The sequence below is a fragment of the Ascidiella aspersa genome, chromosome 6 (genome assembly GCF_963924565.1).
Source record: "Ascidiella aspersa chromosome 6, kaAscAspe10.2, whole genome shotgun sequence".
In the NCBI taxonomy this organism is placed as follows: domain Eukaryota; kingdom Metazoa; phylum Chordata; class Ascidiacea; order Phlebobranchia; family Ascidiidae; genus Ascidiella; species Ascidiella aspersa.
In genome coordinates this window covers 22,164,026-22,227,196 of record NC_139452.1, presented here as the reverse complement: position 1 = coordinate 22,227,196, position 63,171 = coordinate 22,164,026, and the positions used below count along the sequence as shown (strand labels likewise).

General features: G+C 36.4%; 3 protein-coding genes across 3 annotated transcripts; 2 read left to right on the top strand and 1 right to left on the bottom strand.

Annotated features, from left to right (window-relative positions):
- The first annotated feature begins 10,169 nt into the window (after window positions 1-10,169).
- Window positions 10,170-31,307, top strand: LOC146140795 (CCAAT/enhancer-binding protein zeta-like). The gene is made up of 20 exons (XM_083392708.1): window positions 10,170-10,329; window positions 11,194-11,352; window positions 12,799-13,132; window positions 13,454-13,579; window positions 14,291-14,397; window positions 14,602-14,755; window positions 15,437-15,527; window positions 16,521-16,697; window positions 17,101-17,204; window positions 19,388-19,518; window positions 19,678-19,799; window positions 20,176-20,360; window positions 20,689-20,803; window positions 21,243-21,500; window positions 22,620-22,811; window positions 23,733-23,915; window positions 25,958-26,040; window positions 27,254-27,352; window positions 29,044-29,143; window positions 31,094-31,307. The coding sequence occupies exons 1-20, from the start codon at window positions 10,210-10,212 to the stop codon at window positions 31,305-31,307; spliced, it is 3,054 nt and encodes a 1,017-aa protein (XP_083248834.1). The 5' UTR covers window positions 10,170-10,209.
- A 4,729-nt stretch (window positions 31,308-36,036) lies between these two features.
- LOC146140794 (uncharacterized) lies at window positions 36,037-55,368 on the top strand. Its single transcript, XM_083391326.1, has 20 exons — window positions 36,037-36,307; window positions 36,735-36,881; window positions 37,676-37,771; window positions 39,516-39,555; window positions 41,063-41,194; window positions 41,468-41,486; window positions 42,264-43,480; window positions 44,479-44,626; window positions 45,249-45,404; window positions 45,714-47,464; window positions 47,608-47,759; window positions 48,073-48,166; window positions 48,296-48,342; window positions 48,469-48,567; window positions 49,260-49,363; window positions 50,089-50,250; window positions 50,599-50,811; window positions 51,433-51,598; window positions 52,008-52,135; window positions 52,655-55,368. The coding sequence occupies exons 1-20, from the start codon at window positions 36,211-36,213 to the stop codon at window positions 52,898-52,900; spliced, it is 5,214 nt and encodes a 1,737-aa protein (XP_083247452.1). The 5' UTR covers window positions 36,037-36,210; the 3' UTR covers window positions 52,901-55,368.
- A 1,532-nt stretch (window positions 55,369-56,900) lies between these two features.
- Window positions 56,901-59,877, bottom strand: LOC146140793 (uncharacterized). The gene has a single exon (XM_083391335.1). It carries the CDS (start codon window positions 59,797-59,799, stop codon window positions 57,427-57,429), a length of 2,373 nt encoding a protein of 790 aa, XP_083247461.1. The 5' UTR covers window positions 59,800-59,877; the 3' UTR covers window positions 56,901-57,426.
- Between the last annotated feature and the right edge of the window lie 3,294 nt (window positions 59,878-63,171).

The window sequence follows — 63,171 nt, the reverse complement described above, 5'->3', positions numbered from 1 at the left end:
CCAAAAAACTTAAATACTATATCAATTGCTAAACAGTAAACCGAAGTGTGCGCAAAGTTAGAACATTGGGTGCAGCGACTTGCGTATGTGCGGTCATGCCTTAGAAAAAATTCTTGGAAATAGCGATCGCGGTTACAGCCACGGTTGGCCGACTCTTAAGCTAAATTTAGTCGGTAGTTGAAACTTTACAGTTACGCTCTTACGGAAATCTTTGTCTGAGATTTTCTAACATTGCACTTCAACCTTGCTTTACCCCAACTGCTATTATACCGATTATGCAAACGGCACAATGTCTATACGGTTATGATTTGAACAAATGCTTGCGGCTTCTCATTGTATGCAATGAATACGACAACATTTTCGTAAATTCCTTTTCCCGTTCGGGAACTAACTAACGCATCGCAGACAAACCAATTATTGATATTAAAAAAAGCTGCGTTGCAAGCTGATTTTCATCGGATACAATCTAAATCTAGTTCTCCATTTCGTTCATTTTTTAACGTCGAAACGAAAGCAATGCACGACTACAGTTTTTCTCCAGAAACCAAAACTGTGGCACCGCGAAAAAAGAAGGGTCGAACTCGAAACTCCCATATGACGTCACGGAAATACCCAGACCCGCGATATTTGTGTTCGCCCATCGTGAAAACCAAGTAACGCACTGGCGAACATCGCAAAGACTTAATTAGACAGTTTTTACAGGCGATGGATTTTAACAGTTACAATGCTTTACTCAACAACAATTCATTTTACATTTGTTTATAACAAAAATCCAAAAATGACGTCTATACAAGCTAATAATCTGTTATTTAACATAAGTGCGAGGGTATGACCAATTATTACAGATTATATTCTAATTCACTCGTTTTTGATACCTACCATTTGGCTGTATTTAGCTGACTTCAACACACTTTTAGATTATTTAAAGTATGCCTGATAGTGAATTGTGAAGTCAAAAAGGTCGAGTAGACCGACATCATCTTGATTAAGACGTTTCGATACGAGCTTATAATCTTCAGTTAGTGTAAATGAGAAGTAATTTAAGTATCACTTACAAAAAATGGGACGCAAGTCATCAGTCTATGTTTCTATAGTTGAAGCACTATTTCAAACCAGGGCTGAGTCGGTTAAAAACAACCCGAGTCCGACTCCCGAGTTCGACTCCGGCCAAAAATATTTACCCGAATCCGACTCCGGCCAAATGTAAGATTTTGTTGAGTCCCTTTACCCATTTACGCAACTAAATTAAGGTAGATTTTCTGCAATCCACTCATATTCGTGTCATAATTGATACACCTGCATTACATGTTTTAAAAATATTTCACATTTGCTATTACACTTTTACAACTTACATTTTCCAGCCTTAACAGTTTTAAAATTTGACACTGCGAATGCGCACGTCGGACTCGGGACTCGGGTAGTTTTATGCGATCTTACTCGAGTCCCGAGTCCCGAGTCCGACTCCCGACAAAACAAACCGACTCCGTCGAGCCCCGAGTCCGACTCCGCAGCCCTGTTTCAAACTACATTAAATAGCTGCGCATAGCGTAGGCTACCCAATTAAAATATGCCGTTTATTAAACATATATCTAACTTTTATACAAAACACCTTTAGGCTTATCTGCTGATCCCATCTGGTGTACGATTGAAATTTACAACCTTGAACAATTCCTTCCTAACAAAAGCATAGACCCACAAAAATTATTCGATATGTTAACATTTTCTCCCCAAGTGCTGTTACTCGATTCACTTTTAGCAGAATTTAACTGTTTCCGTGAGGCCTTTTCTATCAGTATTTCTCAACCTGTATTCTACGCGGCCCAAATACTATAATCGTTAAATACAACAGCGAAGCTTTGGCCACCCAATTATTTTCACTGAACTTTTTGTAAGCTTAAAGTATGGGCAAAACACAAGTAATAAAATATCTTTAAACAATTCAAATTTATTAACATACATCATATCTCCGTACTGCTTCCGTAATTTGATTAAATTGTGAACTAATCGTGATTCCAACCAATCTTAATAAATCTAACTAAGTGAGCAACGACAGTCGGCGACGCATCCAAATTAAACGGTGACCCAATTTTGAGTCGCAACCGATGGTTTAAGAAACACTGCTTTATATAATACTTCACAGACATCAACTGGCACTACAAAAATGTTGAGTTAGATATCAGTGTTTGGTGGGAGCTGAGTGAGAACTCCGACAAGGCATTCGCGAGTGGAATCAGAAGCATATCGAACAAAACCTGAAACAGAAGGATATTTAATGGACATTTAATCCTCCTTGCGCCAGCCACATGCGAGGAGCATGGGAAAGAATGATTCGTTCTGCCAGGTTCATTCTCTCCTCCCTGACGATTGAAAAGATCCTGAGCGATGGTTAACTTTAGACGTTGCTTTTGGAAGTGGAGTGGTTTTGAATTCCCGTTCATTGACGCTATAGTTATGATGTTGATAATAAGACCCCGCTAACTGCGAATCATTTGTTATCCTGATGCTGACCACCCACTGGCGAAGGGAACGAAATTACGAAGGCAATTTCATAAATTGCGCCAGGTCGTTCGCTGACACGGGGCGCCTGATGACCCAGTGGCACCTGCACAGTAGGCAAACGAGCAAGAAATGAAGAAAGACGTGCGACCGGATCGCTTTAAAATTTGTGTATTGAAATATGAAATTGAACCTGTGCGACTTGCCAATTTTTTGGGGAATGTACTCAGTTCTACTGTTTAATTAATAGCCTACATTTGATACATGGTTACGCATCGTCATAACGTATATCATTTTGTTCCGTCTATGAAAACTAAAAAAATAATTAGATTCAAAGCTTTTTTGAACTATAGCCTACTTACTTGACGTGATAATATGGCCTACAAACAAAATATGAAGTCAATGACCTAATATATTCAACTCAATAACATGAATCTTGTTTTAACGTGTTCCTAATATTCAGTTCTAGTAATCTGGAATGCATTGACACTAGGATGGGGGTTCTCAAACTAAGTTTTTGGCTGCGAGCCTTGGGATTTATCTGTGTGTATAGCGTAATAGTTTGAAATCAAGAATTAAAATCACAAAACACTCGTTTCATGCTTGAAAGCCATAACTTTGGTTTATTCTATCATATATATATATTTAGTTTTTGTCAATATTTTTAAACATGCCTTGTCAAAGATCTTATCGAAGACACTGAAGGAGCCGAACTGGAACTGAACCGAATAATTTGAAAGTACCTGAACCTTAACCGAACCCGTAAATAAAAGCGGTTCGCTCCTGCATGACGTCACAACTTCTATGTTACAGAGTCAAGTTACGCCATGTTCGAAATTTTATGAAAAAAATATGAATATTGAATGAAAAAATTGTTGATTTTTTATTTTTTAGATATTTGAATAATGAGTTGCTGTTTTTTTAATAAGTCACGTAACTTAGATTAAATGACTTACAATTCAAACATTATTCTCTACATTTATCGACCCATATTTTGAGATTTAACGCAAATTATATTGTATCTGAACCGGAACTTTATGAACCGGTTTTAAAATAGCGATGGTCGAACTGGAGCTGAACCGGATCTTTTAAATTCCTCCGAACCGAAACTGAACCGGATTCCGAAAAAATCCTTGAACCCGAACCGAACCTGAACCGGAAAAGTCAAACGGTTCGACTCCCTGCTCTAGACTTGTATCATGACTAATTAGATACTTGATACTCACCTGTAGTTTGTGATTCTACATGGTCTAAACCAGTGGTTCTTAACCTTTTTAGCGCTCGTACCCCTTGTGCGTTTATGAAATTTTCTCGTACCCCCTGTCTACAATGGACGTCGAAAGTAAATAAAATAATAAAAATTAAACCAAGTGTACAGTCTTGTAAGTTCAACAATATTTGCAACAAACAAACAATCAGTCAATTTACTAATGGCTTTTTTGCTGTTGCTTTCCGTAAATGATCCTATTTAATCGAGGTTCTTTCTTTGAGACAGACACACGCATATCATCTCTTGGATCCAATCGGTTTCTCGGCTTAGTTTTGATGTTTACAAGAGTTGATAACCCCGTTTCACATAGGTAGGTTGTCGCAAAAGGCACAAGGATTTCTAAAGCTTTTTTTGCTAACTGGGGAAATGAGTCAAGTTGTGCACACCAGAAGGCATCTAACTGCATTAAATCAAACTCCATTTTGATTTAACTGCTTGCTTTCATTTCAATGAGGTCATCTTTCATTTGGTCATTATCACCCATAAAACATAGGTTGAAAATAAATGGGTCTTGTATCCATCCCTGAGAAACAGAAACCTCTCCATGATGAAAGTATCCCTGGAAAGATTCTCTGAGCCCCTGCAAGTCTTTGAGCACCTGCTTTTATTTCAGTCACAAAATGTTCAGGAAATGAATTTGTTGAATTGGAAAGTTTATCAAGATTCGGAAAATTTGCATAGTTCCCACAGGTAATTCGATGTTTCCAGATTGGAAGTTTGTTAGTAAAGGCAGATACCCTTTCTCTGGCAATGATCATGTTTACCCCTGTACCCTGGATGGAGGTGTTTAAGTCGTTTAGGTGGCTGAATATATCTGCCAAGTAGGTCAGGGACAAAATGAAATCCTCATTTTTAAAATGTTCTACAATGCTACAGCCCTTCTGTCCAAGAAATAGCTCAATTTCTTTGTGGATTTCAAACACACGAGTAAGCACTCTGCCCCGGGAAAGCCACCTCACCTCGGTGTGGTATAGAAGTACGGTCGTTGTGCTTAGCCCCAAGCTCGTTACAAAAAACTTTAAACAGACGATGATTGGAGGCATTTCCTCTGATGTATTTGACTGTACTTACAGAAATTGATAATACATTTTTAAGTTGTTCTGGTAATGACTTGGCTGCAAGTGCATGGCGATGTAGCATACAGTGTGTGACTGTGATGTAGATACCTCATTTTTCACGAGGGCAGCGAAGCCTGATTTATTTTCAAGCATGACAGGTGCGCCATCGGTGCAAAGTGAACCGCACATGTCAAAAGTCATTTTATTTTTCAAAAAGAACTCCTTGATGATATTGAATACGTCAATTGCCTTTGTAGTTGTTGTCAATGGTTCACAAAATAAAAATTCTTCCAGAACTTCTTTCTCTTTCACATACCGCACAAAAACTAATAACTGACTACAACAGCTGACGTCTGTTGACTCATCGAACTGCAGACTCACTTTGATAGAACTGGATTTGATGTCAGCAATAACCTGTTGCAAAATATCTTCGCTCATATCACGAATCCTGGAACTAATGATGTCATTTGACAATGGCACTAAACTTAGTTTTTTTTCTGCCTCAGTCCCAAGCACTGTTTTTGCCATTTTCATTGCGCATGGTTTCACTAACTCTTCTGCTTCTGTGTGTGGCTTATTATTTGTGGCTCACAAAAACGCAACTTGATAAGATGCTAGCAACAATGGCTTTTCAATCGGTAAAAATCCATGCTTTACTAAGGTACCACTCTGATGAAAACGTGCCCTTATGATCTTCAAAGTACTTAAATTATTTCCTGACTTTTCACCCCTGTAGTGACTCTACCATATGCCCTACACCCCCATGTCGATTATCGAAATGCTCATTAAGCCTTGAAGGTTTGAGATTTGCATTTGCGAATACTTTGCTGCATAAAATGCACTGCGGCTTCTCAGTTCCATCTTTTTCCGTCAAGCAAGTGAACCCATATTTCACATAGTCTACATTCCACTTACGCTTTTTAGACATAACTGTTTTTTTTAAGTTTTAGGACAATTATTATGCCTCAACAACAACTCTTAAATATGAACTAAACTGGAATTTAAAACAGTGCAAAATTGGAATTCTTCCACTACTTCTTTCTCTTTCATATACCGCACAAACACTAATAACTGTTTACAGCAACTGACGTTTGTTAGTTCAAACCATCTGTAGGTAGCGCTATGACATCTAGTACAAAACCAACTCGTCGTAGACATAAATAAAAAGTAACTTGTTTTATGCATTCTTTACAAACAATAGCGTATAGTTTCACACTGCATCTCGTACGCCCTGCTTTGGTGCTTTCGTACCCCCAAGGGGTACACGTACCCCTGGTTAAGAACCCCCCTAAACTATAGAAAACTAAAAAAGTGGTATACAATTCAACTACACTGTTGATTATTTGAAAAGCATTGCAGCATATACACTTGATTTTTCCTAATATTTACTTCATTAACAACAATACTTTTTTGGCAGGAAAACACAACAAATGAAGACATCAAGAATGCCATTCCAGACCGTCATCAACCATTTATTGTTGTATTTGGAACCATTAATCATTTTAAAAATATAGTTATGTTTTGTGAAAAAGTATGTCTTATTGAGGTAAAGTCGTTAACACAAGCATTTATTGCACTTTTTTGCTATTATTACAATTTTAACTACGAATACTGTCCACATGTTCATCTTGCTCTGCAGTTTTTTCAAACATTTTGGATGAAAATTTTAACCCCTCATGCTAGTGACTCTGTTCGTGAATTAGCGCTAAAGTTACAATTGTAAGTTATTTGGGCAATTGTGCAAATGTATTTTCATCGATTAAACTTTGGTTTTGTAATTTTTTTGCTTGTTTTTTTTTATGTATCTTCGATTACACCCTAGAAAGTAATTTTGGTAAAACTAATTCGGTCCCCAAGATCTGTAATTTGGGTACAATCTCGTTTTGGGGATCGTCACGAATGTACTCAAAACACGAATAGGGTAAAAATATATTTTAGCCAATATAGTATTTGCGTAGAAATCTTTAGTACCCAAGTTCACAATTTTGGGCTATGATAAATTCTACCCAACTCATTTTGGGTAATAGAAACCCAAGGTTGTATATTGGGGGTTCCCACGAATGTACCCAATATGAGGAACGATTTTTGGGTAATAATAACCCATTTTTTTACAGTGTAGATAAAACCATAAACTTTATCCGCACAGCAACGATTTCATTAAATCACTGTTACGCAAAAACGTCACGATGCCAATGAAACGAGTTTGCTCGCGTATCCCAGAAAGTTAGCTCACGTATCTCTTGCGGTAGCCTACACGTACCCCAGTTTGAGAATCTCTGCACTGGACTACAGGAATATACAATATTTGACGCTATCTATAGGGCAAGGCTAAATACAGAGTTTATCGCAGTTTAGCATAAATGTGGCATAATAAATTTGTGCAACGTTGCTGTTTTTCGGCGTCTTCTCGGATATTCATCATTTTTTTATTCGCTGATTCGTTAATAGTAAAGTAACATTATATTAAAGTAAATTTTCAGCTAAGTACTCTGTTTTAAATTTGTGATATTACTCCTGTTTTTTTTTTCATTCTAACGTTGATCATAATTTGTCTGTGTACTGTATAAGAATGCTCGGTCAGAAATTATAATTTAAGTTTGTTTCGGTTGATCAATTTTGATACGCCTGACCTGCAAACTCTTTTTTTGTTTGTTGTTCTCTCGGTACTCTCTTTTCACACGTGTGTTAAAAGTTTTAATGAACGGTACTTACTATCTGTAGTAAATTTTTATAATTTTGAGAAAATGTGCGACTTAAGTTCTGCACATTTGCCGACTTTATTTCACTACAGATTTTCACTGCTGCTGAGTGCTGACAGGCGAAACCATCTGACGCCGACTGCCTGCTAATTTGAAAAATCATTTGTTAACATTGCATTACTTTCAGTGAAATTTTATTCTTAGGAAAGTTTGGTTAGTAGGCTGGTGGCAATGTTGTCATTCATAAGCTACAGTGTTTTCAACCATACATGGATCGCATATTTCATCTTCAAATCACTGTTTGCCCAATGAATTAAGCCGAAAAAAGTAACAAAACTGATAAAAAAATCATGGTTATATTTTTTTTACATTTGCCTGCGATGCACCTGGCAACCTTCTATTTTAAGAAGCACCTTAGCTAGAGAGTAATGCAAAAAGTTGTACTGTAACATTTGTATACCTTGCATGTGATTGACTATATGCAATACATTTTTTAATGTTTGCTTGTTTATTAGGCACATATTAGATCTGCATGATTATCTAAATATATATATTTTTGGGTGGAGCAAGGTGGGTTTAACAAAATTTAAGCAGTGTAACAACCAGGGCTGGGGAGCTGGAGCACAGAGCTAAGCATTTTCTCTGGAGCCGGAGCCATTGTTATTATTTTTGTGGAGCTGGAGCCGGAGCCATTTTTATGATTTTTGTGGAGCTGAAGCCGGAGCCCTTTTTATTATTTTTGTGGAGCTGGAGCCATTTTTCAATTTGTGGTGCTAAAGCTAAGACATTATATTTTGTTCCATCTACAACGTTAGTTAGCCAAAAGCAATTTTTAAAACTTGCCATGGAATAAGTGACTGGTGGCACCGGAGCTGTAGCCGGAGTCGTTGGGTGTGTGTTTGATGGCTCCAGAGCCGGAGCCAAAGGATATGAGTTTTACTACTCTGGAGCCGGAGCCAAAGGATTGAGTTTTACGACGCTGGGGCCGGAGCCATTTAATAATTGCCTGATGGCTCCGGAGCTGGAGCCGGAGCTAATGCTATTTTACGATGGCTCCCCAGCCTTGGTAACAACAAGCCTATTTTTCCATAGTACAGCTACACCTTCCAATTGCTGAAAAGTACTGTATCAGTTCGTCTTAGGGTTCCTCTCCGGGAATGTTTCGATGGGAAATTCCCGGGATTTCTTGCGAATTAACAAACCCGAATCCCGGGAAATTTTTTTTTAATCCCGGGTATTCAGCAACATAGCAAAACTTAAAAATTGTCGTTTTTGACTGATATAACTTAAAAAAATATTACCAACCCTTGTAAAGTCATTGCCTGAGTTGCTTTATTTGCGCTTACCAGCGTAAAAAGCTTGATTAAATATATTCTATCAAAAAAAATGCACTCTTTTTAAAAATAAAAACAAATAAGGGTGCTGACTTTAATATGAGAAGGTCTCGTAAGATTACAGAAGCAAGACTACAGAACATAAATGAGCTAAATTAAATCTTTGGAGCTAATATTAAATAATTTTAAACGTCATAATGACATAATTTTAGGTATAATTTTTTCGTCGGGAATCCCGTTTTCCGGTAGTGAAAAAATCCGGGAAAAAGAGATACCCTAGTGCGTCTTTGCGTTATTACAGGCTTGTCAAGAGATTTTTGGTGTTTTGATTACAGGCAGCATGCAAATCTTTTTTTATTTTAATTATGCATTGCTAAAGAAAACATGAATTTGAAATTTTAGGTATTTTAAAAAAAGCAGCTATTTCAAAATGACTTTGTTAGGAAACACGAAAAATTGTTTTCAAAGAAAATTGTTCAGTTAACATTTAATGTAAAATCTAAGGCAGTGCTTTTCAACCTTTACAATTTCCATCCGAACTTTTTTATTTCGGAAAATTTCCATCCGCACGAAACAAGCTCAGTAAGTTTGCAACCTTTAGGTCTATTTGTGAAATAACAATGAAAAGGTTTGTGTATTAAAACCGCGTGCCTAAGACTTGACCGATTTAAAATATATAGCTTAAGCGGCAATGAACCACTATACAAGACTATATTACTGTACAAGTATATAACGCATAAGTGGGCGCACCAGCATATTTGATTGCTGTATTACACATAATAAAAATAATAACATGCCCCATTTTCATCCGCACATTTATTCGCACAACGTTTGTCATCCGCATCACAATTTTTTTTCATCCGCACAAGTGCATACCATCCCACGGGTTGAAAAGCACTGATCTAAGCTATAAGTTTTAAAAAAAAATGTAAACTGATTGTCAATTTGAAAAAGCACACTACAGCTTTTTAAAAAAAAATTTTTTTTTAAATATATATCCTTTTGGGTTATCCAAGATAAGTCGTGGCACTACAAATAAGTGCAAACAATTTTGACTCAACATTAGTTTGTCTAATTTCAACTTAACTTGACTTTTTTTGCTAAGTAAAAAATATCACCCATTTATTCAGATATTTGGCAGAAGAACAGTCTTCAAAAATATAAATTTATTTGTTACGTTTTTTGTACAGTACATAATATTATCAGATACACTATTTCTGTAAATATTTTCCTTTTTGCCTAAATATCTACATACCAAGATAAATAAATAAATTGATATTTTCTTTTAAAACTATTTTTTCAGCTTAGAGAAGTAAACTTAACTGCTGATTTGAAAAACTCATTTTTCTGGCATGGAGTCAGCTGATTTATCTCTGGATGAAATAGTTGCTCTTGGTGGCTCCAAAGATGATTTTGAAATGTTAAACAACATTGAATCAAAGAAAAGCAAGAAAGGCAAAGACTTATTTAATGTAACTCGATTGTTGCATATACATATTTAATTATGTTTAATCTTTCTTAATTTACCACATACTGCAATTTAGTGAAAACATTAAACTTTGCAAATATTGTTGTTGTATATATTGCCGCCGGCCTGGGGTATATTTATCAGGCTTATATCTATGGTATTTTGTGAATAGCGTGATTTACCAGGGTTACTTTTAAATATAATTAATTTCACTTGGTTTTTAGTTTGTTATATACTTGCACTTGTTTCTGCAAGCAATAACAGATATGAGCAGATAATTTCATGCCTTAAATTATGGCTTAGATGCGAATAGGGTTGTTGCCAAGGGATTCATTTTCTTATACGTTAGTTTGGTACAGACTGCACTATTCAAAATTTATTTTAGAATCATTTGGCAATCAAAATGTTTATATTTATTTTTTATTTTTCCGCTTCAAAACAAAGATGTCATTCCCAGAAAAGTGACAAACTGGCCATTACCTGATATAAATGGCAATATTGGATATAAAGCTAGTTTGGACTCGAATCTAAGGATTCAATATTATACTTTGAACATCCCTAACAATTTTTTTGGTTTCTGGTTGTTTTTTTGGAAAAAAAAGTCGCTAGCATTCTTACATACTACCTGTACCACCATACCATCTCCATGTAAATTAGCTAGCCATATCTTGCAGCTATTAATTTAAAATGATGGGAAACTTAATATGTGACCGAAAAGTAATGTTGCATATTATTGTGTCTGAAGTGCGTTGACTGAAATACTTTTAAACCGTTAAAATCTGGCTTACTAGGCAACATTTATTATAGATATATGTTAAGCATTTTTTGTTTAAGGTTATTTTTTTTTGTAATATAACCTTTATTTTAGGTGTCTGAATTCAAAGACCTTGTCAAAACATTGGGGTTTAAACCTGTCACTAACACTAAAAAATCAACAAAAGTGACTTCACCGCAACCATCAAAGAAAACATTGTTAAGCAAACCGAAAGAGAAAAACAAAAATAACAAGAAGAAAAAAACAAAACAGGTATGTTTGCTCTGATGTATTCTCTTTATAACAGTCCAATCCAAGAAAAGTGTTACCATGAATCAGGGGCGTATCCAGAAATCCCAAAAGGGGGGGTCCCAAATTTTCAACTTCGGGAATTCCCTGTTTTTCTGTCTGACGTTAATGACGTCATAAAATAGTGACAGATATGACGTCATTAAACAGCGATTGTAATGACGTCATAAATAATAAAAAAGTCATCAGAAACCGCTAATTAACGTCCAGCAAAAGCAAACTTTTAGACGCGAAACACACCGTGACACGTGCGTCGCCGACACTCCTGCCAGGTACCAGCTGTGAAACCGCTTAGTGTGCAATCGTTAACTTCAGGAGGTAGAGAAGCGCTAATCTAGTTCTTCAAGCTCGTGTAAAGTTTGTCAAAGAGGCGACGGGCCCGATGCAGTAGGTTGCCGACCCCAGTCTTACACCAAGATGTGATATTAACGCAGACAACAAACAGCGAGGAACATCAGCACCGTCTAACTGGACGTTTTCAGAGAGAGAAAAGCGGAAATCGCTTGATTTATATTATTAATTGTGGAACACACACTTGCTGATTAGCCAACCCGAACGAATAACGAAAGGCGAAAGAGAAAAACTATCTAGCGTGTACGGTCGATAAACAAAAGACGAAAAACAGTGTTGTCCCTTACGAAAGGGGGTGGGTCCGACCCCCCCCCCCCCCCTGGATACGCCACTGCATAAGGGTAACATTGGACACAGGCTATAATAAATCGTTACAACTTAGGAATGGTGTTTATTGTGTTTTATGCATTTTTCTAAAACTGTTCTTTGGGTAACTGAAAAACTTGATTCAAACAGTAATTAATAGAGATAGACTGATAATATCGGCCGATATTTGGCTTCTACCGATATATCGGTATCGGTAAATGTAGGCCTATACTTTGGCCGATATTTTAGTACCAAAATATGATACAATATCGGTATCGGTCTAAAAAAGTGATATCGGTCGATCTCTAGTAGTTAAAGTTACTCTGTCCTAGATCAGCCCGCCCTAGTCCAACTATATTTTGTTGTGGGCCATCAGAAGCAATTCGTGAAGAAATATTCCGCCAAGAACGAACACTATTACATTTACATGGTTGAATTGGCAACAAATAAAGTTTAGGGGCACGCACAACAACATAATAAAAAGAAATAAATGCAGAAATGTGCGGTTGAACGTTTTGACTGCAGGCTACATTGCCGTTGGCCTGTAGATGAACCAAACACAGGCTTGTTGCTAACATGTCTAAAACTTTGAAGCCATATTGGTTCAAAATGACAAATATCTCATTTTTACCTTGTAGATAAATGTGAGCGTGAAATAGAAGGCTCTAATAATGTTTTTTCCAATATGTAAAACATAGTAATATATTTATTTGGTTTCAATGGATATTTTTGTACATTGCTCTATTTTTTCAGCCGGTCCAAGACAATGCTATTAGTAGTTCATCGGATGCTCCTGCTACAAAAGAACCAGATGTCAAGGCAGCGCAAAACACAGAAAAATTAATAAAGCTGCTCCCTGATTTGCCAGCAAAAACAATCTTAACAAATGCTGTAATATGGCATGAAGTTCTCCATGACGATAATGATAATAAATCTGAGCAACTTGACAAACAAACAACCGCTATAGTTCGACAATATGCAGAAGGGTTGCTCACAAATGAAATACAACTTCACCAATCAAAACACTCAAAAAATAACAATTCAAGTAAAGGAAATTCGTCCTGGGTAAAAACTGTTTCAACTGCAGGTAAATTGCTTTGGATATGTTTCTTTAGTTATAAATGTTGTACTAAGTTATACAGCTATTCTGTTTACAAAATGTTTTGTGCAACTAGTATAATTTTTTAACTTGGATCAAGTTTACATGTTTTTTACGTATTTATTCAGCAATTTTTCTACATTATATATATAATATTTGCTTAAACTTTAGTATCAATGATAAAAAGCATGTTTAAAAGCAGCAGAGTTATTTGTACCTTATTTTTGGTTGTATATTTAAATTTTCCTTGCTGCTACCAACCCATATTATATTGTTTACTGTGGTATTTATGTTAAACATATTTTTCAGGAACTTTGTCAGATAAAGTTTCTGCATTAAGCCTAATGGTCCAGGAGGACTTTATCCACAATATTAGCTCATTGGAATCCCTACTTTCAATGATGAAGAAAAAGGGAAGAAGAGAAGCAATCATGGGTTTCTAAAACTAATTTAATGTTTTTTTTTTAATGTTTAGATTAGTTAATTCTAATTTGCGATCTGGAAACCTCTGGAGATAAATGATCCAAGGGGCTTGCCATCCTTTATATTCATTAATGCTTTGCAGTGTGCATAAATGCTAATTACTCTTTTAATCAGGTGTTTCTTGTTGTGAACAAAATTTAATAAAATTGTTTCATTTCTACTTTGACCTGATCAAACACGGGCTTGTCAAAATTGTAAAACAATTTGTCTGTTAGAGTGCCACCTGATTTCCAGATTTAGAATTAAAAAAATATGGCCAGACTCCTAACAATTTGTGTATGGTTAGAAAGTGTTAATAGCAATGATTTAAGCACCTATCTAAGTACCGTTCTTATTTTGAAGGGTAGTATTTACATTTCTCATTTTGCATATTAACTTTGTATAACGCAAGACACAAGAAATCTAATTCTATAATAAACCAGTGAGCCATAAAATAAAAGCAAATGAGAAATTTCAATATTCAAAAATCATAAAATGTGTTTATTTAAAGAAAGAACTATGTGAAATTTCATAGTAAAATTTTAGCAAAAATTTACTCAAATTAACTAAAATGCCAATCTATCAGTGGGTTTGAAACAGCTGCAGTTATTATTTGAACAATTTTATATGTATGAATTGGCATAGAATCCAAGGTTAAAGTAACATAAAAAGTTTTTTTCACAGCACTGGAGGCAATTCGTGACCTAATGCTGACTGATTTGGTACCTGGCAATCGAAGATTGAATTTCTTTAATCAACAACAACTTTCTAATGTTTTAAATACTTTTGAGGTAGGCACCGCATGTTTTTAATTTAAACATTTTTCACAATGATCCCACTATCCTAATTAAATAATTACTTACTTAATTTATTAAATAAAAATTACATCATAATTAATCGATGTCTTGTGAGATATCTGTATATTTGTTATACATACTGTCTAAAATTTACAACTTACAAGAAAGTATACATATTACATTTAAACTGGATTTCAGACTGGTAAAAGCGCAAATAAGCTCTCTATTGAGGTTTGTCAAAAGAAACTCCTAATTTGGATCTTTGAAGATAAACTAAAAAATATTTTCAAATCATTTGTGGAACATCTCAAAGTAATGGCAGTTGATCCGTTGGAGGCTTCAAAAACAAAGGGTGATTTGGTTTGACTTTTCTATAATTGCCTTTTTTTAATTGTATTTCATTTTTAATTTCTGTGATTAGCATAGAACAGGAGTCTGCAAACTTTTCTAGTCACATTGCTGAGACCAACTCCGAAAAAAGGTTTCTACTTAATGAATATAGTGAATTTTATTTGAATTTTTTTATAAAACATCCGATAAGCATGTACTGGTCTAGGATTTTTTTTAAATTTAACAAGAGTCTTATTAGCAAGACAGGCAAGCTTTTGCGCGAAGTGTGAGTGAATGCTCCTTTTCAGTTAAAACTTCAGTCCATATGGAGCCATTTATGATCACAGTGAAATGATAAAAAAATCTCAGTTTAAGGTGTAATTTGAATAGAGCCATTAAACTCTTCGTGTTACATATTCTTATTAAAAAGAAGCAAAGTCCAATAAATTATGTGTAGACTAAACTGGGAAACTTACATTGTTGTTAGTTGCAGGGTATGCACGGCTCTATAAAAATGCAAATATCGTTTTTAGCGCAAAAAAATGTTCTATTTTACTATTGCCCAGTTAAGAAAAAAAAGTAGCGGATCATATTTAATTACCTTGACGAGCCAGATGTGGCTCACTGCCCGTATTTTGCCGACTCCTGGTTGAAAATATTTATTGTTTTCAAAGAAGTGAATATGTTTTTTTTTTATTTTCAGCGATGTCTGTTGCTTTAAGCATGCTTCTCAACAAGCCTGAGCAAGAAAAGGAACTTCTGACTTTGCTAGTCAACAAATTGGGGGATCCAAAGTAATTCTAATTTATAATATATATCAAATTATTTATTATTATTTTGGTACACAATAATTTTGGTACTTTAATACATATACTTTTTAAACTTTAAAACTCTAAAAAATCCCAAGCATAGACACCAACCTTTGTTTTTCACAGGTGTGCCTAAATTTTTGTTTTGTTAAATTTGGCTTTGCGAAATGACTAAGCTGCTATGTTTCTTTATTTGCGTAGTAAAATAGATAAAAGCAAATGTAGGATTTTTGTCTTTGTTAGTGACCATAAAATTCTGACATGATGTAACCAGTTAATTAATAAACTGACACCGTAGTTAAGTAATTTAAAAAGCTCACTGTTCTTGAATGAACTGGTGTAGAATTATGCAACTGAGTGAAATTAATTGCACTAATCACTAAAAACCTTGCATTTATTTGTTTCAAAACAGCAAAATAGTTACAAATTTAATTGGCGCATTGGACAAAAAACATTAGCCATTTTGACTTCACATGTAAAAGTTGGATAGGTCTTACTGACGATACAATGGCGATATTGCAATGATATCATATATTTTAGCAAACAGTAACCAATTGTGTACTAAAAGAGTTTTCACATTTTGTGGTTATATAGTTGAGTCCACACAGCACTAGCTTATAGACTGCTCTCCAGGGTACCATATGTGATTTACATCCAATTTTTTAGACTTTAACCTAGCTGGTTAACGGGATAATAAAAACATATTTTTAAACGATTGATCTGTCGAATCTAAGTAAATAGGCGAAATATCACCGAACAGTAACACAGTTGTTTTTTTAAACGTTAGTACATGCCATAAAAATGAGCAAATCACACATTTTGAATACTTGCATTTTTAAAAAATACTAGTATATATAGTAATTAATTGTTCAGTTGTGGTAGATTAGGTTGTTTTCTGTATTTGTAATGCGTTTCTTATTTTTAGTGTACATTCTCTTGCTTACAGGCCAGATTAGTTAATGTGTTTGTTGTCTAAAGGTACAAAATTGCTTCAAAAGCACTTCATATGCTAAACTCCGTTGTATCTGAGCACCCTTTAATGCAAGCAATCATCGTTCGTGAGGTCCGAGACCTTCTGCTGCGTCCAAACCTTGCAGCAAGAGCACAATATTATTGTGTTTGTTTTCTTAGCTCACAAATTCTCACACATGACAGGTATTTATTGGACAAAGGTTTTTCCTGAAACGATTATGTAGCTGCAAAAACATCTTAATGCATTGCAAAGATAGCCTTTACTCATCGTAAAATAGCTGCTTTATCTTATGATTTCTCAACGTGGTAACACCTAAAAAAAAAAAATATTTTTGTTAAGTTGAAGTCTTTTTGAACAAAGGTCAAGCAAACAAACAAACACAGTAAACAAAGCATTTATAGCTACCGTAAATCTTTGTTAAGTTCTGTAGTTATTAGATGAACTATTTGCTTATTAGTTGAGCTGTTTTTTAAATTTATGTGTTATTTTGAATTAGGTTAAATTGTTTAATTTTCTTTATCTGTTATTATATCTAAAAAAATAATTTGGCAAATTATTTTATTGTGTTTTTTCTTCTTTTTGTAGAAAAGATGTTGCAAAAAAGTTGATTCAAATATATATGAGCTTCTTTAAATCTTGTGTAAAAACACATAAAGATGACAATAAAATGCTCAGTGCTTTGTTAACAGGTACTGCATTATGTTTATCTAAACTTAAAATATAATTGTATTTAACAGCTAGGGATGTTCAAAGTAGAATATCGAATCCAATTCTGCCGTTTATTTCGGGTAATTGGAACCAATATAATTTAATGTTTTACCGCCGATTGTCGCGCCTAATTGCACAAACGCGTGTGGTAAGTTCGCCTCTCGCTGCGGCGACCAATTTACAGTGCTTGCTTTAAATGTAACCTGGTAGTGCAATGTCAGCGTTTTTTCGGGCGACCAATTACCGCATCTCGCGATAAAGTTCGTGTAATAATTAAGTGTCAATCAAGCGTTATTGGGCGAGCGATCAACGAGTAATGTCTGGTGTGGAGTTCGCAATTTCCCTAAATGCGTTAAGTTGCAAAAGTAACATTACGTTGTAAAACGTGCTGGCCGTCCACAAAATGCGCTATAGGGTTACTTAAGGTCAACTTTAGGCCAATATTCAGCGAGGTTATGCAGTTATGCGCAGTTTAATTGTCAAAAATTCGTTAAGTCAATAGTAACTTTGTATTCTTTGCAGTGCATTATTTGACTGCATAACAGATCACGTTAGTAAAAAATAAGCCCCAAGACCCAACAATGCTTGAAAAAACAGGACCGAATTGCTTAAGACAGGGATGTCCAACCTGCGGCCCGCGGGCCGCATTGCGGCCCGCCTGATATTTACGTGCGGCCCACCACTAATTCTCACTTTCAGTAACCTTTATTAAAAACAGTTGTTTCGAATATCATTAAAACGTGAAGATCGCGCAGTATTTGATGTAGGCATAATCTTGTGTTTTTTATAATTGAATCTAATGTCGCATTTCAACATCCATCGAGCACTTTGTGCACCCATCATTGCTAAGTAAGATGTTTGTTTTTCTGAATGTGTGTTTTTTCGGACCGTTTTAAGGAAATATGTCAGCCCAAACACGTGAAAACTTAAATTTTTGCATATTTGCGCATAAGTTCACTCTCGAAGAACCGGTGTTTATAAGTTAGGTTGTTTTATGACGTCACGATATGACGCAACTTATAACGTCACCCCTTTAATTTGAGAGATTTTGCGGCCCATCGAAAATTTTAAGTGGCAATGCGGCCCATTCTGCTAAAAGGTTGGACATCCCTGGCTTAAGACTTCTGTGTGCAGTGTTGCATTGTACTCACTATTGGCAAAAATATAAGTTTAGGCAACAACCTGGGCAGTTGACATATTACAGTTTACACAACTGCTTCAAATGACAGAACTTTGTTAAGAATGTTGAACATATGGGAGATTTTTTTTATTATAATGTACACATGTTAGAAAATTGTTTGGGCGATTTATTGCTGTGATTGTGGGTCCTGTAGGGTAGATTAAGATTAATCCCTACCCCAAACAAAATCGAGGTTAAATAATTTAATAACACTATATGCTAGGATTCGCTATTCTGGATATTCTAGATTCGAAACCTATTATTCTAGAATACCTTGGGATTCTACTTTGAGCATCCCTATTAACAGCAAGAGATTGTGGGCCGGATACCAAGTTTTGTATTCATCTTTTAGACTTTAATTAAATGATGGAAACATAAAGATTATTTTACTAAAATTGTCATAACTGAGCCTTATGAATTTGTTGTTTAGTTTTAAATTTCATCAAAATTTATCTTAGTTTTGCACCAGGCCAACCTTTAACTCAGTAAAAAAGGATTATAACTGTATATTAGTGTCAATTAGAAAATGTGTCCCTGGCTGGTAAAATTCTATTGTTGTTGGTATAACAATGCCATCAACTCTATTAAATCACCAAAACAACACTATGAAAACTTCAAAGTTATCTTAAAATATTTGATGAAATAATAATAATATTATTACTATTTTTGTTAATTTTGGGATCTAATCCTGCTCCAACATTGCTAGTTGTTGATCTCTTCTCCATATCGTAAGATTCAAGCAAAACCACAAAGGTTGAAAAGAGATCCAAAAACAACTTTATTCAACAATAGCAGAATTCTGCTCTTGTTGAATAAAGTTGTTTTTGGATCTCTTTTACAACCTTTTTTTGGTTTTGCTTGAATATTATCTTAAAATAGACCGACTTTGTCACTTAGAAGATTTGGATGTTGTTTGGTAATGTTAAAAACATAACTGATCACGACCTTAACTAAAAAACGTATTTTTATTTGACTATTGTTAAGGTGTAAATCGAGCGTTTCCATACGCTGATTTGGCTGACCAAGAAATAATTGACGAACTAGATGTTTTGTTTAAAACTGTTCATGTGGCGCGAATAAGCACAACTGTGCAAGCATTGGTGCTATTATTTCAGGTAAATGGTTTTACTTATTCCAATTGTTCTAAATGCTGATTAGATTTATTTGCCTTTTCTCTAACTTTTTATGGATACTTATTTCATGTTTAAAGAAGTAAAATAAGAAAAAAATGAAGCAACATATTTTTTATAATTTTGTTACTCGAATTTTCACAGGTGTTTAATTCACGCAATGAAGTTTCAGATCGTTTTTACAATGCACTCTATGCAAGTTTAATGCATCCTGAACTGCCTGTCAGCACAATGCGACACCCGATGTTCCTTAATCTTATCTACAGGTAATTTTTGCTAAATGGATAAATTTCGACACATTGTGTTCAGACTGGTTTATAGGCCATCATGGTTTTCTGAAACTGTCCTGCATGCATCAGATAATTATAACCATTTAACACTGAAAGGCAAGGTTATAAGTATTTTATGTTAAGCATTTATTTGTTTTTTTAAATATCAAAACTTTATTAGATATATTTTCAACTTATGCAAATGTGACATGCTATTAAAAATTAATGAAGTGTTTGTATGGAAAAAGACAAGACATACATAAATAAATTAGAATATTTATTAATATTATTATTTTTTCATATTGCTTAACGCTCCCGAATCACTAGCTCAACTTGTATCAGGATGTTCACTACAATTGTTTTTGGTTTCTAGGGCCGTAAAAGCTGACCCATGCGAACCACGAATAGAGGCGTTTGTCAAGCGTTTGCTACAGATTTGCACTCTACAGCAATCACCGTTCACCGCAGCCGTGTTTGTGCTGATCAGCGAACTAATCTCGGTGAAACCTTCACTTGCTTATTGCTTCTTTGGCTCAAGAAGCAGTAAAAAAGATGAAGGTGTGTGTTAGGTGTTTTAAACCGTGTGAAATTGTAACATTATTTAAAATTTTGAAAGGCATGCTGTATGCGCAAACTATAAGATTTTAGCTGTCATTGTGTAGCCTCTTTGTGTAAAAATAATGCAATGTTGTTTGGTTCGGAACGTTAGTTGCAGAAAAAAAGAAAACCGTGCTTTTATTAGCATTTTTTGTAAATATATTTACGAAAAAACAATTACTAAAAGCCTATATATTTATGGTATTTTCACAATCACTACAAAACATTGCCTATAGTTTAATAAAGAACAACGGTATGCAAAAATAATTAATTGAACATTTTACATTAGGGCTGGGTGAGAGCACAAAAGTTTCTGCACCTGATGTGACAAATGGCGACGATGATGAGGAAGAACATTTTGTTGACGTTAAAGTAGATTCTGATGCAGAAGAAGGAGAAAAGAGGTTTGACAAACTGTGTTTGTTGCATTTTAGAAGATAAGCACTTGTTTTATAGTAATGCTTATTTGTCCCCATCTTTTGTTTAATACTTTTTTTTACAGGCCTCTATCATTACAGACCTATGAAGTTCTAACAAAATATAAATATTGGCTGTGGTCAAGTTGATTCATTATTTTTTACTTTCACGGACCCGCTTGTACTGATGATATGTAGGGATCCCTATTTTACAGCATGACCCGTGATGTTTTTGTTGTAAAGATAAAATTCATTATTCGCATTAACCTTGTTTAAAAATCGAAACGCTGACATTTGAAAGCTATTTACTCGGTCGAGTTTTAAAGAGAAACGTCATTCGTTTCTAAGAATGCCCAATTTTGGTAAATTAGGAAGTGACCTGCCTATCTACAGATAGCAGAACATTTAATGTTAACTTAATGTGCAGCAAGAAACCTAACGCCGCCTCGAAAGCGATCTCGTCATGGACGCACAAGCATCGCGAGCGCATGCGATTCGGCGAGGGTGGTTACGATCCCCTGCATCGCAACCCTCAGTTTGCCGGTGCGGAGAAGTCCTGTTTGTGGGAGCTCCACACCTACTACAAGCACTTCCATCCGTCCGTCACTCTCTTCTCGAAAAACCTCCTCAACCAGTGCCCCGAGCCACAGTCTGGCGACCCGCTGGACGACTACACACTCATGAAGTAAGAGGACGCGCAAACCGTGGCTTTTTTCGTAGTATTTTTGGCTATTGTTTTTGACAAACACTTATTTACGTGCCTCCACGTGCAACAAGATAAAGTAAACACCAACATGCTAACTTCAGGTAGTCTCTGATTGCTAGCAACTAAGGTAGGGGTCGGGAACCTATGTCTCGCGAGCCGTATCTTGCTCTTTTGATAAATAAATCTTGCTCACAGATATAAATCTAAGCCATTAAGTTGTTAGCATCATTTGAATAAAACTCATGTTTTTTGTCTTTTCATGACTGTTATTCCGTGGGGAATTGATCAAAAAGAAAAAAATCAAAAAAAAATGTTAGATCCATGTAACTCGATAATCAAAATTTTGATGACTTAGCCAATGCATTTCTTAGGCCGAATATGTCGTGTTTTTTAAATAAGATAGAAAATATATTGTCAAATTACTATTTTTGCAACCTATAAACTAGTTGTTAAAAAGTACTAATTATACCGACCAAAATTATTCGCTTTTATAGCTCCCATAACTAAAAATGTACTTAATCCCTAAAATAGGGCAACTCATTTATCTGCGATTTCCGCAGGCGTTGACACAGCAGTTTATAAGCTCATTACTAATATTTGTTTATTGCTCCTTTAGTTCAGTAATTTCCATTTTTTTTTCTCGCGTACCATTTTGAGCTTTTGTACAGTGATCATGTACCACCTAAGTTAAGCCTACATCAGACTAGAATATCTCAAACTATAACTATTTTGGCACAGACAAATAGATTTAATGTGACACAGCAAATATATTTAATGCGATGGATGTAGTTGTTTTTTCTCCACCAGCTGCTAACAATTAACGTTTTATTATCTTGAACAAGATAAGTGGTACGTCATAAACATGCGAAACCTCAAATTAAAGGCAACTAAAACGCAACATTGCAAATTACCTGATCTGAAAGTTTTAAAAGTTGAAAGTTTTCGGAAATTTATACGTAGTCGCGTACCACCTGAAAGACTCTCGCGTACCACCGGTGGTACGCGTACCACAGTTTGGGAACCACTGCTTTAGTTTGTGAGTTTGTTACTTGTGTTTCTTGTTGCGCGAACACACTTTACAAACTGTGCCTCGCGCAGATTTCTCGATCGCTTCGTTTACCGCAACCCGAAGACTAAAGAGCCAAAGAAGAGTAGAAGTGGCCAGCCAATTCAGATGATGTCGGCACACAGAAGGAAAAGACACGCCACTTTTAATACCACGGTTCCCGTTAACTCTGTGGCCTTCCTCCAGCAACAAAAACTAAGTCCGGAGGAAGTGTTCTTTCACAGGTACACATTTGGGCTAATTTACCCTGAAGGTTTGACATTTTTTTGTTGGCATAAGATTCCAAACCCGTAAATTTTAGTTACGAATATTGCTCTTGGAGCTATCCTATAATATTGGGGAAGTGTTAAATATAGAACAACTTTCAACAATAGGTAAAATAATCAACTTTCACAGGTACGCATTTGGGCTATTTTACCCTGATGGCTTTTCTTTTTTTTGTTGGCATAAGATTCCAAGCCCGGCGTGCATTTTATTTACAAATATTGCGAATTTATTTTCGAACTAAGCTATAATATTGGGGAAGTGTTAAATATAGACACTTTGTGATTTTCCGGTATTCAGGGGGCTTATTTAGGCTGTAAATTACAAATGTTGACCTTTTCTCACATTTACTCTTGTTGCGGATCAAATTTATAAACTAACCTAAATAAATATATTAATAATAATAATTGCGACTATCTTGTGCAAAACTAAAAGGAGTTAAATGTTGGTTAAATGTTTGATATTTTGCCCCCAAAATCGATCATCATTGATCACATTGCCTTCACTTTGCCAAACAACACTGTACACCAAGAGGCGCGTTTTTGTTTATGGCAGGCTTAGCCAACTTATGTTTGATTGAGATCGACTAAAACATTTATTAGAGACTCTCGATCGACTGTCTCGGTAAAAAAGTCACAAGAACACTTTTAATTGCATTCCAAGCGAGCGACAGAGGATAATTTGTTACGTCAAACAAACGCTTAATTAGGCTTGTCCAGACAACAACTGATTATTTTAATGATCCTCTCACGTCAGCCTCTTTAAAGACGTAACACATATTTCATGCAATCTACCAGGTGAAATGTGGCGATCGACGTGTTGGCTACCCCTCTGCTATGGCTTGGGGACATCTCCAGTTTAACGACCTTTATTTGCTTCAGGTACTTCTCGAGCCAAGCCGGGTTTCAACCGCGATCCAGCTCGAAGTCGAAGGAAGACGGTGAAGAGTTGAGTGACGTGGAAAGTGTGAGTGATGGGGAGTTCGAAGACTTTATGAGGAGCTCGGAGGGACAGAAACAAATCGACCAGCAGCTCAACTTTTCCGATCACGTCTACAAAAATAAGTAAGCTCGGCAATCCTTTTAGCTCAGCCTTTCTTAACCTGGGGTAAATTTCCTCGTTTTAGCGGGTAAATAAGCTATCAATTAAAATATCTACATCAGTTTGCGGGACAGAAAAATTGTGCCAGCTGTAGGTATTGGTGGCCTTATTTTCTAGTTCAGATTAACTGCGCTAATTCGAAGCTAGACTATAGTAGCTTTTTATTCGTTATCCTCCAGTGTCGGCAACGTTGTGCTTCGCTAATTGATTTTTTAAGTTTATTGGCAACATCCGTATCTATTAGTTACTTCATTTGTTGTTGCCAAAAAGCAAGGGCAGCCGTCGAATTGAATCTAACTGATGTAATTTGTTGTTTTTTAATAAATGAGCACCATTCTGTATATTGGGTGTAAATGTTATATTCATCTTTGTTAAAAGGGTAAAACGAACAAAAAAGGTCAAGAACCCCTGAAATTTAGCTTTTCTGCTTGCTGTAATATATTTAATAAATATCTAGATCGACTTTAGCGATTAAGAGATGTGTTGTATGCGGGTTGCTACGGGGGTAATAGGGGCACTGGCTTTTAAGGCGTGCGCCGACAGCTGATGCCTAAGTCTCTTACACGTTCCTTGTCACGACTGGCTTCAAAGAACAGGCCGCTAAAATACTCCTTCACTAGTTGAACTCCAGACCAGGAGTTTTTAAACTTTTTTCCCCGTAGACCCCTAATTTTTTGTGATTTGCGTGGACTACGGTAGGCATGAAATTTTCAGAGATTACGTCAAAATACCAATAATCTTAAGAAATCTGCCGATTTTGATCCAAATAATGTGAATTTGAAATGGAGTGTAAAACCGTTATTTTTTTTGTTCTTTTGTATAATTGATTTAAGTAGATTATTTTTTGGTTACTTCTTACATGTACACCAACGTTTTAATAAGGCCTTCATAGACCCCCTAAAACCAGTTCACGGAGCCCTAAGGGGTCCTTGGACCCCAGTTTAAGAACCCCTGCTCTAGACAGAGTCACTTCACTCAGTTGATATTGCTCGTTGAGTATCTATTCACAATCACAAATATCAGAACAAACGATAAAAGAACGCGGTGTTTCAAGCCGTTAGCATAAAAGCCTTATAAAGTAGAATGAATTGCGAAACGCCAAAAACACTCGGTTCGAGTTCTGGTCACACCTCAGTGGACACCGCTTACGTGTGTAATGACGTCAAATTAAACGCAGTGAAATAATGCTTGATAAATGCTTCATCGACCAATGTTACATTTTTGAACTGATACCGATAACTGATTTTTCATGTTTTGGCCAACCGATACGGACACCGTTTTTTATACACCTGGGTTATGGAATAGTTAATTAATTTGACATAAAATATAAATAACATCCGGTTTACCAACTTATTTATTCATGCGACTCTTATTTTGCATATTAACTTAAACTTAGACGTAGAGATATGTAGAACACAGTAGATAAAACCCTATGTTAAATCATTCAGCCATAAAAATCTAGGCAAAGGAGAAATTTGCAAGTTCAAAAAATAGCAAATTTATTTGTGTTTAAGAAATTTAGATAATATTTTGATCATAAAATATCGGTAAAAATTTACCGGTAACGTTATATCAGTAGGAAAAGAATATCGGCTAATCTTATTGGTAAACCGAGATGTCGGGTTATCTCTTATTAGCTTCGTATCTATTAAAACCTACTGTAAGTTGGTATTTGTTAAAAGTACGTACTGTCTTTGTCGGCACAAGTTTTGCGGATTCTGTCTGCAAAAAACTTTGACTGTGTCGTCTGATAAAAGAGCGAGCAAACAATCTCCTTATTTTTATTGTTTAACGATAAATTTTGTTGTCTTCAATTAAAAAAAAACATGTTTAGCAAATTACCCTTAATTTTCCTCAGATTGCAATGTGACACATAAATGTGTCGTCTAATACTTTGACGAAGGTATGACCAAAAAAATGTCCAGTACGCATAGTCACATTTACTGTTACTAAATGTTCCTGCAGTATTAACACAACTCCGAAACAGTTTGTTTACTGTATTTAGAAAATCGGCAGCAAAAAGAAAGTCCAATGAGTTGGATTCCGAAAGTGATGATGATGACGAAATGGCTATGAGCGATGGATTGGGTATGGTGGCTTATTTTTGTATTATTTAATACTGTTTATACGACATGTTAATCGTGTAATATTGGTGACTAAATGTGTGCACTGTGCAGCATCTTAACAATGTAAAAAATATATTGGGGCTCGATGTTGTTTGTAATCGAATGATTTTTGGACGAAACAAGAACAACATCAACCTAATAGTGGTAGTACTGTCTAAATCGGAATAAGTCCTAAACCCGTCGGAATAAGACCTAAAAGATCCGAATCAGGCCTAAACAACACTTTACCTAACAACAAACCCCACTAAACCCGTCGGCCACTTTTATGTACATCACTTAATAATTTCAGTCCTATAACCCATTGTCTAACCCCAAACAGGGCCAAAAACCTGGTGCCAAAACCAGGGCTGGGGAGCCGGAGCCGGAGCTGGAGCCCGGAGCTAAGCATTTTCTCTGGAGCCGGAGCCGGAGCCATTGTTATTTTTTTTGTGGAGCCGGAGCCGGAGCTATTTTTATTATTTTTTGTGGAGCTGGAGCCGGAGCCATTTTTATTATTTTTGTGGAGCCGGAGCCCTTTTTATTATTTTTGTGGAGCTGGAGCCATTTTACAATTTGTGGTGCTAAAGCTAAGAAATTATATTTTGTTCCATCTCCAACGTTATTTAGCCAAAAGCAATTTTTAAAACTTGCCATTGAACAAGTGACTGGTGGCACCGGAGCTGGAGCCGGAGTCATTGGGTGTGTGTTTGATGGCTCCGGAGCTGGAGCCGGAGCCAAAGGATATGAGTTTTACTACTCCGGAGCTGGAGCCGGAGCCAAAGGATTGAGTTTTACGACTCCGGACCTGGAGCCGGAGCCATTTAATAATTGCCTGATGGCTCCGGAGCTGGAGCCGGAGCTAATGCTATTTTACGGTGGCTCCCCAGCCCTGGCAAAAACAGCGGCGCCCGAACGGTGCCGCTCAAACTAGGGCGTCCAAACGTCGACACCAAAACGGCCGATGCTAGACCCATGGCTCCTGATAGCCCCATACCCTCCACCTACAGTTTCAGGCGACATTTTAGCCATTTAGGCCTTATTCCGATGGTCTTCATACTATGTTTTTGTAGATTTTTGTGCTTTAGGTATTGTTGCTTTTTAAGGCTTATTGTGTGTTCCCTGATTTTTGTCGAAATAAAAATTACCTTAATCACATGCCTCGTTCCACGCAAGTCGTAACGTTTTGTGTTGTACAGACGATGAGGAGTTTGACATGGAAGGAGGAGGTTACGGCTTCGATATGGAAGAAGGTGAAAACGATCTTCTTGCCGAAGCTGGTGCATTTGAAGATGAAGGTTTGTGTGAAAAAACCTGTGAAATAATGTCCAAATGAGTTAGCGGTGGGACATTGCTTTCAAAGAAAAAGAAAATAGTGTTTAATTTTATATAAATTGTAGTTGGCCGGCAGTTAATGTAACTGATCTTCTTCCACTTTATTTTTTTTTTAAATAGCATAGTAAGATTTGCTTAACATTTTTGAAAACATTTAGTACCCACCCCTTGGTTTGTCAAATTTTGCTCTTTTACTATATTAATGCTGTCATTTGGCAATGGATGAGGCTGTACGTAATTTTCAGTTTTGTTGAAAAGAATAACATAGTGTGTACAACGAAATGCAACTATAGTCGTACTGAAATAGCCTATAGTTTCCCATTTACCTGCTAAAACCAGCAATACATTTTTTGTGGTTAAATTACACGTTATGTTGAACCTAAAAGATCTGTTAATCCATTCGACCTTTAATTAACATGCGTTTTGTAAATATGGTTGGATAACGCTTTGCATAACTAAGGGTGGCAAATTCATAGTAGATTGCAGCTGGAGCTTTTTTTATACTGAGCGTACATAGACGTTGTAGGATAGGAACATCAAAGACCATTCAGAAGTATATAGGGTATTGAAATTTAAAGAGTCATTCGAAACGTTTAAAATGATACCTACTTCTGTATGAGCTTTAATATTTTTACTACGTTTTACAGCAACTTCTAACCTTCTTAAACTGGGGTCCATGGACCCCTTGGGCAAAGCAAACTAGTTGTAGGGGGTCCATGAAGGCCTAATTAAAGGACTAGTGTATACTTAAGAAGTTATTAATTTTTCAAAGAAAACACTTTAATTAAAAATTAAACGGTTTTGCACTGAATGTATAGTTACACTCCATTCAACTTTCACATTTTTCGGACCGAAATAAACGGAGTTATGAAATCTATTTGTATTGTGACGTCAATTTGGAGCATTTCTTGCCTACCGGGGTCCATGTAAAGCAAAAAAAAATTTTAGGGGTCCGCGGTAAAAAAAGTTTAAGAACCCCTGCTCTAACCATTATGCTCCCAAGCGTATATAGTTTTGCCTAATAAACTGCGCTGAATACAGTACAATCGTCCATATACTACGATCAAGCGCACATGTCGTATCATTCGGCAGTTTAGTAAACGACATGCCCAGCAATTTAGTCGCTCGTGATAGTATTTTTGGGTCACGTAATCGCTTCTAGAGTTAGAGCTCGTCAAATTGACTGTTTCTAACGTAGGTCATTGTTTTCTGATTTAGGGCCAAGTATTGTTTTAAAACGTGAACCACAAGTTGGGTGTTTTAGAAGTTAAAAAAATAGGGACGATTAGATTTTGGAAAAAAAAAAAAAAAAAAATAGGGACGATTAGATTTTATCATACCCCTTGCATACTTCGCGTAAACCTGCACAATAAATTTAATATTTAAAGGGTATCCTGGCCTCCTAATACACGGAACCTGTCATTTGATTTGCCTTATAGTTGTTCATGTATTGGGTAATATCTATTTTTTTAATATTAAATGCACTGCAGGTTAAAGGGTGTGTCTCCTAATGGATTTAAATCAAAAGTACACCAGTTTTCCATGATAAATTGTTTTGTTTGGCCTAACACAACCAGTAAAGTTATCCTTCACGATCTCTGCATCTAAAACAAGTCTAGTAAATCTGACTACCCTTGTGAAAATGTTGACACAGCTGCCACTACAAAGCATCGTACTGTCGACAACAAAGCAAAGCGACGACGAAAGGACGTCGAAAAATTCAACCTGATGTTGGAGGAAAACACGCACGACAAGTAAGGAACCGTAGGCCAAAAATATTTATATGGCGGAATTATTACGCTATTTGCTATTATAGGCAAATTATCTATACAAAGCCCATTTGGCCTATAACAAAAGGAGCAAACTTCGCGCGGTCTCAATGTAATGTTTTCCTTTCCACTTTGGAAAGACCAGTTTGCCAATAACGTTTTCATTTCCTGTTTTTTGGTGATATTTTCGAACCTTAGGGGATTGCCCGTGCAACTGACAGGAAAAGGCACAACGGCATGATCTAAAACAGTACTCTTCGACCTTTTTTGGTTTGGTGAACCCTTAAAGTTGTTATGACGAACTCACGCACCCTGTTTCCTTAAAAGGTGAACTGAGGTAAAAAAGCGATATGAAAAATATTATGCATATCGATATCATCATATCAATTAAACCGAGCGGAGCTGCCAAAGTTTTACACACTGTTGGTTGAATATGGCTAACGGCTGCTTGCGAGCACTATTACATGCCATAAAACAGCATTCATACAACTTGAGAAGTCAAATGTTAATGGTTCATTAAAAGTTTGTGATGCACCCTTGTATACCTTTTTGTACTGGTGCACCGTGCACATCAGTTGAATAGCACCGATCTAAAAGACTAATTAAAGTTGTAAAGTAATGATCTAATTACGGCAAATTTGATGAACGATACCCAGTGGTGAAAGTAAGCCGGAATGGCGTTCATAATAATTATTGCCGGTCAACACTGAACCGGTAAAAATATGTGTTCTACTTATGCGAAGGTTTCACAAGGCAGACCTAAACAATTAGATATTTCTAGTTTTATAGTTCCATGAATTAGCGCAAAATGCAGTTAATTCTGAATTAAATTGTAAATTGCTCGTGTGCTTTAATTCTAGTTCTAATTAAATCCGGATTTTATCAGGAATGTTCATTTGTCCAACAGCATTTTTAGTCTTAGTCGAAATAAATAATTTGAAGTTTTACTGTTTTGTCGGAACGACGTCTGTGTTTCTTATAGTCAAACATATGACATGCAAAAATGTATGAAAATTAGCAAACAAATATTTACCGTTCACATTTCTGTGAGAATGAATTGCGATTTAAACCGAGTTGATTGTGAAAAATTATAATGTAATGTTTTTAAGAATTCTAATCTAATTTGAGAATCCTAAAACGACCTATTCCTAGTTCTTGTCTAAATTGCAAAAACTGAAATGCTCAAATTTTAATTCTAGTCCTAATTTTAAAAAGCTAGAATAAATCTCTGTTGTCTCAATGTAGCTTGTTTTATGACATAACTTGGTGATTTCACCTCTGAAAATTGCCTTGCGTTCCGGTAAATCGTTAGAAATTATTCTACTTTTACCCAGGCTGCTTGTTCCATATTAAGTTGTATAATTACTTGGCTGCAAAAACCTAGGTCCAAAGTTCGTGAAACTTGCATTACTCAACAAGTTAAATACTCGAGTTGTTTATGGTTGTCGCGTTTAAAAGAACGAAAAAATACTTAAAAAAATAAATAAAATGTGTAGCCTGTAGCTTGCTGGTTATTCTGGCGAGTACATATCTCTGTGCTAAATAGGTGATGATTTAGTTTTTAAAAGTAAAAATATGTGTCGTATATATTTGCTGTTGCAATAGCATCTCTAATCAATGGGGTTGGCGGCAATCTCCCAGTTTGGCTTGCAAACTATTGTCATGTACAAATCATTTATACTAAATACTATTTTGTTGTAAAATTTCTTTTGTGAAGCATTTTTTTATGTTTAATTCAAGTTCTGTATAAATTGTATCCTTTTTGAACATGTTGCTCATTGCCAAATGGTCCAAAATCGATCAAATGTGCTCTTGGTTTGTGAATAAGCCAAAGACAGATTATTGTGTATTTCCAATTTACACACAAGCAAGTCAGCAAATACTTTCGCATAATTATAACCTCCAAATCGCTTATCTATCGGTGTATTAATACAGGTTCGATTCTATAACAAGTTCTGCGGTTAGCAATCGAGATCGTGCCAGCGTCAAGCAACTGAAGTGGGAAAAGAACCAAGAAACGAGAGAGCTCGTCGCTCGAAAAAGGCAACACAAGGGAAAACAGACGAGAGAGGGAAAAGGAAAAAGGCAAAACCCAAGAGGCCCACAAAAGAAATTTACTGGCAAAGCACGCAATCTTAAACGCCGTTAAAATTTAAATAAAAACGCTTCTAACACACATGTTTAGTATTTTATCAAGAGGGTGCTGGTAACCCACAAAGTGCCTGTCATACTTGTTTGGATAAGGACTAGGTTGACGTTTAACAGCGTTTCGACTAATCTTAAAAACAATAGTCTGCATTTCTCTTATGCACCGTTATATGCTTGGTGCAATATACAGTTAACGACTAATATACACCTCCACTGACTCTCTAGCAAGGATTCAAACATCAGGTCTTACTCAACCAACGATTTCGTTTTTCTCTGCCATAGCCGCAAATAATGAGTTTTAAACAAGAATTACAGGTTGGTAACTAAATGGTCTACAGTAGGCTACTGTAGACCAGAAACAGGGAACTCATTTAGCAGGCTACTGTGGGTGGCTTGAATAGCAAAATATACAGTTAGCCTACAAAAGTGAAAGTTAAATTCTGCATAAAACTATGAAACACTACATACGATTTACCGCGGTGTTACCTGGCATACCAGTGCGGTGTTTTAAAAAATATGTTTCATGTCATGACGAAAACCTTCCACTTTAAAATAACGGTGCTTGTAAGGGTCGTCATTTAGGACAATTTTGTTTTGCCGCATTACCACAATATGCTGAGATATATATGACAAAGACATCCGCAATCATACCGTCTTGCAGCAACCAGGAAATGCTGCATCCTTTTTTGCCAACGGCAACAAAATCGTATGTGTAATGCATTTTAATCCACTCGCAATGGCTAATTTGTTTTGAGTAATATTGAATAACTGGCAGCCCGTTATAATTTGATACTTAATCTCATACATGAAAATGACTTATACACAAATTCGCTGTTTAACCATGTCACCTATTTTGTAGCATCAAAAGGTCTGTAATAAGTTCGTAGACATAGGTGGTATGATGGTACTAAGGGATAACGATTCATCTAACTTTCATAGAAGTATTAAAATACCGAAGTACCGTTATACAGATCTTAATTTTAACTACACAGTAAAGCAATAGCCATGCTGAGCTGAATGTCAAATTTTGCTGAAACATAATATGATATGACACGCGTAAAACTGATAATTTATTTGATTTTAGTTGACTGTTGCTCATTTAATTACGATATGGACGTAAATGGTTGGTCAGATTTTTATCTTCCAATTTTGTTTTGCCCAAAAGGTCAAAAACCCACTGGAAATAAACAAACTAAACTTTTGTCAAGCACGTGTTTAGCGGACTACCCGTACCGGCACCCGTACTTTAAAAAAATGACATCACAAAAACGTGACGTCAAAATTTGGGTAATGTGAGCACTTCGCTGCATAACAAACAACGTTGTTGGGGAGAAAGTGCAGGTATTAGGTGGGAATGGCTGCGAAGTCACGTCGAAACTTTGCTCACGAGTCTTGGTTGTGAAGTGCTAAATCTAGTTGAAATGCTTCAACACCGAAAAGGCGACGTTTCGTGCTCTGTTGCGATTGCAACTGGCGAAGTCGTGCTGCTACTGCCTTACTTGGGCTTTGCAAATGGTTCCTCGTTTCAGCTGATCGCTCGCCTTTTATCTCTGTCGGCGTGGCCCAATTAGACAGTCAAGCCGTTCGGCATTATGCTAACATTCATATTTTTAAATGTAGGTTGCCTTAAATACGTTAACTGCATCTGAGCGCAAAATCGACGATACATTTAAGAGAAATAAATTTCGCAGAGTAAATATCTTTTGTTTTGTAAATTTACCCCCAAAAATTTAAGGTCTCGTTTTGTTTATTTGCTCAAAATTGTAAAAAAAAGTTAAGTTTGCTTTGTGTATAGAACAGCTTACTCTCTAGGAATTCTAAAAATATGCAATGACCTTGAATATTAAAATGATTTTTTGGGTCTAGTCTAGGATCCTACCACAACGCACATAATTATTTGAGTTAGGTTGCTGGTTTGGGTATAGGTCAAGTAAATTCATTAAACATAAATATAATAATACTTGACCCACCCACACCCAAGCGCTAACCCGCACCCTAACCAAAACATTATTGTTTGAACGTTGTGGTAGGATTCTAGACCAGCGCCCATTTTTTTATTATTAGTTATACTAACTATAATTTTATTGACTCCTGCAAAAATATCTTAAGTAAGAGAATAAAAGAAGAAATACACCAGTGCTATAGATGTTGTATATTATGTGTTACACAATGGTTAAAAGCAGATTTTGTACTGTCCTTATATAATTGATTAACATTACATTAGCTTATTTTAAACAGAGTTTTAAGTCATGTCAAGCATGCAAATATGATGAAAATTTAGTTAAATAAAAAGTAGCGATGAAAAAAAGTATCAGTTACTTGTGCAGTGGTTGGTTTGCAACTTATTTGTAAACTATTTATATATGCATGACAAAATCTCTTCTTATAATCGGATTTACTTTTGAATAACAGGATCTGCTTAAATCCGAATGGTTTAAAACATGTATTTTGGTTGCCCCTTTTCCCTTTATCGTATTTCGGCTATATAACTGACTTTTATTGTTCTCCCCCACACCCACAAACTAGTGCAAGTTTTTTTACCTGGTGTTTTGTTACTCCTAGTGGTCCGCGAACCAATATTGTATCTGTTATTTCAAAGATTTTAATAAACGTTAACTGTAACAACCATAGACCCTGCTAATGTTGTTATAGTTGTGGTGTCATGGGTATGTAGGGAAGTGTTATGTTATATTTTGTGGTTTTCTAACTACACTCTAGTTTAGAAATTTTGGATATTGTGCAGGGAAAAATTTTACTAAAAAGGGCCCTGCTGAAAATGAAGTATTATACGGAAAACCATTAACATAATGGAAGTTTTGTGCCTTTGAGTAAACGCATATTGCAGCAATTTACATGAAATGCCTGACTGAGAGTGCAACTACAAGGGGTATAAAACCCACATGAAGGCCTAACTTGTTACCCTAGGTTACACTAGATGTGTTTATGATAAAAAAATTAGCCAGATTTCCCAGATTTGATTTTACACATTGGAAAAGGATTTTGTACTTATGCATCACATTAAGTGTAGCAAAAACGTTTGAGAACCTTTGGACTAGACCAGGGTTGTCCACGCGTGCCAAATGTGGCATGCGACCTAATGAAAAATGGCACGCAAGCCCCAAAAAGTATAGCCAACTGTCAAAAAAGCTATATTTGTTATACAGCCAATTGTCATTGTTTATTCACAATACAAAACAATCCCAGCAATTAGGACAACAAACAATTTCTTCTGATATTATAACAATATACTGTTTTATTTTTTGTATAAAAGGGCTTTTAATATTAGAAAAAAAATAGTCGCTAAACTTTGGCATGGGAAGAAGTTATAAAATACAAATTTGCATGTGGTCATGTTTGATTTGTCACCCCTGGACTAGACCAATATAAAATGTTCAGCTTTTTAAAACCTGCGGTGTTTATCATGTTTGCTGCGATCCTGAATTTTCGTTGTTTTCTTGTGGTGCGATTACCTTTAACTTTCTGTACTTCTAGCTGCCGCCAGAGCTTTTCAGTCAAATTTTGTCTGCATGTTTTTTTTGCTTTAAGGAGTTCTTTCAGACAGTTTCATCAATTGTACACATGTGGGTCAAATCACATTAAACACAAACTATAGTGTAGCCAGTTCGATTTGACCCACTGGTGGCTCGCATAATTTTAAGCAACTTATAGAGTAAAGCTCAACTATTTGCTTGTGTGATATTTATGTTTCAATTATTGAAAAAAGAATCCTGCATCGTTTTATGGGGTTGTCGTATATTTTGTCAGGTGGTATTTTTCAGGGCCTTATTTACATGGATGGTCAATAATTGGGTCATTATAAATAGGGTTATTTACCAGGTTAATATTTGTAGTGTTATATATTACACCTTGGTTTATTGGTTTTACCGTTTTTAAAATTTATTTTTGTTAAACTCCCTTCAAAAAATGCACCACAACCCTTGGGCCCAAACCACAAAAATCTACAACCTTCTTGATAATTTTTATGTGAGTACAACCAACAGTTTTCTTGTAAATCAACATTTTGTATTAATTTGCCATAAAATCACCCGATTGTTGGGTTGTTCACCCCTGAAAATCAAACACGGGATTCGTAGTACTATTTTAATGGTTTACTAGCGATTTGGTTTACATCAATAGCATATTGTTGAACATAACAAACTGGAGATATATTGCTAGATGTTACTGTCGCTAGGTAGGTGTAGAGAGTTTAAAATAACTTAACATCACACTATTTTATGGCGAAAAAATAGGACCCACTTATAATTTTAAACCAATAAACCCAATTAACATAATAAACAAAGATTTTAAAGAAAAAGAAGAAAGCCGAATATGTTAGGTTTTAAAGTTTAACTTCATGAATACCAGATTAAAAACCCTCAAAACTGTTTGAGGCGCAATTAACATTGCATCGCCGTGAACGTAAAAAAAAAACAGTAATTTTTTGTACGACCCACCGGTGGGTCACATAACAGTAGCCAAATTTTATGCATGACCCACTGGTGGGTGGCATTGCAGTAAACATGTCAAGTTTCATAATACACCATTATGAGTGACAAATGCTCTTTCCCACAGAAATCCCTTACCCTGGTTGTTTCTATTTACTTATTTAGATTAAACTCCTGTTATATTGAAATATATACTTAACCAGATTTGTAGTATTTTGGTTTAAAATACATTATAGCCACATTTCTGATAATTTTTAACCCCTAAAACATCAGTCCCATATCTCCCAAGTTATTATCTAAATTTTGGTAACATTATACATTGGTTTTGTGTAGGTTATTTCCCTTGTTTATTCATTCTGTCTGGAGTTAGCATCCAGCAATGTTTGCAGTTGTTAACTTTTGGTTTCTAAAGATGTGAATAGGTTTTGCAAATATACTCCCCAATTTAAAAGGTGTAACATGGAGGATTACCCTAGAGAGAACATGGAAGTAGTGAAGCAAGATAAAAAGCACATTCTTCTTACAAACAAGGACCCAAACCTTTCTCATCTTTTTGGTAAGTGCTGAATAAATTGTTAGATATATTGTTTTCATACTTTTTTTAATCTACAATAATTAATCTATGATTCTTATTTCTTTGTTTTACCTAATTAATTAATATTCAAACTTTATTAACTATAATTTTGCTTTGATTTTGCAAAATGTGGTAATTATTTTAATGTTGAGTGGTATATATGCATTAGACATCAACCAATTTCAATATTTTGAAATGATGGAAAGTAATAATTTTTTTTGGTTAAGTTGCACATCGATTGTATTGCAGCAGTTCAAACAGGTTGCTGTATTTATTCTTCTTTTTTTAGCTGTCAGTTGTTTGATGTTGCAGCAACATTTTACCAGTTTTGTTTTCTTGAATTTAAATAATCTTTTCTTGCCTTGTTTTCAATGTCTGGATTTATTCAACTATAAAAAATTGTTGCCAGATAATGCAGGCCCCCATACGCCCAACAGTGTCGGTGGAGAAGGGTTAAACCAATCTAGTATGGAGGTTGACAGTGGATATCCAGATGACTCAGCAGAACAAGACAGCTATGCATTGTTTGATGGCCATGGTGATTCCTACATGCCAGGTTTTTATCAGATATTTTTTTCTTTTCTTTAATATTCTGCTATGCACAGTTGCTAAATCTTGCTTTTTAGTGCATGTAACTTGATACAAAATATGTTTACAAACCTTTACATGCAGTAGTTGTTGTACTCAGGGGGGGTCATTTTTTACAGGGTTCAACTCTAAAGCGGCAAAATTTTTAATGTTAATGGCTCAGAATGCCTCTTAAGATAAAGCGGTACCGAAAACAAATGCAAAACGCAATCTTTCATCTCTTGTTTGCACCTGGGTGGACTGTACAGGATATATTTCTCTGTTTAGCCTTTTTCATTCGTTTTGGTTGGCTGATTGCCAGCTTTGTATGAATTCGACAATTGGCAACCCTAAATCAAGCAGTCTCCCTTTTTTCGCCAAAAACATTGATTTGGGCACAATTTATGTTCCTGGCCGTTCACTGCGCTAATATCCAGTGTTAGTGGAACAATTGCATTATTTAACTAACGCAGTTTTTCTTAAAAAAGGGTTAACTAACTGTGAATATCATGCACGATTTAAAGTATGTGCTCGCTGTACTTTTAAAGATTCGCTTTTGAAGGACATGTATTGGCTTTTTCTGATTAGGTTTTTTCCTATGACTTTATTACCATCACTTTAATGATGTCATACTCTAATTTGAAAAAAAAACTTTTTTTAGATTATTTTGCTTTAGTAATTATCTTGCTTTTAAAGGCAATATATTTTATTATGAATACTCCTCAATCTGAACAAACTATTTAAGGCAACACAAGTAGATAACTGTAGAATGTCTTCTTAAAGATTTGTCTCCTGATTCATCGCAGCTGGTTCTTGAGTCTGGCAATGGTGAAACCTATAACCATGGCAACAAACTTGATAAAGGAAAGGCCTCAAGTGGTAACTACTGTTGAAATACAGTTTATATTTATTAGAGGTCGACCGATATCCATTTGTTTGAACCGATACCGATACCGCTACCCGATTTTTTACATTTTTTTACCGATACCGCTTTTTTTTCTATATATACCTCAGAAATGTTCAAAACTTCAATTAACAAAAAAAAATTCTAATAATGTTTTAGTTATATACCTTTATTAATAAACTATTATTTTGCATATTAACTTGTCCTGATGCTAAAACCAAAATTTTTTGAATAAAAAAAAAAGTTGTTTGTTGTATAGGAAAAACGATATCATATTTTGGTACTAAAATATCGGCAAAAGTATCGGCCTACATTTACTGATACCGATATATCTGTAGAAGCCAAATATCGGCCGATATTATATCAGTAAACCGATATATCAGTCTATCTCTAATATTTATGTGCCGTGTTCTTTAGGTTGTTGTTAAGTGTTTAACCCCCTTCCATATAATCTTCCCCTTTATTTGACGTCATAAAACAATTAATCTTTAAAGTATGTGATGTTTTAAGAACAAAGTGCATAAATCGCCTGCCGTAAATTATTAGTGTGCTAAATAGATTTCCTTAACGCGGATAAATATATAGTGAAGCGAATACAAATAGAAGTTCGCGTGAAGCGCAAAAAATACTTACAACCCGATTTAAATTACTATTTTCTATTTTTGCCACTTTTAAAATAAATAAACAATAAAATATATTGCTCTTCTGGAAAATTATTTTATACGCTTTTCTCCTTTTCCAATATACAGTTTCAGCCAAATTGATCTGGAAAAAAACAATCTTTTTCGTGCAAAACCATAGCAATACCTAATTTGGCTATTGTTAAATTTCAATATACCACTAACTTAAAATCTTAACAAAAAATGCACTTGTTTCTTTTGGCCCACTAATAATGATGCCTACTTCTAAATTAAAAGATATGTCGAACATGCAATTTTCTTGAGCGTTGTACACACTGTTTTATTACAAGCTCATTTACACCCGATTTCATTTGCATACAAGTTCGACAAGAGCAGTAGGTTTATGGAACTAATGTCTTTTAACATTACTTTTTGACAAAGCTTTGTGACATCAGCTTTGAACATTTCATGCCCTGGCTAACTGAAAATCGTTGATCCACCCCTGGCATACATGTAGCGTACTAAATGTTGCCTGCAAAGAATATGTAAGAAATATTGTAACCCGCGAAGCTGTAAAACCTGGGTTTATTTATCAGAATGCAATGTTGTCCGGGGCAATTTTGGGCTGGACTTCTCCAAAAAAATGTAAAACGCAGTACAGAACGATTTGCATGCAGTGCAACATTTGTTGCATTTAAATTGATTACATAGGCAGTTTAGGAGGCCATAGCCAATTTCCTCTGGATCTGCTCCTGGCAGCATGCTACACGAGTGCTCTGCAAATGTAAACCGGTTTTTAACTGTTTATTTAAAGAAAAAAATTCAGTCATCAGTAATAACTTAAACACATTTATTGCTTTGCAAGTCACTGATTATGTCTCTCAAGTTTACTGCAGCATGATTAAGAGTATTTGCTAAAAAGGTTTTCACCCCCTTTGTTTTTTGCCCCAAAAGGACGATATCGGCCACTTGAGAACCACTGTGATTAAACCATGTGAAATGTGTTTGAATCCAAATCCAGATTACATAATTTTTTTCAAACAATACTTAATTTTTTTGATTGATTTTAAAAAACGACTTAACTCTTATTTTTTAACAGATCCAAGCAAAGCTCATTGGATTGAAGGCAGACAACTTCTGTAAGTTTCTTTAATTAATATAATTTATTTTTATGTCTTGTAAATATATTTGTTCGGACAAGCTCTGCATCAACAATTATGTTGTCTTGTATTTGCCAGACTTTTTTCTTTCAACATGTATACATGAGAAATTTATTGTAATTGTATTAACAAATGTTTAGCCTTCTTTTATGTTCCATGGTTGTATGTATATATATTGTAAATGATACAAAACATTTTTATTTGTAATTGTAGTGGTTTATATTTTTATAGTAAAGTTTAAAATTGTAATACTACAAACCAGCACAAGTATAGAACAGCTGACCGTTATAGGCTCTGTATTGGGTTTATTTTTCACAAACTGTTTCCAGCCAAGTTCTATTTAATTATTTTTTTGTTATACAAATATGCATACCAAGCATTGCTCAGTGTATTTGATTTTATACCATACATAACTTGTCCTATAGAATAAATTTTTGTTTTTGATTTTTTGGTTTAGCCAGGACATTCTTTAATGGGCCTCTGTTTGTTCAAGTTTGAATTTTTTGTTATATCAGTCATACATTATTGCTAAGGCCCTCACAAAACATTGTGATGCAGATGTTACAGGACAAAACACATAAAACCTAAACTTTTGTTTGGTAAAAAGTGGACCTTGTTTTTAAAACTTTTTTAATTTTCTTTTTGTTTTTCTCGCACAGAAATTTTAGTTGTTTAACACATTTTATATTTATTAACTACTTCTGATACACTAAATAGTGCACTTTTGAAATATCTGTAAACCTGGTGCTTGCCACAATACTCAATAGTGTGAAAGATGTTGAATTTCTTTTTTTTTTTGCTTTTATTAATTTTTTAGACCATGGTTCTTATATAATTTTTTGGAATTTTATATATATACATGCATAATAGTTATATGCTGTTTAATTCTTTGCAAGCATCTTTTCAGCCTAGCATAATAAAATTACATGTAGAAGGATCATTGCCTATAAGTATTTTTTGTATGTTAAACTATTAATAAAAGTTATATTTTATCTTGCCTAAAAATTAGCAAATCTTAAAAGATCTCCTATTACAACTTCTCTTTATCATGTTTTAAGTGGAACAGATTTCGCAAGAACAAAAACTTTCTAAATTACCTTTAATTTGGCTTGCTGTTCTTAAATACCCAGCTAGAATCTGAGAAAATATATGTTGTTAATAAATTGAGCCATACTAATATTAAAAAATATGTTTTAGCCTAGGTCAAAATCCACAAAGGATTTTTTATAAAAATTGTTTATTTTAGGATTAACCGTTATATTTGTTGCTAATAGTTACCTATACAACTATTGTTCAAATGTTGGGTTTGCCATTGCCAAGTTATATCTTAAAGGGCTAACAACTCTTTATTGTAAAATTAAATTAAATGTGAATAGTTATAAAAAATTTTTGCATTCCTCCAGATAATAGTGTTTAATGGGTTAGGACTAGCTCCCTTAGCCAATACTTAAAAGGTTTACGATTTCCCATGTCGCTATTCAAACAGAAATGCAAGAAATTCTCCTAAGCCTCATCATGCCGGCACAATAGCCCAAAACAAAGCCACTGCTGTAAAAAATCCTGCAGCTGCCTTCAGAGTAAATTCGCCATGGAATGGACAGGGTGACTCCCGAAATAGGTAGGTTATAATTTGATAATGCAGTTGACTGAAACTGCAGGATAACATCATTAAGATAGCTTATGAACTACACTAGGAACTAATTAAAAAGTAAAACTGATTTCAAAATCACTGAAGCAGATATATTTAAAAGGTGAATGTATTAACATTAAAAGTTATTTAACGTTTCAAAGGTTATTTCAATTTAAAGTTTTTAGTTTATTTTTTATATTGATATTGAACTTTTGTTATGTGTTTTTCTGTGTTTAATTACTAGCTTTTTTTATTTTACAGACCTCTTCCAAAGCTAGAGGTAAGTGTTAATTCTGTTGCCAGTTAATACAATTGTCACATTTCATACTTTTAAAGTTTGTTACAAAAAAAGAAAAAAAATTGATTGTGAAGTATTTATATTTCTGCCCCACCCATTTTCATTAATCATTGTCCAGGTAAATAGTTGACATTGTTTAAACCAGTGTTTCTCAACCTTTGGGCGAAGACTATATTTGGGTCACCACTTATTTTGGTTGGGTCAATGACTGCATTAGTTTTATATGGTTAGATAATCTAACTTAGATTTATTAGATAGGTTGTAAGGATGATTGCTGCAAAGTTTGAAAAAGTTGTGGAAGTAATGCGACAACATGGATCATATATCACATAACAAAAACTAATTTGTTATGTTGTGTACACTTCCAAAAAGTTTAGTGAAATTGGGTTGCAACAGCTTCGCTATTATGCTTACTCTTAGAACTTGGATTGCTGCTAAAATTGAGATACACTGGTTTATATTAACCAATGTTTTTGTGTTGTAACTAGGGTAAAAAAACTCTTTATGACCAATCAAACTTAAGTAACGTCTTTCAAAAACATTTAAATTAAAAAAATATGTATTTATATAGTCAATCTGAAAGTGTAATATAAAATATCTAGTTTTAGTATTAGTAATCTCCCACTGACTATTAGCATCAAAGACAAACACTTTGATTTATACACCATAGACAACAGGTTTTGTAAAACTTCAACCTTAATTTTTCCTCATAGTGGTAGAACATTTTCAACTCCAATGTTGCTTTTTTGTGTTTTGTAGATCGTAGATGCAACAAAGGTAAAAGGAACCCCTCCACAGCTCACTTCTCCACCTGCTGACCACTACAACATGCAGCTACTGGCCCTCAGCGCACAACAACAGCAAGAAAGACTTCAAGAAGAACAGCAACAGCAGAGACGACAAGGTGAAAGTTACCGGCAAGGAAGCAGCAGTGATGCTTTGCAGCAGCTCGCTAGAAAGGCCAAACTCCGTCAGGAAGAGGTGGCAGCCACTAGAAATCCTGAGAAGGCATGCTACCCAAAGCCCCTTCCACCGACTGCCCAGCCAAGTTTGGTACGGACTGGTTCTCCTGCTAGACTTGCTCAAGTTCAGTCAAGAAAGTTACCGTTAAATGTTAATGTGTCTGCTTCAGTTGGTGGTTGGTCGGTGACAGGTCAAACTGCACCACCGGATCATGTCAACATACAACCAAAGGTCCTACCCACAAATAATGTTCCATATCCTACACAAGGAAGTCCCATTGTTTCTATGCACGCCAGGGGTGTACCCATTGGCAAAAGGCATGATGCCAATGTCAAAAAGAGCACGTTTACGATTCCGGTAACCAAAGTTACTGCTCCACAAGAGCCAGAATTAAAAAGTCCACTGGATCATCCAGAACACCAGCTTGACCACCAACAGCGAGCTAGATTTTTCTCTGGAGATGCCTCGACCACACAGTCAACACAAGGTGCTCTGGATGATGAAGCGCCACTTAATGAGAGAGATAAAGAAGCTGCCCTTGCTTTACGAGAACTGCTTGAACAAAGTGAGAAAGCACCAGAAGGCAGTGCTAAAGCTGTATTCGAAGATTTGGTAAAGGCCCATCGATCCTCACCTGCTCTTATTGGTTCTGGCTTGCCAGCGAGACTACTTCACGAGCAGTTAATCATGCACAATACTCCCCCTCCCACTTACGATCAAGCATACAACAGCCCGCAATCTATGCATCACCTTTTACGACCGGCAAATCCAAACTCAGAAGCTTCAACTCTGCTTCCACCACATGTAATGATGAGCCACGATCCCCGGAATTCTCCCATGAATACAGTTAAAGTGGAAAAGCCGCCTAGCCCCTTGCCTGCTCAAGGTTATGTTCCCTCAAGTGTAGCTCTTCCAGGGCAAGGAGTTGTTTTTCCGTTTCCTGCCGGTGCTGTCGGTTCTCAAGGTTTTGTAATTTACCCAGTTGCTGGACAGCATCCAGTGTCATTACCCAGGTTAGCAAATGTTTTAATGTATACTATTGTTTCTTGTGACATTTAGATAAAAACTTGTTTACTCTAAAGTGGGATTGTACTGTAAAATTTGAATAACTATATAAGTGATCCAACTTTAAATTTTTGAGATATGCAAACGTCATATTGAAATGTACAATGCGTATATTGGATACCGATATCTGATTTTTTAGGTTTCTAAAAAATATCTAAAAAAAAATATCTCAAAAAGTATATCTAAAAAATTTTTATCAAAACAAGGGTAAGTTGGAACACTATACGGATCTGTTCATAAGCTTAATGGTGAAAATAACGGCCCAAATAGACATAAAAAGCGACATGCTTTATTATTCAAACGTTTCGGCAAAGGCTCATGCCACTGATGATGAAGGGTAAGTTGTTTGTTGTAAAGGAAAAATCGTTTCATATTTTCATACTAAAATAATGGCCAAAGTATCGGCCTACATTTCGGTATCGATATATCGGCAAAAAGCCAAATATCTCCCGATATTATCAGTGAACCGATATATATGTCTATCTCTACAATATATCTTTTTTTTCAGTGTTCTGCAGAATTTATATACAATATACATATTATACATGGTCCAGAGTTGTATTAAGTTTTCTATTTTTATCCTTTCATTTACTTGCAAGTTTGGTCCCTCAACTGTGTTGTTTAAAAATTTTTGATGAATTTGGTAGTAGAGTAATGTTCAGCATTCATAAAATGTGCCTTCAGATGATGTCTTACACATAACCATCATAGCACAGAAATAAATATCACTGGATTCTCAGCACTACAGGGTTGGAAAATGTATTTAATTGTCAAAAAACATAATTTAATTCCATGTGGAAAATGTTGTCACTGTTAAACTAAATGCTTTGAGAATTGGTTGACTCTGACATAAAAGCAAATTACCATCTACTTTCACTTTTCCTGCCTAAGCAGTTACTTGGCAAATGACTCATTATTATCTTTACCCAAACATTATTTACTTCAGACACCCAAGCCCAGCTTTGCCTTATGTTGGTGACCATCAGTACCCAGTTGCCAGCAGCACAGCTATGGCAAACAACGTGTACCTTACCCCCACAGCAACGCCACCAACGATTGATATTGCTTCAACGAGATCACAAACTCCTGCAAAGGTAACCATATATATGACTTATTAAACGAAAAACGGATTATTATTTATGTGCAACTGTGTGTATAGGTATAATCAAAAAGGACATGCTGCTTGTCATGTAAATGAAATATAGTTGAATTTAGTATTCTGACAAGCACCATGTCCGCTTTGACTATACTTGTGTCTAAACCAGCCTTTCTTAACCCGGAGTAAATTTACCTCCGGAGGTAAATTTCCTTATTTTCGAGGGTAAATCCAAGGACATGTATTCAAGCTCTGAATATTCTGGTTCCGTCTTCTTTAATTAAACTATGTGAAACGGCTTCTCTGCATTGCTTACTATCAAATCTAAAACCAACTTAACATGTTGAATCTGATATTCGTTGTGCAAAATATCAGATATAATCTACTACTTGACATTGAACAACTCGTTGCCACGATAACAAGGGCAGCCGTCGCAGTAAATATGACTGTTGTAATTTGATACTTTCGTTTTTTAATAAATTAGGACCACTTTATATATTGGGGGTAAATTTAATATTCATTTTTGTTAAGAGGGTAAAACATACCAAAAAAGGTTAAGAACCCCTGGTCGGAATAGTTTAGTTACTTGTTGTTTTTACTAAACATAATCTATTCTTTAGGTGGCTGCTTCAAGAGACCGCAAGAGCAGCAGTGGCAGCAACTCGAGTCGTCGAAATTCCGACGGCAGTCTCACCTGTGGTTTATGTGGTCATTCATTCCGCAGTACTCCCGCACTCAACGGCCACATGCGAGTCCACAGCTCTTCGGATAAAAAGGTTAGTCTGTTACAATGTGGCTTTGAACAAATGCTTTTTAACTTGTTTTGCTTAATAGAGATGCTTACTTGTACAAGTATTGCATAAAAGTTAAATTATTAATTTTATATCTTCTAAAAGTGTTGAATTTGGAATTAATTTTTTTTATGTACAGAATTACATTTTGACTACATTTTGCTATGAAAATTAATACTTGGCGACTGTTTAACAATTAGGAGGCAAAAATATACTGAGTTTATCAGTGGTAAATGATAGTTTGGTAATTTAACACGTGAGTTTTAAGACTTACAACTGTGTCACTTCTGTTAGAGCAAAGATGAACGCAGTCACAAAAGCCATGACTCTGCCCCGAAGCATACTCCCCCTTCATCGATCCCCATGTCACACAACCCCGAAGCTGTGTTTCGCGATGTTGGACGGTCACCCCCTGGCCTTATAGCAGTGGGGGGTGCACCCCCTGGTATGGAAGCCATGCCGCCACTGCTCCCCCAACCATATGGGACTGCTTCATTAAATCAACAACTGGCCACTCGCGGCCATAATGGACTTTTGACGATGGCATCTGCTGCTTCCTATCTTAAGACTGAACCAACCCATTCGTCTGAATTTGTGTACCAACCAACAGCAATAGCCCCCACCTATGTAGTACCTCCGAGTATGGTTATTCAACCAGCACATATGATGGGTAATTTTGGCGTCAACGCGCCAGATCAGTTGTTGAAAAACAAAATCAACCCCCAGTCAATTCACTACTCCCAGCTGTACACCACGCCAACCCAGGCCCCGTTCTCTCTTAACCTTCCTAACATGATTCACCCCTCTTTGTTACCGCCCCAAGATTTGCAATATGTGAACAACCAAGAAGGTGCCATGCCACTTGAGGTGAACCCGCAGCCAACTTACACACCTGAACAAACTGCAACCGAAAACAAACAGATGGCGTTTAATAACATAAATGATGAGAACTACCCTTCCAACTATGAACTGCACTTGTCAGGTACAAACTCCTTGTCACAGTTGGCTTCAATAGCAGTTGCGGCCGCTAACCGTGATCAGCTGCCGGGTGAAATAGTGGGAGGACATACAGCAGATTATCAGCATCCTTATCACCCACAGCCGGAGCCCAGCAACCCCAATAATCCAGGCTCGGAGTTGGGGGTTGTCTGGGAAGCAACATCGGCACCCAACACACATCCGCAAAGCAATCCCATGTATCAGAATGCTGACAGCAAAACCTCGCCAATTCGAACCGGTCATGATCCGTTTATTTTGCCAGTCACCACTGCACAAAGGAGGTTACAAAGCCGCTATGGTGAATACGACGCACAGACTATAAACCAAAACTCATCCTTTGCCCCAGAACCAACTGTAACCTGGCACGACGACAGTATGCTCCTGTCATCCTACGACGATCCGATAATGCGCGAAGCAGTGAACGTTGCAAATCCGAGCAAGATTTTACCGAATTCAATGATGGGCGGCACGCCCTCTTGTGGATCTTTGTTCTCAAGCTCAAGCGATCGACCTTTCAGGCAGCGCCATCATAGCGAGGGATCGCACCTCATCAAAACTTCCAACAGCAGCATTTTGAAACAAATTCTTCACAGTCCTGTGCCTACTGTTAAGTTACGTCCCGGCACTTCAGAGGGTAATCATCACGTAAACAATAGTTCAATGCCCAATGAAGAGTCGAACTTACAGAGTGCAATGGTTCATGAAAACCAGCCAGTTAATCCAGGACCTATCCAAGGCAAACACCAAGTGAAAAATGAAGTCCCTGCAACACAAGAAGTTTGGGCTGAACCAAAGCCAGTACAAAGACGTGTGAGAAGGCGTCGTCACTCGGCTGACTGTCGGTTACTCAAAGCAGGATCTCAGCCTAACAAGCACGATTTTATGAGGCAGGGATTGGTGGGAAACAATCCAATGAAAAAGCCGAACAATACAATTTTGAGGGTGCGCCACAAACCCCCTCCCCTCGTAATTCCATCCAGTGTTAATGCGTACACCAATCACAATCAACCTTACTACTACCAAAGTCACTTGCATCACAGAAGAAGGTACATATGCAATTATTTCGTTGTTGTTTTTAAATTATTCTATTTGCAATTTCTCTAAGATTACTTTTTGTTTTTTAATTTATATTTGTTTATAAAAAAAACTCTTAAATGCAGATCTCCATATTGTTGTTGTTTATTTTCAGACCTAGTGGGGATAGCAACTCTAGCTACAATGGGGTAGTTGACAATAAAATCCCCCCGTATACCCCACCACCCATGATCAGCCCCATGAGAGCTGGATCTGGTCTTTATTGTACAACACCTAATACACCCTCAGCCAAACTATTTCGCCAGCGTAAGTATTAAATAGTTTTTTTTGCAACTAAACTTCTTTACGTAATGCTATTTTAGTTTATTTATTCCACCAGTTGCCTCCTTAAAATTAGTTTTTCAAATCGCTCTGGTCAATTTTTGTAATGCTAGGCTTAAATTTTGCCCTGAAAACTTGCCGTTTTTGTATTGACATATTGAAATTGTTAGCGTTTTTAACTGGCATTAAGATTTTGTTTTGTTTGGCAAGTGCAATACTATAAGAGGCATCATCCGTTATGGGTGGTCATAAAAATAGTATATATTGTTTTAAACATCTTAATAACGGCTTTTTTCAGTGAGCAACAATGACTCGCAGAGCTTTCCAACAATTCCAGAGTTGGATGAAAACTTTGAAGACGAAGACCAAGAACTTATCCGTTCAAGTGACCCGTAAGTCTTCTGGTGTCCGCAATATTTGTTAGGAGTAATAATTGTGTTGTTAATTTGATTGTGCATCTCGTCGTTACAGACAGAACTCGTTTTTGATTTTTTAATATTGCATTTTTATTTTTTGTTTAGAAAAATCAACATTGGCTCTCGGTTTCAAGCGGATATTCCAGATATACGTGAGTGTAACTTTTACCTAAATAAAATACCAGCATTGTGTTATAATTATAATAAATCGAATAAATACTGTTAGAGTACTTCTTTCTACTTGTCGTTGCTATTTACGTTGTATTATTTACCTTCAGGACCTCAAAAGTTTGCAATGAGAGACAAGCACAAAGCAGAGTTGATCTGGTACTGCCCACCGCAAGATGGAGCCATAGAACAACTTTCAAAATCCAAAAGTAACCTTTTTATGTTTTACTTTTTGTTTTCAGACTTCAGAAACAGACTTTTCTCCGTAACGCAGGGTAGGGTCAATAATTATACAAAAAGTAACATTGGGTGATGTTTGAGAAATACATATTGTCATATTTAGATTCTATTTATGTTTGCAAAACTTGTCAATAGTTGATTTGGCATGACAACAAACGAATTGTTTAAAACGAATTATTTAAAAAAAAGTTTGTCGGATTGCTTGTGCACCGAAATCCCATTCAGTTATTGTGTTTTAGGATAATCACATAATTCTTGGACAGACCTTTTTGCTCCGTAGAAAAGTATAGACTACCTAGTTCAGGGTTTCTTAACGGTTGCCCTTGTCCCCTGAGAACCACAGAGAGTCTTCATGAGGCCGCAAACTTATAATATTTTAATCATTATCCAGTTAAAATTCAATTTGTGGTTTTCATTCTGACTTTAGAAGACCTCCCTTGTGCATTGTATGACTCATTTTTACAAAATTAGCAGCAAGGCAGCCACAAAGCATTACAATCCCATGAAAGGGGTAGCATTTTTACAAAATTAGCAGCAAGGCAGCCACTAAAGTATTACAATGCCATGAAAGGGGTAGACATATAAAAAGGGTTGAGAACCACCTTCCTAGTTTTCCGCAATAACAACAAACTTGTTACTAAAATCGTATATTTGTTTACAGTGGAAGAGTTCATGGAGTTGTCCTGCTCTGCAGTGGTTCCATACGGAGGTTCCAATAAAGAATTTGCCTTAGATTGTTTGGCCAGATCTGGTGGTGACATCTTGGTAAGCTTTCTAACGTTGTAAACAGATAAGGGTATATATAATAATTCAAAATTCTGTGCCTTTGGTGCATATAAACATCAATATATTCGTCCTCGACTGCATTGGCTATTAGCTCATGAGTTTATCGTCGCTTTGGATATATTTTTGTAGGTGAGCCGCCAAGACAGTGTAATTTTGCATCAAAATTTAGTGTTGAATAGACGACAAAAAATGACCCCTTATCTCGACTTTAGTACTACGGTATTTTACTAAGCTGAACCTAATAGGATTAAATAAACCTGTAATATCTAAGGAAATAAGTTTATAGCACTAAAAGGCTTATAGATTATTACATTTAATAATGAACTTCTTTATGTAGTTGTCCGTTGCGTAGTTTTAAAATTAGTCCATAGCAAATCAAAATAACTGCGAATTAAACCAAAGCCACGGATTGATAATAAATTGCAAAGCCAAAAAGGTCGAGCAGTTTTGACATCATCTTGATTTAGACGTTTCGATACGAGCTTGTATTATCTTCAGTTAATTTGACTGAGATGTAATTCAAGCATCACTTATAAAAGGTGGAACGCAGCTTGAATTACTTCTCAGTCACATTAACTAAAGATGATACAAGCTCGTATCGAAACGTCTTAATCAAGATGATGTCGATCTACTCTCACACCATCTTTATGATTTTCTATTTCAAAAAATATTTTTCTACGATATAACGTTGCTTTACTTACCAGAGCGCCGTCCGTCGGATTGTTTCCCGAAAAAACCCGCTCTCGGCTCCGGCCACCACGCAACACTTCCTCGGTTCTGGTAGGACCTGGACTTCGGTCGAAGTTAAACAGTTCGAGTGCGGAATGCTGCAACACAGGAAAGATTTCTGTGTCATCTCAAAAATGGTACGCTTAAAACGCACAACTTCCAGCTTTTAGTCTGTTTTTTCCCTTCATGATTTTTGCTAATGTTTCGCGTGCGCCAATGTAAGCACAAGTTTGCAAAACAAGGATTTCAAATTCTGCAACTGTTTTCGGCGAATTCGAAATAAAATTGGGGAAACAGAGCAACCTTTTTATTCAAAGGTTTCGTTTAGTGGAAATATTAGCTCGACTAAAATGGACCATCAATTGCATGTCTGGTTGTCTATATTATGGGATATTAGTCGATTACCTCACGGTTAACGACCATAAAACGTTAAACAACACCGGTATCTAAAAGATAGTGCTCTCATGCAAACACGTTTGTCGCAGGTGAAGACGCGGAGCACTGCCGACTGTGTGGAGCGCTATTATCACGTCAGCAAACGTCACCGACGCCGGGTGCAGCGACCCAAGCGTTTCCATGGCGACGAGCGTGGTGACGTCATGACGTTACTGGCCGGTTCCCCAGCCGATGTCAGGAGGGCAATGAAAATCGAACCATCAGGCACGTCGTCTTCTGAAGAAGACGAGTCAAGCCAACAGGTTTGCCTATAATTTGAACACTTCTAGAAGTTCAGTTCCAATTGTGAACAAGTTTACAGCTAAGTAGCACTGGGTGCATAGGCGCCAACGTAGATAGGCACTGTGTAGGTAGACTGTTTTTCGACGCTGTGTATTTCTTGCAGGACGTCAAAACGCCCTGGCATTCGGTCAAACATGCGAGAACAATAATAAGATAACGCAAAATACGCACCCTGTAACACAGTTAAGGTTCATTAACATTGTGCGTAACTACACTTTGTTGGTGATTGAGCATTTTGTTCTGGTTAAAAAAAACTCCCTGGAATTTTGAAAGTTCGGCGCCTATGACTGGGTTAAAACAGTAGAGCCAGAATCGACTGCTACAACATTCGCAGTCTAATTCAGGACTGAAGGAATTCGCCCGCTGAATCCTGTGATTGTCCTGGAAAAATGAAACAGTAAAAAGAGTAAAGTTTAAATTTGCTAATAATTTTTTTAACTGTATATTAGTTTTCTTGAATTTTTTTTTGCACTTATCAACGCAATTGACTGTACGGCTATTACAAAGTATATGCACGTTTAAAAGAGTCAGCAGCGAAGCATTTTGACTTTTGAGTAATAATCTCTACATTATCGCTTAAGGCACATTTTACCGCCCCACCATCCCGCCAGTGGACCAACCATCTGCCGCAGACAAACAGCCCCCACCTGGGTCACATCTCATTGCCGAACCAACCCCAGTCCCATCCCCAGCTGGGCAGACCACCCACGCAACAATACGCTCAGAAACCCGCCAAAACTCACAAGGGTAAGTGTTGTTTTTTTAAATGCATAAACTCGATGCGATTTGCTCTAAAACTTTTCTGGATGTTTTTTGTTTTCCTTAATTAATCCTATTTTCGTATGGTAGAGGCTAGACTAGGGACATATGAAATGCTGGTAACAAACCCAAATAGAAAAACAATAATATCGTGCTTTGTTTGTAATATCTTCACTAATGGTGGCATTGTTCCAATTTTACCTGCGTATAGCTGATTACCGTAAGAATTAATTGGGAATTTTTACCGTTTGTCCGTGTTAAAACGCTGTTTAGCAATACAGCAGTAAAACTAGTCAACCAGTCACAACACAGCAAATGCGCAAACCATCCATGCCGCCGGTTACTGCGTGATAGCAGCCCTCTACCAGTAATTACACAGTGTGTGTATTCTCTGCAGCTCGCGTCCAGCAAGCTTCAGCAATCGGTAGTCCCTCTCCCGCTGGCTCGCCCGCTTCGATAACGTCGACGGACGACCAACCAGCCCAGATCTTCACGTGTCCTGTTTGCGGCAAGTCGTTTGCCAAGGTAAGAAATAACCGTGAACTTAAAACTTTCCGAAAGACCATGACAAGGAACCTCGCGTTCAGCAAAATTAAACCAAACTCGAATGTGCACTCCTACTAGGACTGTCAGAAACTTGTCATTTTATTCCGATACCATACACGATATTGTTTACCAAAACTATCGCGATCCGATCCAATGCCAAATGACGTCATTTCCATGTTCTCAAACAAGCAGAATATATGGTATTGTAACATTTTAAGGTAATTTTCACAGATTATATTGCAAAAATTAGCTTTGGTGTTAGGAAATTTAGTTACTTTAAGTTGTTGACACATATTTTTTTAATAAATTTATGTTTCAATATAAAACTTGCCCTATCTGATCGCATGGCCCAAATTATTATTTAAAATTGTTATCGGATTGCCACCGATATCACCCTAGTATCGGATGAGTACCGATATTATTTCTTGGCATCGGGTATCGCTTCCGATCAGGTATTTTTGGATATCCAAACCTCAAACGCTGTCCTTACCTGACCAGGTGAAGAGCCGCAACGCTCACATGAAGACGCACGGCAAGCAGGCGCAGGAGAAGCGGCGTCAGCGCGAAGAAGAGGCCGCGAGACGTCGCGAGCAGTCGTCGAACCGCCAACCTCTGGGACCTCCGCAGCAGTTCGCCCTGCCACCTCGTCCCAACTTCATCGCACCGCAGCAGGTGCCAGGCAACCAGCAGATGCTGCACGGACTCATCGCCAACCCGCACCAGAACGTACGCATCACGATGTGACATGTGTCCGTCTGTAACCAGCAACTGTAGTACACGTCTGCATCGCCCTGGGACGCAATCAGCGGCGTGCTCACTTGGGTTGATGCGACACATACGGGCCAATGCAATGGCGATTTGAATCGCGGTAACTGGTATCTTCAGTAGGTGGCTCTGGCGTGCCTTGCCTGTGTTCGCGCAATGACGCTTTAAGCCAAAGTGACGAACAAATGAGTGTAGCGATCAAAGTTGTCTGCCAAGTCGTCAAGTGAACAGGAAGTCGTCTTAACCGAGGCCTACCAGTACCAGCGCTTGAAAGTTACTTGTGGTGAGGCGAAGAAAACGGAAAATTTCGCCAACAATGCACCTACCCCTTACTGGCTTCGTTAGTTAGTCGCGCACATATCTACAACCAATAGCGCCCAATTTTTTTCATATAAAGGATGATAGTTTTAGGCAATCGTTGTCCTTACCCGGGTTTTGTGTCCTACGCATGTTGCATTCTTCTGTGCCTCGAATGACATATTTAATCAAGCCAAAAGCATGAGTCGAATCTGAGTCTTGAACCTCATGTCGTAACAAGTTTTCCAAAAGAAGTTTTCACTGAACAACGTAAAAGGAAGTATAAGTTTTTTTATACTTTTACTAACATTATTTCGATCAGTATGGTACATCTATACAAAGCAAATGTTGAGCCCCCAATTCGTCGCGCATTTTAAATAGTGTTACTCGCCTATATGTTCGAAAATGAGACGCCAAGTTTCAGGCCTTAACCGATTCTTAATTGTTCCGCCTTGCAATCGTCAAAACGCAATTTTACCGAACTTTTACACTCTCTATTAGCGATCGTTGTTTTATTGTTTTCATTTCGTTTTCTTCTTTCTCTATCCTTCCCTCTGCTCTACCCACCTTTTCTGCTTCGTCGAGTACACACGATCGCACATCATACGTCACTGGGAAAAACGGCAGCAGCCCGGTGGCTTTTTATTTGTATAAAGTTCCTTTCTTTATCTGCTACCCTCGCTGTCCTAGTTCGTCCCGCGGTTGTTGGGTTTTACGTGCACTCCAAAAGTTCCAGTGTTGGCCGTTCTTACCCTTTTTTGCGATAACCTACGAAGACGAAGTTCTCTGGCTTGTCTAAAGAGTCCCACGAAAGTATTTCGCACCCATTTGCTGTGTTCCACTTGTTTACAAGAAGCTCAACAAGAATTTGGACTATTAATTATTATTTATGCTACTAGATTTCCACTTTTAAAGACGATTGGCATGATTTTGTTCAAACGATAGAATTTTTGGTTTTGCAAAATATTGTTTTAATTTTTTTCGTAAATTTTCAATAATGTCACCATCAGTTAATCTTCGCCATGCACCGCTTTTTATTGTTAACTGGTATAACCTACGTCTGATAACAGCAAAGACCCAAACTAAAGTAGGTAACGTTTTGTGAACGTTTCTAATAAACCCTTTAGTCAAATCGTTGCCAAAATGCTATCCACTTCTGTATGAGCTTTGTTCTGCGAGTAACTACAATCTCCAGCCCTAATGCTCAAATAATATATATTTGCCCAACGTAATATATTCTTAGATCGTCTCTTAGGTTTTCAATGCGTTTTCTTTTTGATAGCAAATCCTATCGTTTTATGTGAAAAGTAACTTTTGCTAAATTATTATATATTTACACCCCAACCCGAAAAAAGTGAATTATTTTTGGTGGCTAACAGAAACTCAACTGTTTCTGTTGCACTATTTGAAATGCTCGACTTGTAACGGCGTTTGTTGCCTTATAAGCCTCCCTATTTTTGTTCAATGTTCTTTGCCCTCCCCATATCGTTTATTCGATGCACTTAGGTGATTTTTTATCCCTCCGTTTAGTATTCACTTCACTGTTGTCAAACCCTCTTTCTATCTTTATCTCCTGCACATATGGCGCCTTGGCCTGCTTTTAGAATTAGAGGTTTATTTTATCAATTAAAATCAATTAAAAAGGGACCTGGAAAGTACAAATCATCTTCTTACTAGCTATACTCACACGTTACTACCGGTTGCAATTGGTGCATCGCAATATACATTTTAATCTCCGGTATGCTTGGTTACACACTTTAAGATTTTAGCAACAAGTAGGTTACAACATTTCGGCTAGATTCTCTTCTAAAGCAATCAATCGTCGGCCGACTAAACACGGTACCATAAAAGTTTCTATTTTTGCGAAAACTTCTGCCTTGTTATTGCTCGATGCCAAGGCCTACCTTGTGTGGGTCAATGTATTGTGTACAGTTTGTCGTGTTTTGTCGCTATTTTTAAAGTGCCATTTTTCTCTCTTTGTACAGAATACTTTTGTCAACACGGTCGTCTCGTGCCGGCCTTTTTGCAAACATTATACATTACAGTTTGTTTTTCCAGCATGTTATTATGATTGTGCTTCAAATTAAGTCGGCAAGTTTGTTGAAAGGAACGTGCTAGATCAGGGTTTCCCAAACTTTTTTGGACCACGGACCACTATTTGTGAATCTGTTTTTTTCGCGGACCGCAATACAAAGCAAAAAATAAATAATACCAAATTCGCTATATTTACAAAACTGACAACATAAATGGGACGGATGAGATTGCTTCCCTCTGCTTAAATCATTAACGCAACAAGTAAGATTTACGATACTGGATATCAAAAGATTTCGAAATCAATAAGTTGTGAATAACTGCGGCAATTTAATTATTGTTGAAAGAGTAACCTACACATACTCTCCAACAAGAGTCGGCCAACTTTTTCTAGTCACGGGCTGAAACAAAACTCAGAAAGGTCTCTGCGGGCCGCACAAAATGTTAACTACGAAGTACGTTATTTAAATGTTAGAACAACTGTTAATCAGACGGTCTCCGGATATGTTTTTGCACTTAAAATCGTGTTTAGTTACTTTTAAGGAAGCAGTCTAGTGTTGGCGCAAAGCGGGACAAAAGGCGTTTGTTAGGTTCAAAATTCAAGTCCACACGTCGTTATTCATATTGAAAAGTGTAATAAAACCACTTAACGCGATAACCTTAAATGGTTAATCTAGCTAAGTGTTTGTTAACGTACTGTATTTAAGTCGGGGCGCACCTGGCGAGCGAAGCGGGCGCGAATTTTTGGGGGGTATACCGACATTTCTTGCAAGTTTTTTCAAAATTAAAAATGTTTGTTCGATTGTTCGTATTTTTGAACACGTTTTCCGTGTGTACGCGACGCACTTTGGCACTTGTCAGTCTTCTACAGCGCAAGAAGCGCTAATCTAGTTCAAATGACAGCATCATAAGGTAAAAAACTTGATGTATAAAGATCGTTAACGCAAAGCGTGAACAAAGGTTAAAAAATCTGGCAAGTCTTGTACGTAATTTTCAGGTGTACTTTTTTTTTCAGGTGTACTTTTTCATTTTTGCCATTAAAGTTTTGTATTACGCAACTATAGAAAGTGTAGTGTAGGGCTGGTGTTCAAAACGTTATCCAAAATACATTATTAGATAATACAAAGTGTGACTTCTTACAAAAGAAAATAAGCCGCGGATTGGGTTTAATGGTTTGGTGGGCCGGATGCCTCCCGCGGGTTTAAAGGTCGCATTGCAAAAAGTTGTAATAAATCTCCTTTTGATAAACAATAACTCGATGCTGAAGGAAAAAATCGATCATTAAGGTAGCAAACTGCAGTAATATTTGCTTACTGCTCAATTTATTTGCACCATTTCCATTTAGCCCAGTCGGCTTGGGAATAATTGCACTTTGCAATTTTGAAGTTCTCCGGACAATTCCTGAACGAATTTTAAAAGTCGTTACAGTTTTGGCACAGCACAATAAACGAAATGTGACCACTTAGGATTTATACCACATCTCTTCGATTGTGTAACGAAAAGGGCCCATTGAATTACAAACACGTTAGTTTTTATTTTGGCATACGCAGACAAAATTAAAATAAGGACAGGCTGAAACGTGTATTTGCAAAAGGTGAGTTTACTAAAACGTATATCAACAAAGATATATTCACGTGGGTATTTTGTTTAAACTTGCTTTACAAATCATAATTAGATAATATTTTCCAGCCTTTTTTCATCTTGCGTCCAGTCGTCAATTATTTGTTTAATTAATGCAAGCTCCCGCTGTAAAAAGATTAATGACTCAAGCCGCCGAAATTGACGAATTACCTTTTTTATCTTCTGATTTTGCCACCCAAATAAAAAGATAGCAAATCGATTTCTTTATTTGAATCTCATTAAAAAGGTAATGGACTTGTTTTGAACAGATTTAGCATTTTGTCTGTTTCGCAGTTTTGTCTATAATAACTTTCGTAAAGAAGAAAGAAATGCTAGAAGATTAGGTAGTTTCTACTCACTTCGCATTTCTGTAAACACAGCTAACAAACTGACAGGCGTACAAAAGATAAATTGTCAGTTGAGTAGTCTAAAAGCGCATTATTAGGTATAACATTTGCAATATATCAAATATAGTCGAAGGAAAAACCTTTTAAGAGAAGTTTAGTTGTAAACCATAATAATTATTACTATGACGTAACAATATAAGAAGAACATTTTCACGGCTGGGTATGCCCCAATTCCAAATGTTTTTGCATATTTAACTGAATACTTTGGATCATTGTGTCACAAGAACCAACATATATTTTTCGAACGAATGGGTTCGGTGAGGTTACATAAGCAGATTTAGCTAGTTGAAAATGATTGATGGCGGTCTCATATTTCTTTAAAATGTTGCTTGTAATAGCGACATTAAAATAACACTCGCCAAGCGTAAGAACCGATTTATTCCCTTCTGGAATCTCCAATCTTAATTGTAACGCTTCAAGAAAGCAGGGTAAAGCTTCTTTTGCTCGACCTAATTGCAGGTGGCAAGTTCCCAAGTGCGTCTTCACTTTGAACAACGTCTTACATTTTACTTGACACGAGGTAAGGATTGAATTTGCTGTAGTTAGATACTTAAGACTTGTTTTATAGTCGTTAAACCAACTTAAATGACATTCGCCAATAGTAAGATAACACTTCCCGGTCTTTTTATCTTTCGTCCAGTCGTCAGTTAATTTTTTTCGCAATTCAAGCTCACGAAGTAAGAACCCAAATCCTCTCTTTTTATTGGAAAGAGCAAAAACTGTGCCGAAAATATGCAGCGCATCGGCAATATCGTAATGGCTTTGCTGCAAAGGATCGTGGTATTCGTTTTTCCTTCCCATCATAAAAGATCTCAGTTTTGCACCGCCGTAACGCAAGTTCTTTTTTGATGCCATGTTAACGTAAAAGAGAGCATTTTCAAATTCACCTAACATTTTACAGCAGTTGGAAAGGGCAAGTAAGCATTGTATGTGCAAATAGTCAGAAGGTTTTTCTGATGACACCATTTCTTTTTCTGTGTCGATTAAAAATAGTTTACCTCGCTGGAAATTTTCCAGTTTTTTATAACATAAACCAACTAACAGTTTGCTATTCTTAGTATGCTTATCAGATAATAATTCTAGCCAACCCAATCCACGACATTCGTCCAGTGCTTTCCCAAACAGCGACAACGAATACAGAATATATGGTTTTCTTTCGTCATCGTGGAACAACTTAAGGCCAGAAAGGCCCATTAGGCCGAGCATGAATGATTGTAAGTCGTAAGCTGTATCATAGTACAACACAGCCACATTTTCGCCGAGTAATTGAAGTAAAGAAGATCGCCCTGTTTTGGTGTTATGAAGGAAATCGTTCTGTCCCATTTTGTCGCTGTAATATCTCAGTCTCGTTTCAGTAGCGACACAAACGGCAAATCTTAAACGTGCTGCAAACTCTGTACATATTAATTCCTTCTTTTCTAAGTCATCTACAATTTCAAAAGATGATAAACTCGTGAGTTCTAAATGTCTACCAATCGTTGACAGGAACAAAGTTGTGCTGCGATATATAATTCTCTTCACGTCGAAGTTTTTAAAGTCCTGATCAAATGGAAATTTATTGATGATACTGTTTTTAACATCGTCTTTGCTTGAGTTAATCAGTTCGTCGGTCTTATTTAACTCTCCAACAAGTTTTAAAGATTCAGTGTGATATCTTGCATATAAGGTTCTATTGCCAGACACAAACGCAGTCTTTGTAAGCATATCAGCAAGATGGTATCCGTTCTTTATTGCTTTCCTTGCTTTGCAGTACTTCAGCATTTCTGTAACAGGTTTTATAAGTTCGGTAACCCACGGTTTTCGTGCGGTGAGCTGTTGTCTACCCAAAGGATTTTTTCCTGCGGCCGGTGCGAAGCCGTCTGGACAAACACCACAAGGTGTGTGGGCGTCAAAAATCCAGTTTTTGATGCTTGAAATGTCCATAAAGCGAATTATAGTTTCTCCCATATTTACTAAAATAATTTGGAAAAGCACGGAGGCCCATCGAAAGTATTCAACGATCTGTTGGTAGTTGTCTAGAAACTGGACGCCATCTTGTAAAATTATAAAGTTTTCAAAATCCGAATAAGGAGTAATTTCCTTTTTAGCAAGAGATCCCATTGCCGCCAAAGCGTATTCGCATGGCGGTTCGCCCAGTACTTCGACGCAAAAGTTCATAATCTCGGCCATTGCTTTCGAGTAAGTTTCTGATACTGTATGTTGCAAATTTAATAAACACGTTTCCTTTTCAGCGGTTTCTCTAAGTGGTTCGGTGATTTCATTTGTGTTTTTTAATTTCCCTAAATCGTTCTTTACAGTTTGGCGCAACTTGGAAAAGCTTTCTTTGCACAATTCAGCAGGCTCGCGCAAATCTGCGCTTTTGTTTTTCGCTCTAGCAAGTGTCAGCACATGACAACCCAGTTCCATAAGTTCTTCTACAAAGTCTGTATTTTCATTGCATCGTATGATAGCGGCGTTAAACAAAACAGCACTTTTTATCAAATCAACTTTGTTTGGGCTGCGCAGCTTATAGACATGAGCCATATCGCGAATGATTTGTGCCGTTTTTGCTGTGTTGACTTCTTTTCCTTTGTGATCACAACTTTTTCGAAGTGTTTTTGATAGAAAGTATTCGCAAGCGTTGAGTTGAAATTCGACTTGACTGAGATTTTCAGGGCATCTTGTTTTTCCGAAAACAATATCTACGCAGCCCCAGTACAGAATTTGCTGATTAAAGCAGCTTATAGACCGTGACATAGCTTTAGTTTAATAGATCTGTAACGAACAATACAGACTGGGGCAGTAAATATATATTAGCTGTATTATATTTGGTAGGCTATATGAACCTAAAATTCGTTCATAGCAATAACACATTTGATAAACCACTGCAATCTAGTCTATCTCGCTACTGTAAAACAACCTTACTGGTTAAATACTGTAAATATTCAAACTGTCTACTAGCCTACAAAAACATCAAGCCGCTTCTCATAAAAAGCCTACAAAGGATATCAATAATGTAGGACCGTTAGTCTTGATATGCGTCACTACTGTTTTTTGGACCCGAATGAACTCAAGTAGACTTAGGACAAATATGATTGCGTGTGCGTAAACAAACACATAACTTTTAAAAAGTTACTGTGTCATCATGTTTACTTACAGTTTAACAAGAGCTATACTAATTCAATGTCTACTGGCGTCTCAAACATATGGCCATAAGAAAAATGTGAAACCCGTTGCAATCTTTATTTGACCATAAAAACGAAATTTACTCATGCAGAACGGCAAACTAATAAGTCAAGCTATTTAACGTATTTCAAACACTCACGGGGTACTACTTAGAAAAAACATGCCTTGCCGGAAAAAGAACAATCCCATACAGAAGTATAGGAATCATTTTAAACGTTTGGAATACCTCTTTCGAAACGTTCAAAATGACACCTACTAATGTATGGGCTTTAATATAGGCTACTTACTACGTCCTACTACAACCTCTATCCATTATGCTCTAACATGTTTTGTTTTTTATTTTCTACCTATTGTTCAAAAGGTAGACCTGAAGGGCGTCTCATTTGTTTATGGAAATGGTTACTGAAGCGTAAAACAACTTGCGGAAGTGAATCTAAAGGTTGAGGAGGCCTTTTTCATTACCCTCACGCTCAGTCTGTCATAGCCTATGGTTTGGACATAACTAATATAGAGTACAGTAGCTTGTTTGGCAAAATTGACCCTATTTTAAGTATGTCTCTGTATGTATTACGCGTTTTGTATCTCTCTTTCATACGAAAGTTTAAATGGAATATTTATAAATGCATTTTTTGCGCTTCGATCCAATTTATTCTGTCTTCACACTATAACTAAAAAATAATATCACGACCATGTTCTAATTTATGAAACATTTGGATTCACATTCTTTTATCCTAATTTAGTTTTACTTCCATTTGTTCATGCTTCGCTCGATTTATACCGTCTTACCTTACCGAATACTGCAGCGACGTCAAGATTTACTGGCAATCAATAGTGTTGTATTGGCATTTTATACCTTTTTCTAATCTAAGTTGGGGGGAGGGGGGTTATTCCTTTTCTGTAGTCTAAAGTTATCTTCAAGATAACCGAGATAAATGTATTTTGTTATCTGTTGGGGAACCGTTTTTATATGAACAATTAATGTATCAAAAATTTGAATTCCTAAAGGCGAGTTTCTCGCCCGAATTATGTGAACTTTCGTCGCACACTATCGTGATACATTTTGCCATATTTTAAATTGCACAAACGCTCGAGAACTTGACCGGCAACAAACGGCCTTTAAAGTTATATGTTTTGTGACGTCACGCTATGACTATATATACATTTTTTTGTAGTTTTGTTCGAAAATGTCCCGAGTATAAGCCGAAAAATATGGTGGCCATACCATTAGGTATATACGTATAATTTATTAAAGTCATTATAAAGGGTGACCCTACAATCAAATAAATACAATCTGTTCATTAAAGTCACGCAAAAACTTTATAGGCTACCAAACACTTTACTTGTTTGAAATACAAAATTACTAATATGCTCAAGTTTTGCTTTGCGATAATAATTATCTAAAGCCCCATAGAAATCGATTTTTTCGACACAACCGGAAGCTTGGATCGCATTCAAGCTTGACTTCCGCGTTCAGTTTATTGACCCTTTACAAAGTAACCGAATCTGCAAACAAATGCAACGCTTCGTTAAATTCGGGTGTTCAAAGTAAAAAGTTTGTTGCTAAAAGTTGCAATGTGCAAGATTTCGGTATTGCTTAGTACTAAAGTCCTCGAAATATACCGCTTTGTAGAACAACAAATACATAAATTGCTCAGCCATTTCTTAGGACTGCCATGCTTGAACAATTTTTAATATTTATGCTTTAATGAACACCATTTTCAGTTCTTGTTTTTATTGCCGGGCCAGTGTATACACTCCTACTAAACTAGTCTAGTGAATTACAGTAAGTTAGGCATTACAGTGTGTTGCTTATGTTGTTAAGTCAGGCAATTTAGTGATGTATCGTTTATTATATTGCTAACCTATGCAAGTTGATCCATATTTCAACTCAAATAAGTAACTAAACCAACATAAGTCTAATGGTGAAAATAACGGCCAAAATAGACGTAAAAAGCGACATGCTTTATTGTTCAAACATTTCGGCAAATGCTCATGCCATTATCAGTGATATCATGAGCATTTGCCGAAATTAGCCTTTGCCGTGAGGCATATTATTTTCACCATTAAACTTATGAATAGATCCGTATATAGTGTTCTAAACCAACATATTTTAGGTAGTGTGAAAAACCTAACCCTAATAGACGTTTTGAGGTGACAACATAAGAGTAACAAGTAAAACTCATAGTTAAAAACATGAGTAAAAACAGGATCAGACGTTTTGTTTAAAGGAAAATATATTTCGCCAAAGTGGCATCATCAGTTCCTGTAAGAGTACAAATAAATAAAATCAGAGCGCAGCCATCAACAAACCAATAAAGGTAAACAATAAAATATTAAAACATTATAATAGACTAAAAACGCAATGAAAAGCACTACAGCCTCGCAGGCAACACGACTGGGATAAATGAGTAGGCGACGCAAATAAGTGGAGGAAGGGGAAAAAAATACATATGAGCAGTGCGAGATGCTAGACGGTAAAATGCGGCTCGAATGGGTAGCGATAAGATAGCGGTTTATCTTATTCGCGGTAGAACCATTTTTTGGATGTTAATGGTTGCGTTGACTACCTTTAGCCACTTTGCTTCACATATGTCCAACTTATTAAAAGGTGGTTTTTCTAAAAATGTTATGCTGAAACACTCTGCAATGGTAGGCCTCTGCCTCAGCATGGACATGTGTTTGTCAGCGTAGTGGCGCAGAAGTGCTGCTTTGTCGTTATTTTCTTTGTAC

Bases quoted from the DNA above. Each gene is read 5' to 3' on its own strand.
- LOC146140794 (XM_083391326.1), top strand. From the start codon at position 36,211: ATGGAGGATTACCCTAGAGAGAACATGGAAGTAGTGAAGCAAGATAAA. The intron at 36,308-36,734 runs GTAAGTGCTGAA...AATTGTTGCCAG, and splicing joins AAACCTTTCTCATCTTTTTG to ATAATGCAGGCCCCCATACG. The intron at 47,465-47,607 runs GTACATATGCAA...GTTTATTTTCAG, and splicing joins CACTTGCATCACAGAAGAAG to ACCTAGTGGGGATAGCAACT.
- LOC146140795 (XM_083392708.1), top strand. From the start codon at position 10,210: ATGGAGTCAGCTGATTTATCTCTGGATGAAATAGTTGCTCTTGGTGGC. The intron at 13,133-13,453 runs GTAAATTGCTTT...CATATTTTTCAG, and splicing joins AAAAACTGTTTCAACTGCAG to GAACTTTGTCAGATAAAGTT. The intron at 21,501-22,619 runs GTAAGAGGACGC...TGCCTCGCGCAG, and splicing joins GACGACTACACACTCATGAA to ATTTCTCGATCGCTTCGTTT.
- LOC146140793 (XM_083391335.1), bottom strand. From the start codon at position 59,799: ATGGCTCATGTCTATAAGCTGCGCAGCCCAAACAAAGTTGATTTGATA.